At 35.2% G+C, this 72,089-nt stretch overlaps 1 protein-coding gene across 1 annotated transcript; it reads left to right on the forward strand.

Annotated features, from left to right (window-relative positions):
- The first annotated feature begins 9,645 nt into the window (after window positions 1–9,645).
- On the forward strand, window positions 9,646–52,192 carry SSPN (sarcospan). Its single transcript, XM_031938486.1, has 3 exons — window positions 9,646–10,142; window positions 43,505–43,591; window positions 51,355–52,192. The coding sequence occupies exons 1-3, from the start codon at window positions 9,873–9,875 to the stop codon at window positions 51,718–51,720; spliced, it is 723 nt and encodes a 240-aa protein (XP_031794346.1). The 5' UTR covers window positions 9,646–9,872; the 3' UTR covers window positions 51,721–52,192.
- The last annotated feature ends 19,897 nt before the right edge of the window (window positions 52,193–72,089 follow it).

Here is a 72,089-nt window from a genome sequence, read left to right on the forward strand (position 1 = left end):
ATGGTTTTCTTCATCACTGAACAAGTGAAACTAGTTTGAATCATCTCATTGTTGAGAAGAGCCATGTCCATCAGAATTGATCTTTGTATAATTTTCTTGTTGCCATGAATAATGATCTCCTGCTTCTGCTCATTTCACTCAGCATCAATTCATGTAAATCTCTTCAGGCCTTTCTGAAATCATCCTGTTGGTCATTTCTTACCAAACAAAAGTATTCCATAACATTCATATGCCATAATTTATTCAGCCATTCTCCAACTGATGGGCATCCAGCCAGTTTCCAGTTTCTTGTCACTACACAAAAGGCTACTACAAACATTTTTGCACATGTGGGTCCCTTTTCCTTCTTTTAATATCTCTTTGGGATATAAACCCAGTAGTAACACTGCTAGGTCAAAGGGTATGCACAGTTTGATAACTTTTTGAGCATAGTTCCAAATTGTTCTCCAGAATGGTTGGATCCATTCACAATTCCACCAACAATGTATCAGTGCAGGAAAAATATCTTAAGCAAAGTTTAAATATAGCTCATATCTAAGATGGCATTAACAGATAATTTCTAGAAAAGGATACTGATTATATAAATTATGTATTAGGCACAGGGTAACTATTTCTTCCTCCCTCCTTCCTTCCTTCTTTCCTTCCTTCCTTCCTTTCTTCCTTCCTTCCTTCCTTCCTTCCTTCCTTCCTTCCTTCCTTCCTTCCTTCTTTTTCTTGTGTCCTTTCCTTCTTACCTTCTTTCCTTTCTTTCTCCCTTCTTCCCTACTTTCTTTTTTTTCCTTCCTATGCTCTTTCCTCTCTTCCTCTTTCCTTACCTCCTCCCTTCACTCTCTTCCTTCCTTCTTTTTTTTTCCTTTCTTCTCTTCCTATTACTCATTTCCCTAGCAACAAGTATAGCAGCCACTCATAGGCCCAATCCTAATATTTATCTCCATGGAAACTTTGACCACCTTCAATTTTCCAACTAGGACTGGTTCCCTCAGCCTGTTAGCCTTCCATTCCCAGAGGCTCACCATGTTTGTGCTCAGAACTCTCAAACTTTAGTGATCCACTAGCACAAGATTCTCCCAATAGGAGATTTAAGCCTGTGTTCCCATGGCAGACTATTTATTTCTTCTATCACAAAAGAAAAGCCACAATGATTCAATCATAAATTAAAATATGTAAAACATGAAAAGTTTTGTGTGCCAGATGAACAAATATTACTTTCATCTCTGATCTGTACATCCTGTGCAAATCACACATCTAGACCTACTGGTATGCCAGGACAAGGGTTGGGCCTTAGTTTTTCCTTTGCAAAATCCTTGGACAGGTGGTGGGCTTCTCCCTTGAGGAAATACTGCATTTGATGGAATCACCTCTGGATGGCAATCCACACACTTGATTCTAGAATTCTTGAACTTCAAGTTCATCAAGATTAGAAATATCGTTTTCAGTATTAGTGTTTGGTCATTTGTACTCAGAGATATATAGATAGATGATAGAAAAAAATATGCATTTATTAAGCACTTACTATGTGCTAGTCACCTTGTTAAGCACTGGGGATACAAAAAAAAAAAAAAAAAAAGCAAGTAAGACAATCCCTATCTTCAAGGAGTTTACATTCTTATAGGGGAAGACAACACATAAAGAGGAATTGGAAGAAGCAGGGGTGTATACATGAGATGTCATGCCTTAGAAGAAAGCAAAACAAGGTGAAAGGTGCTGTCTAGAGTGATTCCAGAGAAAAACGCACACAAAAAACAAAAACAAACTATCCAGAGACCTGATTTATAGTTTTAGTTTGACTCACACAAGTAAAACTCTTCATTTCCTTTTGTGTTGCCATGTCTGCCCATAGGAAAGGAAGGAAAATCCTTCCCTCCCATACACCAGCAGTCCCAAGGAAAGTTATCAAAGATTACTCCCAGATAATTAAACCTGGTGATTGGCAAGGTGCTTGTGCCCTTACCAGAACTAGAGAAAATTTTAGTAAAGATGGGTTCACAAGTTGAGTTCTGTTGGAAAACTTTCTTTAAGGTGCTAGCGGAACATTTAGACAGAAATTTCTAGTAGATACTTGTTAATGTGGGGCTGGAATTCAGGAGAAAAATTAGTGAGTCCAAAATTAGAGTTCCAGAGCAAAAGTTCTTTAGCTCTCTGATCACAAGGATGAATGAGGAGTCTGGCATACTTAAGCAAAGGATAAGAGAATATGTCCTAAGAGGAGGAGCTAGAACAGAGATCCATCTCCATGTATATGGAGGATAGCTCATGCTACACAAACACTTGTGAAATGTCTTATGTAAGTTCATTTCCTTCTAGTCTTCTGGGAATTTGTCCAATTCAACCTTTTTTCTTCTCTTGTTCATTTTCTCTTTTAAAAAATAAACTTTTATTGCTATGTTTAACATTGTCAATATTTAACACTCATTTTCTATCAATTTTCTCTCCCCACAGCCTATAAACATGAAGTCATCCCCATCCCTTAAAAAAACCTCATGACAATCTACATCTCTTTCCCTTTTATTACCAAATGACTAATAAGCATTTCTATCCACTGCCTTTATTTACTCACCACTTACTTCTCAGACCTTTGAAACCTGAATTGTGTTCCTACCCCTCTGCTGAAATATTCTCTTGAAGATCACCAAAGATTCATTTCAATTTAGCAGTTATTTGTTAAGTACCTACTATGTGTGAGGCGCTGTTCCAGATAATGGTGCTATTTATTTAACTGTTATCAGAAAGGATTTTCTTCACCTGAATCTTCATTGACCTCCGTTTGACACCATCACTCTATCCTCCTTTGGCTTTCATGGCATTATTTTTTTTTTTTCCTGATCCTCATCCTATCCAGTTAATCACTCTTTTGTAATGTATGTTGTTAGATCATTATCTATCTCTTTTTCTCTAAACATGGGAATTACCCAAGACCTTAATCCCTTCTCTCTGTATATATGCTCTTTCCCCTGGTGATTTTATTTACTTCTGTGTTGAACACTGCCAATATTTTCTTGTTTTATATCTATTGGCTCAATTATCATCTCTACATAGATGACTCCAAAATCTATGTATCTATAATATATTTAGCCTTTATCTCATTAATTTTTCTCCTGAATGCATGCAGGTCCCACATCGCCAAGTACCTGCTAGACATTTCTATCTGAATTTTCTATTAACATCTTAAAGAAAGTTTTCCCACAGAACTCAGCTTGTGAACTCACCCTTCCTTAAAAGTTTCTCTACTTCTGGTGAGGGTACCATCACTTTCCCAATCATGAAAGTTAACTGGGAGTTATGTTTGATTTTTCTTTTTCTCTCACCCACTCCCCTTGCCTAATTAGTCCCTAAATTCTACAAATTCTTCCTCCATATTGTCCTCTCCATTCAAACTGTCACATTCTAGTTTAAACTTTCACAATCTCTTTCCTGGATTGCTGAATTTGCTTTCTTATTGGTTTTCCTTCTAGAAACTCTTTTCTCCTATCTACCTATTATATGGATGCCAAAACAACTTCACTAATTCATAGATTTGACCTGTTGCTTCCCTACAATTACCTTTAGGAAAAAATTAATTTTCTTTAGTTTCTCACAAAATCACAGGGGTTTAGAATTCTAAGAGACTTCAATGGTCACTTAGACCAATTTATGCATGAATAGGAAATACTAGTACCACATATCAAATAGTTATAAAGTCTCCCCTTCGAAGATCTGCAATGATGGGGAGACAACCTCCTCTCAAGACAGACTCTACTTTTGGATAACTCTTGTTTTTCTCAACATCAAGCCTAAACTGACCATTTTAAAACTTTCTTAGACTTCTTTCAAATAGTTTAACACAACTATGATGTGCTTTCCACCCTTAGTTTTATCCCTTCCTGCTTTAACATCCCAAATCCTTTTAGTTTATTCTCAAATGATATGGATTTTAATCTGATATCTTAGTTACCCACATCAAGATATTCCCTAGGTTATCTTTCTTATAATATGATTTATAGAACTGAACATAGTATTCCAGAATTGATCTGATGATGGCATGGTACCATGGGATCATGATGCCTTTATTCCTAGGAACTATGCATCCCAAGTTTATATCAATTTTTTGGACTCTCATTTCACTGTTTTCTCAGATTGAGTTTGCAGTTCATTAATCTGATTTTTTTTCAAATAAGTTGCTTTTTAACTATGTCTTTTCCATCTTCTATTTGTGTAGCTCATTTCTTAAATCCAAGTATAAGATTTTACATTTATCCTTATTAGAGTAGATCCTTATGAGACTCTTCGCTCTTTAGATTAAGATCTTTTAGAATCCTGATTCTGTCATTTAATGCCTTAATTAATTCCTCTCAACATTGTACCAACTACCATTTGATAAACATACCATCTATCTAATCTGTGAAATGTCTTTATCTTAAGTCATTGATAAAAATGTTAAATGGTATAGGACCAAACACACATTTTAGAGCACTTTTCTGGATGCCTGCCAAGTTGACATCAAAGCATTCATTCTGAATTTGGCCCATTCAATAAACTCTGAATCTGTCCAATTGTGTTATCATTTAGCCTATATATGTCTTTTCAATAAGAATAGCATCAGACCTTAGCAAATACTGCCAGATAAACTATGTCTAAAGCTTATATTCCCTTGACCTATTGGACTAGTAAGCCTGTCAAAAACAAAAAGGAAATAAGGTAAGTCTGACAAGACCTATTCTTTATCATTGCCTCTTTTCCTAGATGTTTACCACTAGATGTTTTCTAAATGTTATTTCTAGATAGTCATTTAATAATCCTTTCTAGAAATCTCATAAAATTCAAATAAAACTCACTTGCTTATGATTTTATTTTTCCATTTTTTGGATAACTTGGTTAACTCCATTCCTGTAGTATCTCTCCTGTCCTTCATGATCTTTTAAACTTCGCTGACAGACTTAGCAATTATATCATTTCATTTCTCCTGTTTAAGGCCTTCCACAATCTGTTTCCAATCTAAGCTTCCAGCCTTTGTCTATATTGCTCCCATTAATTCAAACTATATTCTAGCTAAACTGGGCCACCAGCTGTTTCCCAAAGTCAGCATTCAGTCTTCAGAATCTCTGTATTTATACAAGATGTGCCCCATACCTTTCTCCCCAGCAGCTCTTGAGAATCTTCTTTCAAAGCTCTCTGAGATGCTACGTCCTCTGTGGGAAAAGTCTTTCTAATCCTGCCCCTCCACTTCTGCCTACTCTTTAGAACTCTTTCCTAAGACTCAAATTTTCCTACAGCATTTTGTGTGAGCTTTCCTTTTTCCTTTTAATTCCCCATCTTGTATTTATTTGGTTTCATCTGACCACCACCTACAATACATGGTAAACTCCATACACAGACACTAATAACTAGTCTCAACCGAGATGAGGCAAATGGCCCGGTAGGCTGATTGTATCCAGAGGCTATATTTCCTTCTGGATAATGTTTTTGCATTTCTTCATTTCCTTAGAATTTAACACAAGGCCTAGAATATATTAAGTGCTTAATAACTGCTTGCTGACTATCTAAGTGTTCCAGGAGTAAAGAATAAATTATTATCTACAAAATATAAAATAAAAGAATTTTTTAGTCCTTTCATTTGTCACAAATGATGCCTTTAAAATTTTTATTTGATTTAATCAATTAAAACGGACCCATATTATACATATGAGAAACACATACAGAGAAAGAGACAGACACACACAGAGAGGGAGAGAGAGACACAGAAACAGAGAGAGACAGAAAGACACACATAGAGGAAACAGAGAGAGGAGAGAGGGAGGGAGAAAGAGATAAGAGACAGAGAGAGAAAGAGAGAGAGGAAATGAGGGAGGAAAAGAGAAAGATGATAAAAGAAGGTGATTCTTGGTAGAATATCTTCTATTGAGTGGATTCATATAGTTGTAACTAGAATTTCTTTCCTGTGAGACAAAAACAACAATGATACTATTATTGCACTTGAAAAGGAAAGAATTTAGCCTCATCACCCCACCCCACCCATTCCCTCTCACTCCCCATGGAAGTTGAAGGAAAAGAAGAGAACAGAAGAAGGGATCTTGGAAATAGCACTTTAGGGATAACAAATATACTATGTCACATCTCCAGAAATGGGAGCCTAGGGTACCAATTGCAGTAATATGGGTCTCAGGACCGTCAAGGATGCAGCAGTACAATGTAGGACAATGAAGTAAGGTATGGAGACAGGAGTGAACACAGAAAGGAAGCTTATCACCCTGTGAAAGAAGTGGAGGAAAAGCATGGAATGGAACGCACTACGCATTTAGAGTCACAAGAATTTTGTTTTCTCTTTTTATGATGGGGTTAGGGAGAAAAAGAAATGCTTAATTGGAAAATAAATAAATAAATAAAGCCACTGTAGTTCAGTTAATAGAAGTTCATCCAAATCTGGACATCTGGGAGTAGGGAAAGGGGGTCAAGCAGTTTTCAGGACTTTTTTTTTTTAATGGAATAACATCTGGTCCGTGGTATAGTGAATAGAGCCCATGCCCGAGAATCAACTTAAGTCTTGGTCCTCCAAATCCAGATACTCTGGATAAACTTCCATTCACTCTGTTCTGGTTAAAGACTTAGAAAAAGGTATACCAAGATCATAGAATTAAAGGACTTTTACATCAGACACCATCTAATTCAACCCTCTCATTTTATAAATGAGCAAACTGAAAGGTGTAAGGGTCACAAGCTGGGGCTGAATCCACTTCTTCTGACTTCAAATGCAGTCTGTAAGAAGGGTTTTTTTTCCCTCCATCGCTCAGCTATGTAGAAAATATCATAATGAAACTATTTCTTAATATTCTCATTAAAAACATACATTTTCAGTTCTGAAATTCCATGTGCCTCTGAGGTCTCTATTTTCTTTGGCACTAAATGTTTGACTAATGGTTTTATGACAAGAATAATGATTTAACATTTGGCATAGAATACAAATCTCAAATTCCATTCTCAGTTCTTTACTGATTTGCTGTGTAACCACTTTGTACCTGAGTTTCTTCATTTGTAGTTAAGATAATACTCCTCACAGAGATATTATGAAGAATGTTTAAATAATGATATATAGAAGATCAGTTCAAGACTAAGTATTATAATATTTTTCAAATTATTGTTCAGCCTCTAGGAATATGAAATAGTTTATGATTAGCATAGCAACTCTGCAGACATTTAAAATCTAATAATATATGCCAATCAACCTATCAGTATGAATTTATTAGGTACCTAATATGTATCTGTCACTACAATAAGCATTGATATTATATATATGTATATGTGTGTACATCCACACAAATACATATATTTAGATGGGACTTATAATTTCATAGGTATAGAGAATTCTCAATAAGGCAACCCACTGTACCAGAGGAAATAGCTATTTCTGCAATTTACAATCTTAGAGTAACCATTAAGAGGCCGTGTTTTGCTCAGTCACACAACCAGTATATGTTAGGGACAATACTTGACCTTCTTCCTGATTCCCAGGTCAGCTTTTTTATTTTTTATTTTTTTTGGTCCCTCTCAGGAGCTGAGAATTCAGAGACAAGGAATGAAACTGTCCTTACCCTGATAGAACTTATATTCCCAAGAGGGAATATATAGGGAATTCTTTCATGCAGTAGAAGAGGACTGAATCTAATAAATATTTCAATATATTCCAAAAGCACAGCAACAAGCCAGCTTTGTCTATCTTTAGAATTATTCTTACTCATTAAAAGTGATGGAAATGTATCAACATTCATCTTTAATTTTTCAGTTTTGGGGCTGAAAAGGAACTTAAAGGCCATCCAGTCTAAGTTCTCATTTTTACACATGAGAAAACTGAAGCCTAATGGAATGTATTGGTTTCCCAAAGTCACTCAGTAAGTGGTGACTAAGACAGGGACTTAAGTTGATTCTCAGGCATGGGCTCTATTCACTATACCACGGACCAGATGTTATTCCATTAAAAAAAAAAAAAAAGTCTTGAAAAACTGCTTGACCCCCTTTCCTTACTTCCAGATGTTCAGATTTGGATGAACTCCTATTAACTGAACTACAGTGGCTTTATTTATTTATTTATTTTCCAATTAAGCATTTCTTTTTTCTCCCTAACCCCATTATAAAAAGAGAAAACAAAATTCTTGCGACTCTAAATGCATAATAGTGCGTTCCATTCCATGAGCCCTTTGCAGGGAGGATCCGTGTCTGTATTGTGTGTGCATGCTTTAACTTGTGCCTTTCTTTGTATCACCGAACCCTTAACACTGAGTCTGGGACTTGGTGAGTATTTAACAAATGCATGTAGACTGGTATTGGGCTAACTGAGGCAAAATGAGTGAGCAGAAGCAGGATCCTTTAAACATAAGAGCAACATTGTAAAGGCAAACAAGTTTGAAAGCGTGGAGAACTACAGTGATTTTGACATTCTTCATTTTCTAGGTCTCTTTTCCCAAAATGCCTGGAATTTCTTCTTAAGGAAACCCCTCTTCTTGTCTCCAGCTGCAGCAGACTCTCTCTCTCTCTCTCTCTGTCTCTCTCTCTCTCCCCAAAATGCCTGGAATCTCTTCTCAAGGAAACCCCTCTTGTTGTCTCCAGCTGCAGCAGACTCTCTCTCTCTCTCTCTCTCTGTCTTCGTCTCTGTGTCTGTGTCTCTCTCTGTCTCTGTCTCTATCTCTCTCTCACTATGTCTCTTTCTCTGTCTCTGTCTTTGTCTCTCTCTATGTCTGTCTGTCTCTCTGTCTCTCTGTCTCTTACTCTCTGTCTCTGTCTCTCTCTGTGTCTCTGTGTCTCTCTTTGTCTCTCTCTCTCTTTCCGTCTCTCTCCGTCTCTTTCTCTGTCTCTCTCTGTCTCTTACTCTCTCTGTCTCTCTCTCTCTGTCTCTGTCTCTCTCTGTGTCTGTCTCTCTCCTCTCTCTTTGTCTCTGTGTCTGTGTCTCTCTCTGTCTCTGTCTATCTCTCTCTCTCTCTGTCTCTCTCTGTGTCTGTGTCTGTCTCTCTCCGTCTCTTTCTCTGTCTCTCTCTGTCTCTTACTCTCTCTGTCTCTCTCTCTCTGTCTCTCTCTGTGTCTCTCTCTCCGTCTCTCTTTGTCTCTGTGTCTGTGTCTCTCTCTGTCTCTGTCTATCTCTCTGTCTCTCTCTCTTACTCTCTATGTCTCTTACTCTCTCTGTCTCTCTCTTTGTCTCTGTGTCTCTCTCTGTCTCTCTCTGTGTCTGTGTCTGTCTGTCTCTCTCCGTCTCTTTCTCTGTCTTTCTCTGTCTCTGTCTATCTCTCTGTCTCTCTCTCTTACTCTCTCTGTCTCTCTCTCTCTCTGTCTCTGTCTCTCTCTCTTACTCTCTATGTCTCTTACTCTCTCTCTCTCTCTCTCTGTCTCTGTCTATCTCTCTCTCTCTGTCTCTGTCTCTGTCTCTCTCTGTGTCTGTGTCTGTGTCTGTCTCTCTCCGTCTCTTTCTCTGTCTCTGTCTATCTCTCTGTCTCTCTCTCTTACTCTCTCTGTCTCTCTCTCTCTCTGTCTCTGTCTCTGTCTCTCTCTGTGTCTGTGTCTGCCTCTCTCCGTCTCTCTCCCTCTCCCCCTCTCTCGCACACCCCTCCCACGCTCCGATTGCGTGTCAGAGGCAGCCCCCGCCGCTCCCGCCGGGCCCCGAGGACCCCCCCACTGGCTCCGGCGCGCGGTCTCCCCGCAGCCCCACACAGCGCTGCGTCCCCTCCGGTTGGCAGTGCGCTATCCCCCTCGATTCCCCTCTCCCCGGGCTCCCTGAGGCATTCGGAGGCTCCCACCGCCGGCCCCAAATGTTTTCCATATTTGTTCAGCCTCGGTGATTCACACAGCGGGAGCGGCTCAGCCCGCGCCCGGCCCAGCGAGTTCCCGGGGGCCCGCCGCCCGCCCAGCCGCCGGCCATGGGCCAGGAGGAGCCGCCGGCAGCCCGGCGCTGCCCAGGGCCGACCGAGGCAGGGGCCCGGGCCGAGCGCGGGCCGCAGAGAGGCAAAGGGGTCCCCGCGGCGCGCGGGGAGGAGGAAGCCCGGACTTGCTGCGGCTGCCGCTTCCCGCTGCTGCTGGCCCTGTTGCAGCTGGCCCTGGGCATCGCCGTGACGGCCGTGGGCTTCGTCATGGCGGGCGTCAGCTCTTCCTTGCTAGTCAGAGACACTCCGTTCTGGGCTGGGATCACTGTAAGCATAAAGCCTGTTTTCGCTGCGTGCGAATGCAAACCTGCACGGTGCGCCTGCCACTAACCCGCACTTGCATGCGCCGCGGCCCGGAGCTGCGCCCCGCTAACTCGCCGCTAGAGCCCCGCCGACTTCCCTGGGGAAGCTGCCGGGGAGCCTCTCTCGGGCCGGCTTCCCCGCGCGTCCGCAAGGTGCCTGAACAGTGCGTCGGGGACTGCGCGTGTAGTGTGGCTGGCACCCGGGGCTCATCGACTGGTCCCGCTGCATCTCCTCCGCAGCTACGGTAGCAAGTCGGTCTTCTGTTGTGGTGGTGGTTCTCTTCCCCCTCCCTCCTTCGAGGGAGACCACAGTGGCAAGAGCAGTCCTTCTAATAAGTACATTTAGTAAAGGCGGGGCCCGAGAAGGGCTGTTTCCGCAGCGGTAGCGCCTCAAGTTTTAAAAAGCTCCCCACTTGTGAGGGGACATCAGGTTAGCTTGTTAAAATGTTGTCAGCAAATAAAAATATAAATATTAATTAATATTAAATATCAATATTTAAATATTAAATTCAAATAGGGAATAGAGCCCCATTTCACCAAAACCTCTCGGATGAATCACGGGTGGAATCACCGACAGAAGTATATTTGGGACTTTGTATGTTCGCTATGCATGTGTATTGAGCTAAATACTACACACCGATTAATAGAGTACTATCTTGCTTAAATGCACATGCCTGGAATGACTAACTTGTGTCTTCATTTCTAATTTTGTATTCCTTTCTAATCACATTTTTCAATCTATTTTTAAAACCACTAGTTCGTATTAAATGAATACATTTATTCTTACATATAAATTTGAAAAGTTTTAATAAACCAAATTAGTTAAATATGACCCATTTAAAGTTCTAATAATGAAAGCTGAAAGGTGTAGATGATGCAGATCATTACTACTTTGAAGCTGATTTGAACTCATGAACTGTTAGTTTTCTTTATTAAATCATCTACCCCTGATAAGTATTTAACTTGTATGCTAATAGGTCCTAAAAGGAAGTTTTTTATAAACTTACAAAAATTAAACTCTGTACCAATTTGCCATGGTAGAGCCAATCACTTCATTACATATTCAAGAAAAAAGTCTTTGCTATAAGATTTCAGGAGCTTAAAAATAATACACAAGAGACTTCAAATAGAGGTACAAATTGTACTCTTGATTCTGTCACTAAATTTTTAATTTTTGGCAAGACGTCTTATACTCTGTGGGCCTCAGTTTCCTTATTTTACAAAGAGGAGATGGCATCAGATGATTTCTAAGGTTATTTTTAGATCTCAAGTCCTTTGATTCTATAGATGAATTTCTAAGAACATAATTTCCAGTCTTTTTTTTTTTTTTCTGAAACTAATATGTTTCAGAAACAGGATTTAAAGGCAGTCTTTTTTGACTCCAACACCAACCTTCCCTCAGATATACCATAGTGCCTTTCAAATACTTTGTATTATTCAAAAATTCCACCTTATCACGGGTCTTGTGGAAGTCAATAGACTTCATTCCAAATCACCTAAAAAAACTCAGTCTTCAAAAATTGAAAAAAAGAATTAGAAGGGATATCTAGCATCACATTCAAGTCACATTCTCTAAAATGTGTATTATAACATTCCAAGATTTAGGTAACTTTCTTAACCAACATTGTCATGATTTTTAAAAGCATGTATTTAACTATTAATTGCATGGAGTTATAATAGATGTGGTAAAATAACTTTGAAATTTGGGTTCTTTCAAAATGTGCATTTCTAGTGATATTCTCTTAGTTTAAAGTACCATACTCTCAAAAGAATTGTTTTGAGGAGAATATTATACTGGTAATACTCAAAAATTAGGGATGATTTCTTCGAAGGCATTTTAGCAACAAATATAGAATGACCCTGGGATGGATTGTAGTCCAAATATGCTTGTAACAGACCTTGCAGCATTGCCACTATGGGTTCACCTTTCCTTAACCTATACAGCCACTACTCCTGGCTTTCCAGGAAGGAAGGAGAATAGAAAATTAGTAGTATCCATTTCCTAAGAGTAGGCCTCTGAGCGTGAGTTATTACTAAATAGATTGTAAGCGGCTCCATCTTGTCACTGGTCTTGGAGAAGTCATTAGACTTGTTTGATTCCTAAGACTGGTCTGAAGCAGAGGAAAATATTTTAGTTTAGTCCTTTCTACTATTTCTACTTTATTTTTAGGATGGGTTTTATCCTAATATTAACTAAAATGTAAAGGGGAGTGTCAAACAGCATATGTATTATTGTTTTTCTTTAGTTGTTTAGTCATGTCTGACTCTTCATGACCCCATGTACCATAGCACACCATGTCCTTCATTGTCCATGGGATTTTCTTGGCAAAGATACTGGATTGATTTGCCATTTCTTTCTCCAGTGGATCACCTTTGTCAGAACTCTCCAAGATGAGCTATCTTGAGTAACCCTGCATGGTGTGGCTCATAATTTCATTGAGTTATGCAAGCCCCTCTACTACAACAAGGTAGAGAAGTTTATGTGTGATATACCCTAAAATATCCTGGGATGATACAACATTGAAGTTAGGAAAGAGACATCCAAATCATCTCTACCACCTTAGGAAATGAGCTGACCCAAATTTCTAGAGAATAGTGCTAGACAAACTCAAGGAATTATGACAGAACCAAATCATTTTAAAGAATTCAAATTTTTAACTTGTCAGCTTAATGGACCTCTAAGCCCCAATTTATAGTTTATTAAGCCTCACCTCCTGGTTTCAGTGTATTTGTTTCATTGCTTGCTGCAAATAGATTACCATAACTCTATTGACATCCTTAAATAATATTTCTACTATGTTCTATGTCTGTCCAGGAATATGATTGTAATAATGTGTGGGAAACTACCCCCAATGGTGCAAACCAGCAATTTGTCTATATCTTATAGTTTCAGTTAGTGTCTGAAGTTTGAAGTGACTCATTTGTGCTCACACAACTAATATGTTTCAGAAACAGGATTTAAAGGCAGTCTTTTTGACTCCAACACCAACCTTCCCTCAAAGATACCATGGTGCCTTTCAAATACTTTGTATTATTCAAAAATTCCACCTTATCACTGGTCTTGTAGAAGTCAGTAGACTTCATTCCTAAGACTGGTCTGAAGCAGAGGAAAATATTTTAGTTTAGTTCTTCCTGATATCTCTATTTATTGAAAATAAAGTAGAGATATCAGGAAGAACTAAACTAAAATATATTATTAGGAAGTGTTAAGCATAGAATGTAATATAAAGAAGTATCATGTGCAATTATTAGGCTCCCTTTACAGTTATGGTAAATGGTTATTTTTAGATTAAGCCATATACATAGAAATAGCAGAAACCATTTTAACTTCACAATTTCTAAAATATGCCTTTGAGAGCATAAGTTAGAAAAGAAAAGAAAGAATAGAAGCTATGCAAGAGATAGAATATATTTTTAAAAGCTTTTGTATGATCTTTATTCATTATCCATTTTATGGGTTATTACTTATTCACATGGATTATGATTCTGACCATGACATTGTAAAGAGGAGATAAGCCCTTTTGAAGATAAATCTGGTGCAATCAGAGAATCATAGAAAATCAAGGTTTTTCTCAGCATTTCATTCTATTAATAAATTAAGTGGTTGGGTCTAACAGAGTGTACATTAAAGTTCACTCACTATTTAGAAGTTTGTTGGATAAAATCATATCTGGAATGTGCTCTCTTTTATGTCAGTGTAACCCAAAATCAGAAGGATAGGAAATTCCAAATTTTTTTTTTAATTTCACTGTTTATTCTAATTGAGAGTTCAGTATTTTAGAATAGATTTCATGGGGCTATTATTGCTTCAGAAGGTTTCTAAAATAACCTATTAGTGTTTTAAAATAGAGTCACAGAACTGGAAAAACCCCCAGAAGAGATCACCAGTCTTCTTTAGTTATATATTCTTATCACATCTGACAGGAGCAAATACTTTTGATTAAAGAGTTTCATCCATACAAATATTTTTAAAGCCCATTTACCTTTCATAATCATTTTAAATGATGTATTTTCTTTGGTATCTTCACATTAAATCATTTTTCAGAGCGCACTTGTATTTCTTAGTCCTAGACTAAAAATTGGTAGTGGATTTTTAGTGCATGTCAGTCTTTTGCACTAAATGGTGAACTTCTGTGAGAAAAAAAGAAATTCCTTAAAGCTGCTAAGATGAAATGCCTTGTGTTTTTTCATCCTCACAAAACTTCACCATAAACTAACAACATTATTTGTTCCATCTGCCTTTTCTCAGCTTATTATCTTTTTTAAATTCAGGAATTCAGCTGAGTTTTGATTTTTTTTCATATATATAGCAACATATTACATTTCTAGAGACAGATATAGCCTCCTTAAAAAAAAGCAAATATATGAAATCTGAACCTAAGGAATCACTAGTCTCTTTATAAAAAGAATCTAACCATAGATAAGTTTAAGTAGAAACCTCTCATAGTTAATTTAAAATGATTTCAAAATTAAATATCTATATGACTTTTCAGGTATACTTTTTATTCATAAAACAAATATCTATACATTCCCATGATTTGGTTAAAGATGGGATCACATAAATTACCTACAATTTTGGAGAAATTAAGTGACATTTCTTAGTTAAGTGACTTGGTTACTGTCAACAACATGAGAGAAACAAAGAAGGATTGCATGGAAGTTTGGGTTGGTCCTTTGGCAAATCAGTAATCTATTCCAAAGAATCAGTGACAGTACCTAGGTTGTACATGGGCATGACTTCAAGAATTATGGTGCCCTAGTCAACAGTAAGGAAGTTTCAAGGAAAGACAGGTTTTGAGGGAAGAGAATGAATGCTGTTTTGGATATGCTAAATTTATTGGACATTTAGAAAGGAATATATAGCAAATAATTGATAGTGTGAGTCTGAAGTTCAGGACAGAGATGAAAGCTGGATATATAGATTTAAGAGTCATCCATATTAGGATATATTTGAATTCATGTAAATTGATTAAAGCTCCCAAAGAGCTTTGGTGTTTCCACAACAGAATGAATATAAAGAAACAAAAAGGGCCCAACACAAAGAATACACATAGGAAGTTGGAGATGAACAATGAACAAAGGATATTGAGGAATAGTTATAGAGTTAAGAATATTAGGAGAATGTACCACTATGTTCAGAAGGAAAGGGCACTCAATAATGCTAAACAAGATCATGGAGGCTAATGACTTTTTTAAAAGATCATCAGGTTGACCAGTTAAATTGTTGGTAATCTCTGAAAAAAGCTGTTTCATAGAGAGGCTGAAACACAAGCCAGATGGCAAGAGAATTGCAAGAGTGGGTGGTAAGGAAATTAAGGCAGCAAAGAAAAATGATTCTTTTTTTTTTTTAAGTTTGGCATTGATAGAGAGGAAAGCAATAGGGTGATAGCTTGGGAAAATAGCTGAATCAAGTAAGGTTGTTGCTGTTTTCAGAAAAAACAGAAAGGGAAGACCTAAACTTATGGGAAAATGTAAAGATGAGAGAAAAGAGAGATCTTGAAGGAAATGGGATGGGAGGGGATTGATGACATAGGAAAAGAGATTGATCTTGGTAAGAAAGGCTTCCTTTTCTCAGTGACAGGAGTAGTGGAATAATGGATAAGTGAAGATAGAATGGAAAGGATTTTGGGAGAGAGAGAGAGAGAAAATTTAAGGCAGAGAATCTCTATATTATTAACAAAGTAGGAAGTAAAGACTCCACTTGGAGAAATTGAGATGGAGGAGGTATCAAAGTCTTGAAAAGAGAAGAGAACCTTTAGAACAATTGTTTTGCAAAATGTGAGTCTAGGATGAGTATAATTTTTCTATATGTCTGTGTAGTCATAAAGGGCCAGTTGAAATTAGACAACATAAATTTTTTTGTGGATACAATTGATATGATGTAACTTCTTACATTAGTACTCAGAAGTATGTGAGGAGGAACAGAGAATCAACAAGTCATTCATTTAATTAATCAATAAAGATTTATTAAGTACCCACTAAGAGTTAAGCACTAGGGATACAAAGACAAAAATGAAATGTTCATGCTCCTGGGAAATATTCAGGATAGTGTAGGGGAGAGGTTGATGCAGAGTTCAGGAATGGACAAGCATGAATGGTGTTGGGAAATAAGTTATGGAGAAAAGTACATAGTTGAAATGGAGAACTCTAGGATCAAGATTAGGAAGAGAATAAGTGATACCAGAGCTATATTAGATTAATAAGAATAGAAAGGAATAGAGGGACTAAAAATTGTAGTTAGAGAAATGAAAAGGTTTTGAAGAGTGAGATAGAGAAATAGAAGGGCAAAGAGATTATCATGGTCAGAATAGAATTTCTGATTTCAAAATTATAGAGGTGAGATACTTATGAGTGATAGTGAGATATGTGTGCTGAAGATAACAGGAACTGAAGAAATTGCTAAATTAGGAAGCCAGCAAGTTGAACGGGACATTTATGTATATATTGAAAATACGTGCAAAAGATGTGGTAGTAGTCAACAGAACTTGGCAACTAATTGGAGATGGAGGGGGGGTAAAAGAGTGGGAAAATTAAAGATAACAACAGGATTTTGAGCTTGGATGATTGAGAGGATTGTAGTGACTAAAACCATCAGGAATGTTGGATGGAGCAGCAATTTGATGGGGAATATGATGAACTCAACTTTGAATGTATTATCTGAAGAAGTGCTGGCTGATGGTCTAGGTGGAGCTGTCCAACAAGCAAATGAAAATGGACAGGTATCCACACTTCATACTCAGAACTTCTTTTTTGCCTGATTTAACCCAGCATGTCCCTCCAGGTTGTAAAAAGAGATTAAGGCTGAATATATTTATTTTTATGCCATCTGTATAAAGGTGATAATTGAATTCACAGGAGTAATGAAAACGGAAAGAGGTATATGGCAGAGACCTTGGAGGACACCAATACAGAGGTGATTGGAAGTAAATATTGAATCAAATAAGGAGAATAAAAAGAAACAGCCATGCAGTTAGGAGGTCAACAAGGAAAAGGACAGTGTCAGAGAAGTCAGGGGAAATTGAAAGCATTCAGAAAGAGAGAGAGAGGTGCTGATTAAAATTTTTTTTAAACTTAAAAGCCTCTACTGATAGGGAATTTACTACATTTCAAAGCAATCCATTCCATATTGGAATAATATACATATGGCTGACACTTTAAAGAAAATTCTTATACTTGGGTGAGGTTATTTGGTTGATAATAAGATGTATTAGAAGATATTAAAAGTAGATGACCAATCCTTAATTATGTTTAATGAAAATTTATACTTAATTATATGGCATAGTAGATAGAGTATCAGTCCTGGAGTCCAGAAAACGAGTTCAAATCTGACCTCATACCTCTTTGCCTCAGTTGCCTCATCTGTTAAATGAACTGGAGAAGGAAATGGCAAAGTATTTCCACATCTTAGCCAAGAAAACTCCAAATGAGGTCATGAAGAATTGAACATGACTGAAACAACTATATAACAATACTGAGTTAGCTTCTAATTCTAAGATTTTGTGACGGTAAAATTTCATTTGACTAAAATAGTAATCTGAAATAGCTTATAAAAATATGCAGAACCAATTGAGAGTTGTGGGAGGGGTTATGGTATAGTGGCTGTCAAAAGAGGCTATTTGGAAATTATCTTTAAAATGAGAATGGCTTTTTGTTAGATTCTCCCCCCCCCCATTTTATGTCTAAAATATAACAAAAAACCATAAGAGCCTTATGTCTAGGCTCTAAAGTAGACAATGCAATACTTAATTAATGAGGAATTTGATTATGATCTTCTCCTTGGTTGTTTTACATGAGGTTGTCTTCAAGAGATTTCTCTACTATTTTTTTTTTTGCCCTACAGTGAAGCACTGTATCACAGAAAATAGAAATCTAGATGAGAAGCCAGAAAAATGTGGGTTCAAGTATCTACCTGACATATGCAGGTTGTGTGGTCCTGATCACATCATTAAGTTTCTTAGTGATTTGGACCACTCTATAGGACTGTTACTTGCATTAAAATATTAAAATTCATAAATGTAGAGAATTTCATTACCTGAAATTTTTTCCTACTAATTAAGCCACAGGTTTAGTCACTGGCTTTAGTGCAGATATCTGATATTTGAGCAAACTTGAGGACTTAATTTTTAAATTTTTCAAGAATTTTATTCTTTATTGAAAATTCTAATACAAAAATGTAGGGCTAAGCAGACTTTATACTTCCCATACATAATTGTGAACCTCTTTACACAAAACAGTGTTGCCTCATACCTCCCATCAAAGTAATTATGTCCTATATAATGGTTTTCAGAAAAATAAAGTTAAGTGTATTTTAAGTTGATTGAAAATGCTTTTAAATATCTTTTTTGGTATACCTCCATTATTTTTTTAACCAATTGGGAATTTGTTGTAATTGATTTCCCATAATGTTCAGAGACCATGAATATATTATACTGAAATTTTTGTTTTCTGATTATAAAGTGGGTACACCTCCACTAAAATTCTGCTCTGAGATGTTTCAGTGGGATGTAGGAAAGAATAAGGGTCCTCAAAGGCTGTACCAGTGGAGTCCAAACTCTGATAGGATCTAAACAAGCTACAAACAAATTCAAGTGCAGGACTTAGCATGAATTGACATCCGAAGACAAGCATAGCTGAGTGCTGGGATGTTCATCACCTAAAAGTAGACCAGCGGGTGGTGAATTTCTGAATTTCTTTTAAACAAATATTTGTAAAGCACTTAGCACAGTGCCTGGCACATAGCAGTCACTTGTCTCTATCTTCCCCTATCCCATTTTTAAAGTCACAGCAACATATAAACAGTTTTACTAAACTGTGGAGAATATGCTTTGAGAGTCAGTTGGTAGAAGAAATATCAGTAAGGGTAAACTTACAGGTATTTTGAAATATTGAAAATATAACATTGAGTATTCTCAGAAGGGAATTCTGGGAAAAAAGATACTTTGAGAGTATTTTGATTTCACCTAATTAAGATCTGAGGTTCTTGTGGATTAACAATTGGGATCAAATAGGTGCCAACTTTTTCTCTCTCTGGAGTGAAAACAAGAACCTGCATTTTCCTTAGTCCAAAAGTGCTTTGGACTGTCAAAACTACCCCTACTTTAAATTTGGTTTTAGGAAAATAATATATAGGCAGTGTAGTTGTACAGTGAATGGATAGCAGAATGGGAATCAAGATGACCTGAGTTCAAAACCTACTTCAGATGCTTTCTTAGCTATGTGGTTCAAGGTAAGTCACTGACCATTTCTAAGTTTCCTCATCTGTAAAGTGAGGAAGCAAGACTCAGTTGCATGATTCTAGACTTAGAATTGTCTTGTCTTTAGCTTTGATAAGATTCTTTCTGATAGTCATATTTGCTACCTGGCTACATTATATAATTCAAACCTAGCATGATCAATATGGAAGGGATCTATAAGAGAAATTAGATTCAAAATTCAGGAAAGAAATGAACATTAGCCATTAAACTCTAACTGGTGTCATTTTGTTCTGAAATGAAGTTCATTTTTAGGTGTGGTGCTTGGCAAACAGAAAGAATCCTGGCTATCAAAGTTCATTGTAAAATGATACTTCAAGATATCTCTTAACTGGTTAATTCTCACTGGAAGTAGTATCAGTTGTTAGAGTCAGGTTCCCTCAAAAATTAATCACCACAGAAAAGGTGATTTTCTCCAAACAAAATTTAGAAGTAAGATTTATACCGTAAAAATATCCAAATCTATTGCAGAGACACACCCTGTTTTAGTTGGTTGGAGGAAGGTTCTGTTCTCTGGGGACTGAGATTAAACTTGGCAACAGGAACTGGCAGATGCCTGAAAGAGAAGGCTCAGTGGCACACACTGGTTAATTTTAAAGTATGATACTTGGTTATAGGATATGTGAAAGAGTCCATCTACTTACATAGAAATAATTAATTCTTTTCTTTGGTATATAAAAACGACATTGTTTTTTCTAAACTTTTTTCTCCAGCATGTTTATATATATATATATATATATATATATATGTATATATGTAACTTTAGTATTAGAAACCTTGGTAAATGGCATAAGCAAGGTAAAAGTTCCCTGTTCTTTTAAAATTAAGAAACTGAGTTAGTAAGCTGATATATCAAGGTATATATATATATATATATATATATATATATATATAGGTTCAGTCTGTTTTTCTATCATGTCTTCATAACCCCATTTGGGGTTTTCTTGACAAAGAAACTGGAGTGGTTTGCCATTTTTTTCTCTAGCTCATTTTACATATGAGAAAACTGAGGCAAACAGGGTTAAATGACTTGCCCAGGACATGTAGTAAGTGTCTGAAGTCAGATTTGAATTCAGGAAGATGAGTCTCTCTGTCTCCAGTCAGACACTGTATCCAGTGTGCTACCTGGATTCCCCATATCAAGGTATAATGGAGTGATAGTCTTCAGAGTTTGTATCAGTAGTAGAATATTCTTTATTCCATTTACAATTGTAGTTTGGCCAAATTCATAGAATAATAACAAAGGCTGATAGTTGTAGCTTAAAATTTGGAAATTATCATCTCATTTGAACATCACGACTCTGTAGTATAAGTGCAATTACCATCTCCTGCTACAGATGAGGAAACTGAAGCTATAGGTAGTTAAGTGACTTGTTTAGACTGTCACAGCTCTTAAGTGTGAGCTCACACTTCTGACTCTAAGTCTAGTTCTGTGCATTGAATTTTTAAGTTAATAGATATTAGCTTAAGCATCCTAACAGGTACATAAAACTCTTTTTTCTATGGTGTCATTAAATATTTATCTAGTATGTTAGCCCATTAATAATATCCAATTAAAAATTAGAATTATACAAAAGTGGAGTAGATAGCTGGTATACCCTTTTGCTTTTAGGTCTTTACACAGAAGTTAGATGATCATAGCTCAGGTATCACAGAGGCTTAGAGATTGTTTTTCAAGTATAGATTATACTGAAGTTCTTTGTAGTTTGGTTTTGGTTTCGCCTGAAATCCTCAGATGTTTTCAGACAAACTGCTTTTTATCTACGCCTCCCCTGATTCTGTAGTTCCTTCCAGATTTAGACTTAAAATTTTATGATTTCATAATTGTGGAATTGCTTTTTTTGGACTTTATAATCTTTATTTGTATTCTATCATTCACTATGTTAACTTTCTTTCCCAGATTTATGTCATTTCAAAATTTGATAAATGAGATATTTATAGTGTTATCTAAGTCACTAATAAAAATGTTAAACCTCCCATGGTCAAAGAGATCTCTAGGGCATTCCTCTAGGGCATTAGACCTCCTGCTATGTTGAATCTGATCATTAATGACCAACCATTGTTTTGAATGAACTTATTGCAGAATCTTCATTAAGCAGTTGGACAATAAATCTTTTCTTCTCCAGTTGAAGACAATGCATTGAAGAGCAGTGATCTCTTCACCCAAAATATTTTGGAAATTCAGGGGAATCCACTTCTCATGATTTTTTTTATGATCTAGTAAAATCGAGTAAAATACTAGTTGTGATATTTTCATTTTTTGGGTAATGATTCTTTAAGTATAAGATTGCTAGTAGTTATTCTAAACAGTGGATTTGGGTAAAAACCTAAAGAATTTCATTGACTGTGTTTCATTGTGGCAACTGTTTCATGCATATTACATTTTTCCTATTAAAATATAATTATATATAACATAATTATATATAATAGATAAACATATAAAATATAATTATATATGTTATATATAATTATATAAAATATAATTTTCCTCACAGTCACTTATCCACTACTAGTACCAAGCAATTATCTTCATCTATAGAATGAATCATTTAAATAGTGAGCTTTTCTTTTCATCAATTTCTGAACAAATCTGAAATACTGGAGAGTGAGGGCGCAGAAAAGAATTGAATAAAAATTGTCTGATTTCCTACCTCTCTGTGCTATTTAATCTCAGTTCCTCATGAATATTATGGAGAAAACATTCTGCTCTTAAAAATAAATTGGAATACATATATCAGGTCTACTATAATGTTTCCATGTCAACTTTAGGACATATTTTTTTTGGTTAGAGCTAAACATTGCTAGAAACACAGGAATTGGACATCTATCCTCCTCCTAGTATAATTAGGCTAAAAAAGGATAATGTATTTTAGGGCCCAGTTTCAAGTGGGCTGGCAAAAAGCCACCAAGATTTCTAGACTCTAGGCCAATGAAATAGAAATGATGGATTCTTGTTCACAAATAAATGTACCCACTTTCTTTTGTGGACGATCAGTGGGGACTGTATCAACCTAGAAATAAGCATTTCCCTACTTGGTTGACAATGCAGGAGTTTTGTAAAAGATAGAACACAAGACCACCAGGATTCTTGTTTCAGTCACATCCCACTCAAGTGCTGTTTTTAAAGACTTTGATTCAGTATTTGTAATGAATAGTTTAAAGAACTTTAAGATACTTTATTATTTTAAAAAAAACCTTTCTATTATTTAAAAAAAAACCCTGGCAAGTGACAGGGAAAGAAGGAAAATGACTAATGTGCTAACTAGATCCTGATGGTGAAATAATTTTAGTTGTATTACTAGAAAAACCACTCCACCCATCATTTTGTGATTGTCAGGTGTATCACATTAGATTCAGCAGAGAAGTCTTATCTCACAGCAAATTCTGCCAGTAAAGCTGTATCAGGCTCTCTTCCAAGGCAGAATAGTATTTCCTTCATTCTCATTTCAGTTAGGTAGATACCTTCTTTTGGGGAAAGAAAACATCACATAGAACTATAGATCACTAGAGAAGAAAAGCATCTCCCCAGTGACATGTACTCAATAGGGTATCCATAAATACTTTGATGATGACAAGCTGATTTAAATAAGCTAAAAACAACTTTCTTCCCTCCCCAATCCAAAACCTTGAATCAGAACATTATATTTTGCAGATTAGGCATTCAGATATATTTTTACACATTTCTCTCATGTTCCTACACAGCAAGCTCTGAGATAAAAACAGTCGATGAGCTGACATATACCAAACCTTCCCAAGTTGGCTTGTTTTTTTCATTAACAAAATTTGGGGCTGATTTTCAGGGTTTGTGTGGCTTATATATTCAAATGTTATTTTGAAAAATGAAGCTATGATTATAGTAATTTTGTTGTTTTATATAATCCTACACAAATTGCTCTCATGCTGGAACATTGTAAATGGCTTGACTCTCATCGTTTAATTAAATTTAACAACCATTTATTAAATACAAAGAAGACAATTCTATCTTCTGCGTGTGATATAAGATAAAGATTTGGATCTAGACACCAAGTTTAAGGAAAAGGTGATACTGGCCTTGTGGAGCTCATAGCTAGTACCCAGCTTCTTAAACTGTGGGTTGGGACTCCATATAGGATGGTTGTGAAATTATAATTTATTATGAGGAAATGTTTGATTTGTATACCTGTTTTATATGTCTTTATATTCAAGGTGATGTAAACATTTTTTAGTCAAGAAGGGGTCATGAGTGGAAAAAGTTTAAGAAGTCCTAGTCCAGTGGGAAGATAGCAGTGGGCAGAGGGATGATTACTATTATTTTATTGGCAGTATAGCCAATATTGCCTAAGAGGTAAGGAAATTCCTTCCACCAGTGAAGATTGGTATCTTCTCTACAACATATAGAGACCTGCCTGTATAGGTCAGAGACTGGACTTAAACTCAGTTCTGCAGGGTTCCAAGGCCCACTCTCTAAGCACTATATCTTATTGCTAAAACAACTTAGGAACGACTAAGTGCACAGGAAAGGTGCAAATATAGTGTCAAATAAAGTCTGAGTGGAGATGGAAGGGATCATGGAATGTTTTCTTAAAGAGATGGCATTTGAGTTAAACTTTAAAGTATGGATAGAAATTCAGCAAAAGGAAGGGGAAAAGAGAATATGATGAGCAAAACTCAGGAGTTCTGTGTACATTAGAGAGACATGATACAGCCTTTGTGAACCATTGATCCAGATGAGGAAACTATGACACAGAGAAGTAAAATGATTTGCCCAAAATTACAAAACTAGTAATTTAAGACCCAAGATTCAGTCAGGCCTTCCAACTACAAGTTAGGGACTCTCTCTCTCTCTTGAAAAACATTTTCTTATATGTTCAGTGAAAACTAATCTAGTTTTCACACTTACTTCTTGGGTTGCCTTACTTCTTGGGTTGACTCACCCAATCTTGAAGACTTTGAGGGTGAGTGTATCCATGAATACAAGACACTATGCAGAGAAGGATTTTAGTAGAAATGGGCTTTCTTTTTGAATAGGATCAAGATAGTGACTAATGTCACCTGATGATTAAATACATATATAATACTAGTCTTATACAATTGTGTTCTTTAAAAGATTTCTATGGATTGTATTGCAGAATTTACAGTAATTTCTCAAAAATAGTAAAACAGTATTACTCATAACAGATATATAAAATTAGATCATGCCAAAGTCCCAATTAATTAATTCTTTAATCAAACAGACTGTATCTGAATAACCACAATGAGAACACAGAGGATAACAGCAGGACTTTGTATGTTAAAGAGTTTTATAAATAAATTAATGAAACACTCAGCTATGGGATGTCAGTTTACAATGATCTTTTAGTTCTCTAAATAATTTTCAGTGTGTTTCTTCATATTAGTGCAACTCCTTATTGTCATAATATTTATGGATATTTCTTCATTTCCTAGTGCTTTTTCTATTAAACTCTGAAAGGAAAATCATGGAAAGCAATAGCAAGATATCAGGTTTCATAGTATTCAAATGTCTCTCATTTTGTTATCAGTCTGTCTCCTAAATTTCAATTTCTATTCCTGTCATAAGAATAGTTTTTCTAAATATCTTTAAAAAGTAACTTGTAAAAATGCAAGTGGATATCTCCAAAACACAATGTGTTCTGAGAATCTAGACCAATCACTTAACTGGCACTTTTTAATTACCATTTATATCAGTGCTTTTGCAACAGGTTTGGCTAAGCTATATAGCAATGCAAATTATAAAGCTACATTGAAAGTATCTTTTCAAATAGTTAATTATTTCCACCCATGATAAAAATCTAACAATTTGAGAAACAAAAAAGTGAGATTTAACTATAACAAATACCTCAGACCAGAATAGAAAGATGGTAGGAGAAATTTGTAAGAAAAGTGTTTAGTAAATATTAAAGTGCTATAAATGTGTTATTTATTATTATATGATATGTAATATAATAATATAATATAAACATAAATAATAACAAATATAACATGAATTGTGTAGGAGGACATATAATTAAAATTAGAAGTAACTATAAGTGCTATCTAAAACAACCTACATTTGAATAATGATAGTCACCTCTGAGGCATCCAGCCTGTGTTTAAAGATCAGTAGTGAATGGAAGTTTACCCGTAATTGTTAGGAAGTTTTTCCTTGTACTAAACCTAAATCTATCTCTGCAACTTTCCTTTCTTTGTGACCTCTGGAGTTCAGCAAAATGATGATGATGATGATGATGGTGGTGGTGGTGGTGATAAATTTTACATTCATGTTCTAGCTTAAGAAATTTTGTTAAAATTAAAATAAATTATTTTTAGTGCACTCACCTATATATTAGCACTGTTTTATAGTTAAAGAAATGGAACACAGTTAATAAGACTAATAATACAAGCTTAAGCCTTCTTGACTCCAACTTAAGTACTTTTTCTATTCTACCAAACTCCCGTTGCTTCTGGATATTGCTTAGTTTATTAATCTGATAAACTTTTGTTTTGTTTTTTTGGTAAGAGTAACAAAAAGTTTTGGTTTTTTACTCTTTCGTTACATCTATTGAAATCTATTAAGCTTCATTACTACTCTTATTATTTTCCTTGAGATACCTGACATGTTCTTCCAAATACATTTTATAGTTATTGTGTCTAACTCTATAAACACACTTCTTGGTAATTAGATAAATTAAATATAATATATATAGGTATATAGATACACACATCCCTTATGATTCTGATTAAGAAATTTTCAAAGGTCCATCATATTAAATTTTCCTAAAATTCTATTTAGGTTGTTAATTTCTTCCTCATTTATATTTTGATTAAATTTGCCCAATTCTGAAAGGGGAATGGTGGAGTACTCAACAACAACTGTTTTGTTTTACTATCTAGGTTTTTCTGTGGTTCAATCAACTTTAAGTATTTAGATACTATGGCATTTAGCATGAATATATAGAATATATATGTGTGTGTATATACATGTACATATGTATAACTTTAGTATTGAATATTACATTATATACAATCTATTCATAATGCATTTTTCTTATTTCATCATGCTTATTGCTTTTGGCTTAAATGACTTCCATGATCACCATCTCTGATTTAGAGATACAGTTGAGTCATAATAGAGTTATTCCAATCTTTCATTTCAGCTGAGTGGATCTATATGCTTTAAGTGTATTTTTGATAAACAATATATTTATTTCTAGGTTTCATCTTGTCAAAATTCAAACTTTTATCTCATTTAACCTATTAGGAGACAACTGCAATAGGACAGATGAGGTGAGATAAAAATCTGAACTAGGATAGTGTACATGTAAGTAGAGGGAGAAGAGAGATGTGAGAAATGTTATAGAAGTGGAATTGACAAGCTATGACAACTAACTGAATGTGGAAGTAAGGGAGAAGATGGAATATATGTTTGTCTATGAAATATTTCAATAATCTAATCAGAGGAAACACATACTCAATATGGCTACTACAATTTACATTTTTATGTAGCAAAAACAATTTTAGAATTATTTTTGTTAAAGAAAAAGATTGATTCTATAATTCTTAGATTGTTTAAAAACTCTTATCTGGATAGCATAATCACATAGACTTTGATGATCCTTGTTAGAACTATCCCTACTTACAGAGAAGTCAGGTCCCTGAATGAGATTGCATCTCTTCCTTATGGTTCTAAGGGTTTCTGAGCAGAGTTGGAAATACCTTTTTCAAATGCCATCAGCTTGGGTTCCCACTGGTGTGCTCTCTCAGATTATCAATTGAGAATCATTAGTCAGCTAATCGTAAGTAGGTTTTATAAAGTGATATTTATTAAGGTACTAAAATAAGAATATTTGGTCTGAAGTGTATCGTCAAGTTTATAACATACTTTCTCATAAACACATCAAGAGTCTCAGGAAAATTAAGCTCAAGCATAGAGAGCACATGGGACAAAGAGACACAGATTCTGGTTGCTGGAAATCCTTTTGTCCTAACCACAGAGTTCCCCTTAAGCCTGGTGAAACTATGTGGTAACCTTGGCTTCCAATGAAGACATGGCCATTACATAATCTGGGGATATTGCTCGAATACCAGTGGGAGGGTGGAAAACCCAACATTCTCTGGATCCGACCTACTAATTTGAAAAGAAGAGCTCTTTCTCCTCCTTCTCTTCTCTTTCTTTTCTTCTCTTTTTTCTTTCCTTCTTTTTTCTTCTTGCCTTTCTACTTCTATTTCTTCTTCTTCTTCCTTTTCTTCTTACTATTTTCCTTTCTTTTCCTTCTTTCTTCTTTTCAAATAATAAATAGAATATTATAAAATTTCTGATCTTTCAGTCAGGTCTGTAATTGCAAATATGTATTTTACCATAGCATACCGTTCCTATATTCATCAAAGATATTCTTGATTATAAGTATAGTTAAATCTTACAAAAATTTTGTAAATATTAGAAACTGATGTTCTCTTAATCACCTTTTTTTAGTAGTTATATTATCTACAAGGTCTCCTCTCATTTTTTTTATTATCTTCCCTTCCCCCTCCATATGTTTTATAAAATTATTACTTAGTGCTTTGAAGATTGTGTTAACTTCTACACAAATTTACCTTGTTTTAATCTGGTCCAGTCTTTCTACTTTTCTCTATCTTTTGATTTCAATATCCTATTAGTGATCACAATGTTATATTCCAAATGTGGTAGTTCCACTGTCATTGGTTAAGAAAATTAATTTGTTATGCAAATACTGATATCTATGTACCATTTTCCTTTTATTTGTGACCTCAGCATTTAAAAAATATTGTTATTTAAAGATGAACTATATTTTGCCTTTCTTCATTTAAAGATAAAATTTAATAAGACTAATTGAATAATTATACACTTGGGTTTTTTAAATTGACCAAATATAGGATGAAAAAGATATAGCCATACAAGATTGTATGTAAAAAAGGCTTGTTGGTTAATAGTGTGTCATGACAGAAAAAAAAATTATGTGACCTTAAATGACATTAATAGAAATTTGGAGTCTAGAAAAATGGAGGTGATAGTTCCATTTTATTTCAGCCTCTATTTCAGGGGATGTTGAGGGGACTCAAAACTGTGTCTTATCAGAATCATTTAAAGAAACTCATGATATTTAATTAGGGATGGATGATGAGATCTCTGACTGTGTGGAAATTTTTTTATGTCCAGACTTATGATACTTAGTCCCAGAGAGGGGAACCAATAGGCAAAAGCCACAGGAAGCCAGAAAACAATGGTAGAAATGATGATGACATCAACTTATACAGTGACAAAATGCCACATTAGATCACCTAAGAAATTACAGATTGCTCCCAAACTATCAGTCAACTGTGGTAGCCTATTTGTTTTGGTATTGGGTCCATCACCAATAGCAATAAAGAGAAGGGGTTCTTTTTTTCTGTTTTAAATGGGTAGAATTTAAACCCACAAAACAAAAGAATAAATTTATATTTAGTGGGGTCTGGGGAGCTAAGAACACTAATACAAGCTGTTATCCAACTGGCAACTTTGGGTAACAAGTTAAATGCATATATATATATCATGTATTTTATACCTACAATAATTTCATTGCCCAGGCAATTCCTCTGTAGGAAATTTTTCTGAGTAGGACTTAACTGGCTGATTGCAATCTTTGGGCTAAACTACATGAGGGAATATAATAGCTCTGGTCACAGGCTGGACTGTGGTTTAATACCGCATCAAAACTGTAAGACTCTTTGGAGAGAGCAATAAGAAGCCAAGAAAATTTCTTAAATCACATTCAGTTATCCTCCTTGAATCCTGCAGGAATCTTGAAGACCTGATACATGTGGTTTGTTTTGATTTGGTTTTGAAGTGCCAATGAAATATATTACAGCATGTTATCTAAACCCAAAATAAATATTATATGTAAAATGCCTTTCTTAGTGACTGCATTGCATTAAAAAAGTTCAGAATATTTAATTTGTCATTTGTTAGTAAAGGATACCAAATTTGTCATGGAAATCCAGTTAAGTGGATGAGACTTCAGGGAAATTTTAAAAAAATTTTCATCCAATAAAACAGACATAGATCTGTTGCTACTCTTATTGGTCAGTTGGTTTTAAAGATGTAATGTGATAGTCCCAAAATGAGACTACATTTATTGAATTAAAGAATTTAAAACCTAGAACATGGGAGCAGTATCAGAGGTGATAAAACTTCCTGGAGAAAATGCACATTAGGGACATATGAATGCAAACAGTGGGGAAATAAAGGGAATGGCAGGAATAGGGGAAAGGCACATTAAAAGATATTGGACAAGAGAAAGTGTTTTCCCCAGGGAGTCCTGTCAAACACTTCTGTCAATCATTTGCCCCCTGAAAAAAGGAGGAAGGAAATAAATTTGAGGCTGTATCTATGTAACAAGACCATAATATAAATGCTCATTGCATGTAAAGAAATAAATACTAATAAAAAGCACTTTTTCATAATCTTTGAGAGTAAGAATATCTTTAGGCATTAAAAATAATGAAAAGGGTACAAAGTATTGATGAAGTCTATTTGTTCTGAATATTCCTAACTCAGTGTTTAGGTATCCACATTGTTTTTTGGGATGATGATATATACTCAATACACAGAAAGAGTAAGCTGGATAGGCCAAGAAATAGAAATAAATATTAACCCACTATAGAGTGTGAGAATGACAGTATAATCAGAACCAGATATAATATCTGGAGAGGAATGGAGCAGGAATTTCTAATTAACTCTGTATTTCTCACTTGGGGAGAGACAAACAGAGCACAAAAGGGAGTAATCATGTTATACAAATGAAATGGAGAGAAAGAATAGACAGAGTAGAAGTATTAGTAGAAGAAATTTTATTCATGAATGTCAATTTTTTCTTCCTTATAAATTGTTCTTTGGTTTTTTGCTGTGTACCTTATTTACTTTATTTTTTTCCCTCTTTTCATCCCCCCATACTCCCAAGCAAGCTGCAGATATATTTATGTGTACATATGTAGATATATACATACATACCCAAACTCATGCGCATACTCCACATATATATATATCTATCCTATCCTTGCTGACCTTTTAATTAAATTCTACTCCATAACTTGCTCTGCTATTACTCAACCTCCCCCACACCCAAGGATCCTTCCCTTGTCTTCTTCTCTCACTCTTTCCTACCCCATCCACCTAGTTTGCCCCGATTTTTCTTTACCCTTAATATATATATATATATATAGTGTTGCCTATTGAACCCATTCCTGATGTGAGTAGGTTTTCAGAATTACCAACCCTCCTCCCCCCTCTATGGCCTCTGTGTCTATTCTTCCTCTGCACTTCATTTGTATAACATGATTACTATTTTTATCTTAACTCTTCCGATCTTTCTTTTGAGCTGCCTTATTGTTGATGTGAATTTTAAACATATAATATACATTTCTCATGTAAAAAAGGAAATAATTTATCCATATTTAAACAGCTTGTCCATGTTGAGTTACTAAAATTGATCTTTGATATTGGCTTTAGATATTAAATTTTCTGTTAATTTAGGTTTTGGTTGATAGAAAGTGCTGAAAACCTACAAGTTCATTGAAGGTCCTTTTTTTCTCATTCAAAATAATAGATAATATTTCTGGATATGATGTTTTTGGCTGCAGGCCTAGTTCTTTTGAATTTTGGTAGATATGATTCCAGGACATTGGTCTTTTATTGTAGTTGTTGCTAAGTCTTGTACAATTCTAATTGTAGTTCCAGCATATTTGGATTGTTTTTCTTGTTTCTTGCAAATTTTTCTCTTTGATCTGGGTGTTTTGAAATTTGGCAAAAATATTCCTGTATGTTTTTCACAAAGGATCTCCTATGTGGTGATTGATAGATTTTTTTCTATTTCTCCTTTCCCTGCATGTTCTATCACTCCAGGACAATTTCCTTGGATTACTTCCTGCATTCTTGTGTCAAGATTTTCTTTTTGGTCACAACTTTCTGACAGTCCAATTATTCTTATATTTTCTCTTGATCTGTTTTTCAGATCTGTCATTTTTCTTATGTTTCACATTCTGTTCTGTTTTCTCATTCTTTATAATCTGTATTGTTATTTCTTTCTCTCTTATAGCTTCACTGGCTTCCCCTTGCCCGATTCTAATTTTCAAAGAATTATTATCATCTTTGAGACTCTTGTATCTCCCTTTCTAATTGGTTAACTTTTTTCACAATCTTGCTTTTCTTGTTTTTACTTTTTCCTCAGTGTCTCTCATTTGATTTTTAAATTATTTTTTGAGTTCTATAAATTGTCTCTAAGTGGGAAGCCATTTCATCTTACTCTTTGGAGTAGAAGCTTTTTTTTTTTTTAAACTAAAGTATCCTCCTCTGAGGATGAATCCCAGTCTTCCCTGTTCCCATAAGATGTTTCAATGGTAGGATTCATTTTTTTAATGAGAGCTATTAGTGTAAGCACCTTGAATTGTAGGGTGGGGGATGGTGCCTCAAGCTTCCCTTCAGCTCTTGCCTCTGACCAGGAACCCCAAATAAAGAGCTCCCCCTGTGCAAGTGCCCACAATCCAGCTGAGGCTCCAGTCTCACTTAGCTGGCTCCAGGGGCCCCCTGGATGTTTCTGTGGAGCTAGCCTGGAGGTGTTTGAACTTCAGAAAGGTTAATCCCCAGCCCAGGGTCTTTCTTCAGATCTTCTTGGTTGTGTCAGGAGGACCCTGTTCTGCCCCAAGTCTTCTTGATTTTTCACCAGTCTGTGTTTGCCCTGAGGCACAAATCTGCTCAATTTGTGGGGGAAATAGGGAGAGCTTGAATTTACCAACCTACTCCATCACTTTCCCCAAAACCTTCCTGGCCCTTGTGGACATTTTAAACTTAGGTTCTTTACATTTCTTATTCGCATCACCAATCTCCACCTCTCCGGTACTCTGTGTATGATGTTCATTATCAGTTCTTTGGCGATTTTTATGCTAGATGGCTTGTAGCCATGTGACAATATTAGAAGAATAGAATTGTTCACAAGTTGGGGTTTTGTTTCTAGGAGGAGTTTGATGTTGTTATAGTAATTTACAATTTCCATGAAGAAATCCAGCAAGCCTTTCTCGAGTTTAATTTAAGTGCTAACATACTGTCTATTTGTACTGTATATCACACACACACACACATACACACACACACACATATACATATATATATATATATATTGGTACTGTATGTCACATATATATACACAGATACAGATAGGTAGATAGGTAGATAAATATAGGTAGATAGAGCGATAGAGAGGTAGGTAGATAGATAGATAAATGATAGATAGATAGAGTGATAGAGAGGTAGGTAGGTAGATAGATAGATGATAGAAAGAGATAGGTAGGTAGATAGATAAATAGACAGAGGTAGATAAATAGAGATTGGTAGATAGATAGATAGAGATGAGTAGATAGATAGGTAGGTAGGTAAGTAGATAAAGATAAGTAGATAAATAGAGAGAGATAGAGATAGAAAGATAGAGAGAGGTAGATAGAAAGAGGTAGAGAGAGAGAGAGAGGTAGATAGATAAAGATAGGTTGATAGAGAGAGATAGGAAGAGAGAAAGGTAAATAGATAGATGATAGATAGATAGATAGGTAGATAGATAGAGGGAAAAGACCTTTTACTTTTTTGCTTTTACAGATACACAGAAACTACCACATGAGAAAATTCCCCTGCTAATGAATGTTGACATTCCCTTTCTCTGTAAATTATTCTCTTAGAAAGATGAAAAGAACACTGATGTGTGTATGCATGCACATAGTATGACTTCTTTTCTATTGCATGGGACTTTCATTACCCATTTTTATTCTAAGTGAGCTTGAATAGTTCCTGAAAAAATAAAACAAAAAGCAATTTGACCTAAAATTTATATATTATCTAAATTTACATTATATATATGCACACATAGTTATAGATATAAAAATGATTGATGAATTTTCATAAGTATTTCCTCAAACTATACATTATAATTTGGACCAAAAGAAATTTTTTATCCATTTGGTTTTTACAGGCTAGGTTTTTTGAACAAAAGTCTTTTGAATTCTTATGAACCTCTTCCAGAAAGTTTTTCAATGTTTATGGTCTTGATGCAATCAACACTTTGTCATTTGCAGATAGGTACATCTGTAGGATCTCATCATTCATAGAAAATTCTCCTTTGACTTGAATTTTGTATGGGATCTATTCCATCATGATACCGAATATCTTTAGGAATTGTACTTCTCCCTGTTTTATATCTTACCTGATATCTCTAATGAGAACATCAGTAAATAAGTTTATTTTTATTAAATCTTTCCAGGAATTTTGAATGATTTTGATTTATTGGTGGGAAATACCTAGTTTATTTTTTTTAATTTTATTTTTTTTATTATAATAACTTTTTATTGACAGAACCCATGCCAGGGTAATATACATACATAATATGTACAATACAATAATAATTTACAACATTATCCCTTGCACTCACTTCTGTTCCAATTTTTCCCCTCTCTCCCTCCACTCCCTCCCCTAGATGGCAAGCAATCCTATACATGTTGAATATGTCACAGTATATCCTAGATACAATATATGTGTGCAGAAACGAACAGTTCTCTTGTTGCACAGGAAGAATTGGATTCAGAAGGTAAAAATAACCCAGGAAGAAAAACAAAAATGCAAACAGTTTACATTCATTTCCCAGTGTTCTTTCTTTGGGTGTAGCTGCTTCTGTCCATCATTGATCATTTGAAACTGAATTAGGTCTCTTTGCCAAAGAAATCCACTTCCATCAGAATACATCCTCATACAGTATCGTTGTTGAAGTATATAATGATCTCCTGGTTCTGCTCATTTTACTTAGCATCAGTTCATGCAAGTGTCTCAAGCCTCTCTGTATTCATCCTGCTGGTCAGAAAATACCTAGTTTAAAGACAGAACATTCAAGACAGCAAATTGTTCTACTGACTCAAGAGGTTTCTAAAAATAATCAATAGACAATAAACACAGTAACATTTTGCATTTTATCTTTTAGTCAATTTTCTATAAAGATATGATCTGCTATGAAATATTGTGAAAGTTTGCATGTTCCCTACAAATATCCTCATCCCTGAATGTGAGTTTAGATGATTCTCATTTTTAAAATGCATAGTAAAGTAGGTTTATAAGTCTATAGGAGTTTCCTTTGGGCTATAAATATATTTTGAAATTTTTTTCCACATATATTTTTCTTGGCATTTTCTTCATACGATATGATGGGAATTGATCCCTCAGTGTTCTATTACTAATGTCACCCTTGGTATATATCTTCTCTATATACACTTAACTTAATCCAGTTGCTTTCTCCATCTTTGTTTAACTAATTTGGAACTGTTGTGTTTGATTCTATGTGTGGCTCTATTTTTCTTGATGATGAAAAAAATAATTTAAAATATTTGCATATCTTTTCCATTTTTCTTTTATTTATAGTATCATTTTCTTTTTTAATTGCCTTCAGAATGATTTTACTTAGTTGGGCCTCTTTCTTAAAATAAGTTTTGTTTAGCACTGCTTCTTTTTTTATGTAGTAACATTGCTTATAATCTTCCATCATTTTTCTCTGTAGGATTTTTACAATGTATACTCTAAACAAATATTTGACTTTAATCTCTCTAATCAAGGCAAGTAAATGAGATCTTTTCTAACTAAGGTGCTTTTGGGTATCTTTTTATGCCTTTTTTTTTTAATAGCAATTGATTGAAATCACCTAAAATTCTTTATATTATTATTGTAATTGACAACAATTTTTTTCTTCCTTTTGTTACCTTGCTTGGATAGGTTAGGATTGAACTATTTAAGTTTTGTGTCCTTGTTTAAAATTTTCATTCTTTCTACTAATATTCTAATTTTCATCTTTGCTCTAACAAGTTGGGGGTGCACAGCTGATTCAAGAATAATTCCTAAATTAGTAATGGGTTATTTCATTTGTGGGAAAATATAATACATTTCATTTTTGTGATGTTATTCAGTGTTTTTCAGGTCCAGCACCTACTGATTCTTTTCTTTAAAAATGTTCATTATGTAGAAATTGGACGTTTCTGTGTAGTCTTCAAGTCATTAGTCAATGTCTTTTCTAATTTTTGACCCATATTCTCCTCTATCATTTCTTGTCATCCTTGTCTATTCCTCATTGAATTGAAATCATCAAATATCAAAATATATATCGATTTAATTTGGAGGGTCTTATTATACTCTTCATAGGTTTTTCTCTACCTCTTCATAATTTAAAACAGATTTTGATATATAAATATCAATCATTTTAATGGTGGTCTTTTCCCAATTCTTTTCATGAGCACTGTAACACAAGATAAATAAATATGTCATGGAATGACATTTCTTTTGTACTTTGGATATAAAATAAAGCCAACCACACCAATTCCTGTATTTAACTCTCCAAATAGTATAAATGAATTATCTTTCCATTTAGTGACAATTTCCTCCTTGGAGTTTAATTTATAGCAAACATGTTAAGATTGACATGATGCTGTTCCTTTATGGGTAATTGGATAAGGACCTCTTTTTTTAGTATACCAGTATGTGTTAAAATTGATCATCCGTTTTTAGAAATAGCATATAATTCTTTGCATACTCTATTCCCTTCTGAAGCTTGGGTAATCATATACTTCTACATTAATAATAACAAATTAATAATAACAAAGTAACTATGGATATGTTCTTTCTCTTTTTAATTAGCTATTTTTCATGATCAATATCTTTAAATAGACCAGGAATGAATTGTTTAAATTGTATACCTATCTTTTTCTTATTTTCATTCTTTTTTCCATCTTTGCTTGAAGAAATCATTGGGGAAAATTTTTTAAATAAAAAATTTAATTACCAAAAGGGAAAAAATAATTTTTAAAAAATAAAAAATAAGATTTAAATTTTTTTTAAAGAAGCAAGTGGTCTCTGGTCATACATGGACATGCATTTTAGATATGATCTCCACATCAGTAACATTTAATATAGCATTAATTAAGTTTATCAGCTAGAATGGGGTTTAAATGATATATAACCTCTTTTATTAAAAAATATAAAAGTACCAGACATCATTTGTAAACTGAATTTCTAGCCAGTGCATGAATTCAATCGTGTGTATGTGGGTATGTTTTTAGTTTTATGCTTCTTGATGCAACATATTTCTTATTTAATTTCATGCTTTGTGACACCAACTGTTTGCCCTCGGGTCCTGCTTTTGGTCAAACAAATGACTCCTTGAAAGCACCACATAACTACTTTATTCTGGTTCCAGAGGCCTCACCTCACCATATCTAATAGGAGCACTGACCCAAACTCTGGGAATGCCGATGGAGATAGGCTTGGCGGGTCTCATTGCTGATTAGAATGAGTTCTTTCCTTTCCCTCCTGGGAAGTCAGAAGACCATGTCTCTCTGGCGCTCTTATGTCTTGCCAGCTTGGGAAATGAGACACTTAGTCTGGCATCTGAAATCTGGTTTCCTCCCTGTGGTCAGAAAGTCATTCCCATTTCCAAATTGGTGATAATATAAATACTATTCAAAAATTGCTTACACTTAGGAGCAATAAAAAGTTCAATAATAAAGTAGTGCTATATAGTATGACATACTAATTTTACAAAATCTCCAGATTTCAGCATAATGTCCAGGAATAATACTTTGAGTTATTATAAAAATATAAAAAGTAGCTCAATTATTATATATAAATTCTGTTATCTATAATCACTACCTACGATAATAGATACATTAGTATCTTCACTAATGTTTCTATAGTTTGTTGTTATTCAATTGTTTCAGTCATGTCCCTATATAGCTTAGCTTTAAACCTTTTCTGGTTAGTTCTATTTGTCTTCCCTCCTTACCAGTGGCTTCCAAAGGCCCTGAGGAATATCCATCCTATTGTAAGAAAACTTGTCTATATCCTTGACCTTTTCCACAAATGCTTCTTCTACCTCCTGGCTTTAAATCAAATCAAACCTGGCTTTCCCCTGTTGGTGCTATCATTAATGGTTCTGAACTCTCCCGTGAAGAAGGCTGCTCTTTTCCCTAGTTCACTCACTCAACTCACAGGGAGAGGAGGAGGCCTTGATGGGAGCCTGGCTCCCCACTGACTCTTCCAAATCATGACTTCACCTTTATCATTTGACAACTTCTGTATGTGTGTGTGTGTCTGTCTCTCTGTCTGTCTCTGTCCCTTTCTGTCTCTGTCTCTGTCTCTGTCTCTTTCTCAAAATCCCTCATTATCTGCCTAAACCCCTCTCCTTTCCATTGTTCTTCCTTCAGATCTCCATGCCAGTCCTTCAGTTCCTTAATAACCAAAGTACAGGGCTATTAATTCTTTCCACTTAATTTTAATCTTCTGATATAATTCTTGGTAATTTCAACATCTGTCTCAATGACCCATCTAGCATCTTGTTAACCGCTATGCTCTCAAGTCCAATACCATTCAGTTGTATTCTTTTAGCCAGCTAGTCAATAAGCAAGGATTTATTAAGCACTTAACTATTTGCTAGAACTCTTTGACTATCTCCATCTTCAAAATATCAGTCCCTAAAATTCTCTCCTTTAGCCACAAAGTATATGCTCTTCTACCCACTTCATGCCTTCATTCCAATTCCATTTGCTCTTTGTCTTCATTGAAAGAGTCACAACTTCTAAATACTCTCCATTTCAGCTGGAACCAAAGAAGTGAGAGCTCATTTCAATACAGTTCCATAGTGAGGCTTCATTTGCCTTCTTACTCTCAGCATAGACCCCATACTTAGTTATTTCATAATTGGTTGCCATTTTAGACTTTCTCCTCTCTTCACTCAGAACCTTCTGTTGGATTTACTTTGTCAGCCCCCATTATCTACTCTTTTTGCTTTCACTTCTAACCTGACAGAGGTTGCCAGAGAGAGCCATAAAGCAAGGCTGAAGATGGCTTCCCTACATATGGTTGCAATTTAATTTATCTGAGCCCTAACTGCTGTCTAACAAAGTCTTTCTTCATCTTTTATTGATTCTCAACTGGGCTCTTCACAGTGAAAGTTCCTAGCCCTTCCTGGTCTCCCCAGCTCTACTCCAAACCCTCTTCTCTCAATATTTGACCTAACTGTCTACTTTACTACAAGGATTAAGGATATCTGAGGTAAGCTTTCTAATGTATCCTCAACTCACCCACCAAAGAACCTAGTTTCGTTTTAGTCTTTTGTCTTGGAAGGAAAATTGATCTTCTTTATTGCTATTGCTTATCCCTCCACGTAGCCTAATTCCACCCTTTCCCGATTTTTCCATTAATTTGTTCATTAACCCCTATGTCTATGTATATTGCTGTTGTTATTTGGTCATTTTCAGGCATATCTGGTTCATTGTTACCCCCATTTGGGGGGGAAAATCCCATTTGGGATTTTCTTGGCAAATATACCAGTTTTCCATTTCCTTCTCCAACTTATTTTACAGATAAGTAAACTGAGGCAAACATCATTAGATGACTTCTAATATTTATCCTTAATGAAAAAATATTTTCTTTCATATATTAATATTGTTATAGCATAATATAAATTATTATCATGCATTAATATTTATATCAAACAATTATATAATTGCTATTTTAATTTGTTGATTAATTGAAATTATTACATTTTATATTATATTATGCTATGTATTAAGTTTTTATATATTAACTTATATACAGTATATTGATTTAATGTTAATCTTAATTTAATTTTATATATTAATTTAATATGCGTTATATTATATAATTTAATATGCAAAGCATAATTTTATATAATAAATAATGAAGTATAATGAATAGTTAAGAATTAATTAAAATAATAGAATACATGGTTATATTAATATAAAACCAATTAATAATTAATGAATTAGAGCTAAGGTGTTTTTTTTTCCTTTTCTACTTCCTCAATTAGTGTGGGAAATCTTGGGCAAACACTTATCCAGGTTAAGATCTAATCAAAGAAACTAAAAAATATTCTAAGTATAGGTAAATGGCTGGATTCTTATTCATTGTGTTTGCTTAGAGAGATCTGGAAAAATATGGATTTTGCCTTTTACCATGGAAATTCATAAATCAGCCAAGTTTTGGACGGTTGATGCTATATACCCCAAGGCCGTCATTGAAATAAACCCTCTTCTCATTATATTTGTTTTCTATTATTACTTGTTAACCAATCAGAGTTGATTTCCACCCTTAGGAACATCCACCATTCTAAAGGCATATAAACATTGAATGGGTCCTGTGTCATTGGCATTTGAGTGTCACTCATCCTTTTATTAATAAAATGATTAATTATCCAGACACTCTTTCAAACTTTTTAAATATAACACTAATCTACACCTCTTACCTGAATTTCAGACCAGCACTTTCTTCTGCCTCCTGAACAGTTTCACCTAAATGTTCTTTTATGAGAGAGAGTTCAAAATAGACCGATCTGAATTCATCATCTTCTCTTCAAAATCTTCTACTGTTGCTGACTTCCCTATTTTTTAATTATTGGTACCACCTCATACTAGACATCTCATAGTCATCTTTTTTTTCTCATTGCTCTGGGCTATCTGTCTCCTCATAGTCTTTGGAACTATTTCCCTAATTTCCATTACCTCCACAAACATCTTATTTTACTTCCTAATTATCTCTCACCAGTGCTGTTGTAGTCTCCCATTCTCTACTTTCCCTCCAATCTATCATCATAATCTTTATTCGTAGCATCAATTACTCCTTTGCTCAAAAACCTTGAATAGCTTTCAATGGCAAACCAAAACAAGGCAAAACTCTTTATATTATACTTTTAACCTTCTTTAATTTGATTCCAATCTATTTTTGTAGACCTTTCTTATATCACACCATTTCACCTGAGATTCTGTCAAATTCACCACTCCACAAGATTGTCCTGTTCTCTCCTACCTCCAAACATTTGCTTATGATATCCTGTCTACTCACCCTGCCTGACTTACCTGTTTCCTTAAAATCTTAGTCAGATGAAATGTTTCCTCCATATCACTTTTTCTGAACTCCCCAACTACTTCTGTTATTTACTTATCAAACTCCACACCACTTTATATATTTGTGTGCATTTCTAGTACAGTGTGAGCTCCAAGAAGGCAGAATTAAGTTTTAAATATCATTTGATCTCACTGAGTTCTGAATACAGTGCTTCATAGAAGCACAGTAGAAACATAATAAATGTTGAATGAATGAATGAATGATAGCATACAATAAAGATTTATTAAGTCCCTATTATGTATCAGGCACTGTATTAAATGCTGAGTGTACAAATAAGAAAAAAGAAAGACAGTTCCTTTCCTCAAGAAGCTTACAATTTAATGGAAAACACAGAAAGAAATTCAAAAGATATATAGGAAGTGTCAGAGCATACCTAGTATAGGAGCAAAATGAAGATAAGATGAAATTGAGCCCTCTTTAAAAGGAAATTTTCTGGGCTACCCTCCAATCTTCGAGTTAGAGGAAACAAACAACTGAGGGTATTGATGAAACAAATCTTAAGCAGACTCCATGATGATGAGTTTCCTAGTGATAAACTCATTCTTCCTCTATATATAGTGTGATTCCAGAATCTCTTCTTCATTACCTCTACAATCTATTCACTCTCTTCAGAATTACTGGTTGACCTTAATCTTTGATCGACTCCAATCTACTTTTTTTTTTTTTTTTTTTATCATTGAGTGGTGTAACTTGGCCTTCCCAGCATTAATTAGCTATTTGTCCTCTCTTTGACTTCCTTATGTCTTCTCTTGACTCTTGGTGATGCAGGAAAACAGATGAAACATGGGTTAGGAGGAGTGTGATCACTCTCTAATATCATCACACTTAGGTGTGAAGTCCTTTCATCACCAGTGTTCCTGCCAAGTAGATCTTTAACTAATTTTGCTTTCTTCTTTTTTTTAAGAAGTTCTAGTTTCATTTTTGTTTACATGAAAATAAAATTTACATTCAATTATTTTCAAATCTGTCTGCTCTCTGATATAGAATTATTTCTTTTAAGGAGTCCCTGGTCTCTACAAACAAGATTTCTCAAGGGGTAATTTTTATTCTATGTGATTTCTGAATTAAACACTGACTTTAAAAGATAATCTTCTAGAGTGGGTAAAATTTTATCAAATGATGTTGCATTTTAAATAAGAAAATATTAAGATAAGAAAATCAATTATAATAAAGCTACAGAGGATTATGTAATAGAAACATTTGTTCAAGTAGAGGTACAAAATCAGATTTATAAGGTGCTGCCAATTATATTGATTATTAAAATATGGACTGGCAAAGGCAAAATAAAGTTTCTAATTTTTTTGGCAATGTCAGCATGAAAATTCCGGGCTGCAAAAAGTTATTTTATGGGAGAGAATGATACTTCAAGGCCAAATTTTCATTAGGAACATAGCCACTTCTAATAAGTACCTTAAAAATGCCGCAGACTGATAGAATATTACATTTGGATGGCACCTTAGAAGGCATTGAGTTTTATTCATTTCTGAAATCTACTTTCAACATAACTGAAGGTTAAAAATGGCCAACAACTTTGCTTGAAGACTTTTAGTAAAGGGGTTCCAACTATTTCCCAAAATAGCAGTTTGTATAGCTCTAACAATTCATATGCTTTTTTCTCTTCTACCAGGTCAAAATCTTCCTCTTTCCAATGTCCTGCACTCTTCCTAGTTATGTCCTTCAGAGTCAAAGAGAACAAGCCAAATTGTTATCATATATATAAAACAACCTTTCAATTATTTGAAGATGGCTAGTTAGCTTGTCCCTTCCAACTGTCTCTCATCCAATATAAGGATCTCTCATTCTTTCAACCAGCCTTTATGTGACGTGATTGAGGGCCTTTCTTTCATCATACTTAGAAGCTCTCTTAAGTAGTAGTGAAACAAAGAAATAGGTAATTATCTTCCAATGTTATCTTACCTAGAAATCATTAGAATTCATCAGATTTAGCCCTAAAATATTCACTACAAATCTATGAAAGACTTATAAATGTCAGTCATATCTTGGTTCATTATTAACATAATTAACTTGGGTATCATCACCTTGTATATTTTTCAGTCAGGTAGAGCTTTCTGATCAATTCCATTGCTACATGTTTTAATGTAGACAGATCTCTCCACAGGAAATTTTATGTCTTGCTAGTAAGACACGCAGCCCAGACTAATGATGCAAAATCCTGGAAAGATCTTGAGATATAGAGAACATTTGGCATTTGGATTCATGAACTAGTATAAAGCTCAAGGCACACTTTTTTGGAGCTGATAATGTGAAAGATTAGAGCACTCTACAAATAATGTAATAAATGGAAAGAAAAGGAAATTTTCATTCCCTTAAAAATATCACATTTGTTTGTACTTTAGGAAGCTTTTTAACAGAACTGTTGAATACCTCCAGGGATAAGGAATTCTGGGTATCATTAATTGAAATGCAGAATGACTTGCTAGATAAATGTAGATAAACCATTCAGAATCTTTAATAGTAGTACATTTGTTAGAGAAGTCAGTTCTGCTGTTTATGTTTTTCTATTATGAAATGAGTTTTCATAAGTGTTATTTTTAATGGGGTAGAAGACAGAAAAGTATGGTGTAGAAAAAAAAAAGTTGGCCTTAGAGCCAGGAATTTCTGGGTTCAAGTCCTGCATTCAGTCATTAAAATAGATATGATTCTTAAGATTTCCAAAACCTCACATCTGTACTTTCTTTGTAAATTCAAAGGTCTACAAAATGCAATAGAAAGAATTGATAAATATTTACATATCATAGGATTGTGTATTTAGAGATGAAAGGGACCTCAAATTGTATCCCCTCATTTATAAATAAGGAAACTGAGGAATAGAAGGGTTAAGGAATTTTCCCAGGATCATACAGCTAATTAATGATTTGCTTCATAACCCAGAAGTTGCTAACTCCAAGCCCAGTACAATTTCTTTCCCCTAAAAGTGATTTTACTTTGTTTCTAAACTAGTTTTTCCCAAGTCAAGCTCAAGAAAAAGCAGAGGTTATAGACCACTAAATGGGGTAAAAAGTTCAATTATAAAGATGTTGCTAGTGAAATCAAAGCACATGTTGCTGGGATACATGACTTATCTTGACAGTGCTCTTTACTCCTTTACAGGTTTGTGTGGTGTCCTATCTTGGGTTGTTTATGCTCTGTGTCTCATATCAAGTTGACGAACGAACATGCATCCAGTTTGCTATGAAGGTAAGTTACAGTTATTTTTTCCTTTTATGGCATTGCTCAGAAGGAAGCACATGACTGGCTTCCTATGCACAAAAGATCTGCCACAAAATGCATTTTCCAGTAGTCAGTCAGCTAAAGAAAAGCTTTGGGAGAGCACAGTTACATTTAGATCCGGATTAAGTCAGGCTATCCAATCAATTAATCAATATGTATACACAAAGCAAAAACTGCTAACAAACAAACAAAAAAACAGCTAAGTCTCAGACTTGATGAAAAATTATTAATAGTTTCCAGCAATTAGGTGGATATGAAATAATTGGTCTCACTAAAAAAGTTGCTGATGTGTCTTCCTTTTTCTTCCCAGAAGTGAACTATGGGTGTGGGATATTGTTCACATCGTCAGATACGGTTAATGTGTTGTCTAGCTTTGTGGAAGTGCTTTTCTTAAGTTCTCTGTGACAAAGGAGAGCTTACTGGATATGAGGAAAGATATATTTGGAAATGATGCATGGTAAAACAAAAGATACCAATAAGAAAAGAGAAGACCTTGGGAAATTCAGTTTTATAATATTGTTCCAACAATACTGGGTTGAGCAAACACATATACATATATGTATGTATGCACACATACATTATATATTATATATTGCATATGTAATATATAGCATAGTATACATTACATATTTCCATATATATATATATATATATATATATATATATATATACCTTTCCATACAATTATTAAATGGAAGAATTATATAAATCTTCTATTATATATATTATATAATTCCATATTATATATTATATTTACATATACAAAATATACTTTTCCATATAATTATTAACTGGAAAAATTATATAAATCTTATATATTATATAATTCCATATTATATATTATATTTCTTTATATTACACATATACCTTTCGATAGAATTATTAAATGGAAAAATTATATAAATCTTTTCTTTTGAGAGGGCTCAGAGATAAAAAAAAGGTATATTGGATACTTCTATTGTAGCTTATTCCAAAAGAGGATGAGGGGAGGAATAGGCAGTATTTGGCAGCCAGATGTGTTTTCATCAGCTGAGTATATTTTTCCTCTGCTATGGACAGTGTATTTGATTGGAACAGAATCAAGTCCATGGCATTTCCATTGCATAGTAGAATCTGTTCCAAGGGGTGATGTAGACACACCCTTTTAAAGGGCTCAAGGGGACAGATACACAGCATTCAAAGTAAGAAAAAACCAAATCCCTACATTTCCTGCACTACATTTCCTAGCAGCAGAGAACAAAAAGGTTTTTTGTACTATTGATTTTTTCTTCTCTCATATTGTTCCTTCTTCTGCTTTAAGAAAAACAGATATAAAATATACAGTGTATTTTTTAAATCAAGAAAATATAATAAATGCTTAACTTAAAAATGTCAGGATTTGGTAAAACAAAATGTACTAATATATATTTAAACAGATTACAGTTGATCAAGTAAGATGAAAGACAATGTATTGTCATCCCTAGATTTTTAAAATTTTGCTTCCCCTCTACAGGTCTAAAGTTCTCTAAAGGGTCTTTAATTTAGAGTGTTGATAAATTTGCAAGTAATCTCTAAATTTAGATGAGGCAAAAATCTCATCTTTATTTTCACTACCCTTTATTAGCTTAAATTTAGCATTTCCTCAATCATTTAAAAATTCTGTATTAAGAAGGAGTCCACAGACTTTACCAGATAGCCAGAGAGGTCTAAGATGCTAAAAATATCATGATTCTATGGTTTTTGCCATGATCCACCTCTTGAAGAAATTTAATTTAATTTAACCCAGCAGAGATTTAATAGTAGTCTATCCTTTAAATATCATCTAGATCAACTCCTTCATTGTCCAGATGAGGAAATGGAAGCCTATCAAGGTTAAATAATTTACCCAAAATCACAGGCAGGTTTCAAACCCATTCTTTTGACTCATTCTGGTAATCTTTTCATTACAGACCGTGATGAAGCAGAGGACTTTGGTCTTTATTTTCAGTTTTTGTTTTTGTGTTTTGCTTACTTGTTTTTCAATCCTGCCCAGCTATGACCCCATTTGGGGTTTAGTTGGCAGACATAATGAAGTGGTTTGTAATTTCCTTCTCTAGTTCATTTTACAGATGAGGAAACTGAGGTAAACATAGTTAAGTGACATAGTTAGTAAGTGTCTGAGGCTGGATTTGAACTCAGGAAAGGGAGTCTTCCTGAATCCTAGCCTGGCACTCTGTGTCACCTAGCTGCCCCTGGTCCCTGATGGCTTCACCATAAAAGTTGACACGGATGCTTAGATGAGATGTACCAGAGCAGTGTTTCTCAAAATGTTCTCCAAGGAACCAGTTGCTATCGTTGTTTTAAATGATCCTTATGTTATTTTTATAATATAATAATTTTAATGCTATAATTTATAATATAATAAAATTTTATAATTTAATAATAATATAACTATAATATTTTTATAATAATAAAATAATCATCTCAGAGGATTTGGCTTACAAAGTTTATGCCCGAGTTTTGTTTAAAATGAAGGGTTCTATTACTATGGAAAAGTTTGAGAACTACCACATCAAAGTAGCTTATTGAAATGGACTGAATTCAGTTTTACAAAAAGCCTTGTGCAGGAGACCAGGGGTCAACTCAGTAGGTGAGCTCGTCAAGTTACAGGTGCCCACTTCACTAAGGTGTACATGATAGGCTAGTTCCACCATGGCCTTTAGATGTTCTCATCCGGCCTCTAGGAAAGACTAGAAACACTAGCGAGAGCCTTGAAAAACCGCTCTTAGATTTGTGTAGTATTTGAAGTAAGAAGTGAGGGGGAGCAGGGCAGGGAATGTTCTCCAGTGTCAGCCAGGTGGAGAATTCCACACTAGAAAGAATTCATTAGCCAACATTCTTCACTTGTGACAGGCGTTGACTAATACTGAGATTGCATTTCTCCACTCCTCAATGTGACTTTTAGGGACACTCCTTGCCAGTTGACTAAAGTGCACACTGCATTAGCTTTAGGCTTAAAATAAAATAGAGGAAACTCCTGAATTTGAAGAAGTCCAGCAAATCCCTGATGATTTCTTTTTTGCCTGCACTCCTCTAGTATAGAAGCTGTAGGTAACAGAGAGCATATTCTTCTTCCTCTCCCCCACCCCCACGATATCTGACATTTGTAATGTCACAAGCAGAGCAGAATGGTCTTGAATAGTTCCGATATTTTTCTTCCCTTCCATTCCAAATAGCTCTTCTTTGGGGTTGGGGACTGCTTATGGAATTGGAACATAGCACTTATCTCTCCTCATTCCACTCTCCTTCATTTGTTTTTGTGATTGTTCTTGGGCCTCCCTCTTTCTCTCAGATTTTGAGGGGAAAAGCCTTTGCAGGAGGCAGATTTTGACTCCTTGGCAGCTTTTTCATGCGGCTGCCAGGTTTGCCCTTTGCCAAGCTATCTCTGGGGCTGTCACGGGATTTGTTGCCTGATGTCAGACCCGCCTTGGGCTTCCAGACCTTATTCTCTCTGGGCTCTCGCCTTGGTTTTAAGAAACGCATCCATTTTCATGTGGCTTGCAGACACATTCCCGGCAAATTCCTTGGGAGGGTATTTATGAGCAAATTACCTTGTGCCCACTTGGGGAGATATTTTGGTAGCTCTGTCCTGTCTGAGCCTAAATCCTTAGTTATGCTTTAAAGGAAGTCCCTTTACTCTCCCAGTCAGAGGGGAAGGTAATTAAATTTAAATAGGACCACCCTTATACTGAAGTCACCCTCATTGTAAAACTGCAGTCAGGATCTAATTAAAATCAGGGGGAGCTGAGACTTCTAAACAGAGATGTACATTCTACTATTCCTTTATGGCCACAGGAGGGGGGGGGCACTATTCTCCATTTCTCCAATAGGCTTGTTCTTCTTCCCTCTCCATCCCTGCTACCCTCACCCAGATGACATGTGAATTGAAAGATTGATGTTTCCTAACAGATGCAAGACAAATATGTCCTAAGTTTAGATTTTATCAAGATATATTTTCCTGGCTTGCCAAGGTCATTGCAAACATTTTTATTGATAGTTTACTTTGTGTTGTGTAGGTAAAAATAAGTGGTTTGGTTTAAAATCGCAGATTCTAACCCAAAAGCTTGTTGCTGTCAGAGAAGTTAAGAAGCTGAAAGAGAAATGTTGTAACACTAAGGCATGCAGGCCACAAGCTTCTTTTGGTCGACTAAATAATTTTATTTTAAAAACTTGATTTTGTGGTTCCTACATGCATGCAAATTGTTATGTATAAGAATCAGATTCGATATATGTGACATGCATGGACATAAATAAATTAGTTTTGAAGGATTTTATAGCACATTGCACATTGAGGAAATTTACTACAAATTAAGCAATCAGTGGTTTTATGTAACCACTTTATTTCACATCGCTTCTCCAAATGAAATATCACGTATCATAAACACTTGAACAAAACAAAGACAATGTGGGTCGGAGGATAGAGTAATGATGTTGAGAACCAGATGCTATTTCTACACACTGTGTGATCTTAATCTTAACCTCTCTGAGTTAAAATGTCTTATTAAAAAAGGACACCATGCTTGTTTCCTTCCTACCACAGATGTATATTGGGATGATTGTAAGAAAATAGTGTGTAAAAACTCTGAATTATTTGCAGATTGGGCACCAGGGTTATATAATTATGATTATAAATTGCTGCAGGATATGGTCCAGATGTATGTTTTAAGAGATCTCATACCTAAGACAAGGGAGTGGGGGAAGGCATAATTCTTGTTTTTTAAGCTGCAACCAAATGTTGAAAATGAAAATGGTTAGGGAGAGAGAATTATGGCCAGACATACCTAGGAATTCTGGCACCTGGGTAAATTCAAGCAAATTCAACAGTCTTAAAATCTCACTCTTGTGCATGTGATTGAGATAGATTGTAAATAGAGGGGTTGAGAAAGCTGAGGAACCCAAAGTCCAGGAGTTTTGAAAGGAATGGTCGTTGAAGTCAGAAGAAAAACATGAGCCAGTTACAGAACTAATTGGGAATTAGAAGGGTGATCCAGACAGCAAGGATATATTGGATTATGCAATGACCTTTAAAGGAAGAGAAGCAGTTCCTGAATGCTAATGGATGAAGGAAGGTCTGAAAGTGAAATGGGGATCAAGGAGGATATGAGCTACTTTTCCCAATCTTTCATGTTAATCAATGTGAAAGAAGGAACAGCTAGACTTGGAACAGGTTCCAAGAGACATGATCCTGAGGAGAAAGGTAGGCTTTGGTGAGAATAAGAAGATGGAAATAATCTAGAAGGACCATATGGATCATGGATTTAGACTGGATTGTCTTTTCCAATCCTTTCATTTTATAGATGAGAAAACTGAGGGCTTGAAAAATACAATAACTGGACCAACATCACAGGCACAGTGACAGTGACTTTTGAAGCCAGAGCCTCTGAATCTAAATTTAATGATATATTTCCACCATATTATGATAGTGTAAACTTCTGATAGGGTGAAGTGGAAGGTAGGGCTGAGGGACATGGTGACTGGGAAAAAGCTAAAGCTGAATTTACTGTTGTAGAGTCATCATTTAATCATTGGAATATAGCTCTCACATCTCTGATGCCAGGAATCATGAATAGTAAAGGGTCCCCAGGCCAGATAAGAGATACCTTATCTCTAAATCCATTGGGCAGTGGCTGTAGGCTACTGAGGGGATGGTGGTCATTCTCCCCATCTTACCAGTTCTATCTATGATTCCTTTACCCCACCAAGAAGCCTATAAGGACAAGATGAGAAGTTGATTATCTAATCTTAATTTTAATTGCTACTACTTCTATCAACACTCATGGCTTTACAGAGAAGCAAATGGGCAATATTCCTACCCATATGTAGAAAATATAATTATTTGTATTTTTGGTGTCAATAATTCATGGGGTTGGAGCAACCTGATGTTTTCAACTTGATATCATAAAAGTTTTAGTTTGCCTTTATCACCTTTTGTTAGCTTCAACCACTTTGTATTTCTCTAGTATTTCTCTCTAAGAACTCCATTGCATAAATAATCTTTGTTACATCTTGAAGAAATAAAAGAATATTTAGCAGTCTGTTTTATGGGCTGTGAGTAGACTACACCCTCAAAATGTTTTGAAAATTAATTGATAGAGATGGTGATTCTGTGTTCATTAAGATGCTTTGAAATATTTTGGGCCTCAGATGAATACAGTGACTCCTTTGTTTTTCATCTCCACCAAGACCACCAAACTAAAATCTGAAAATATCAGTCCCTCCCTTCTCTCCACCATAAAATCCCCCAAAACTACATATTTCTGTCTGCAACCTGATTAGTTGATGGGATAGTATTAATTAGTACAGAAGATAATACAAATCTATCAGGGCCAACTAAAAAGAAACTGGAAATTATGCTCTATCTCCACTGCACTTGTACTTCAGTTTGTTTCCTGCTCTAAGATGCATCACTTATTTAGATATTATGGAGGTGGGAGAAGTAAATGAGTCTAGCTCACAAAAAGAATTTTAAAATGTTGTTTACTGTTGTGGACACCTAGTTGGTCGAGGTTTTGGTCAAAATTTTTGATATGATATACAGGCTAGGCCCAGGCTAAGTGAAGGAATGGTTCAGATGATAGGGTCTTGAAGTGAACTAGACACTGGAAGTCAGATAGCTCAAACCTCACTCCATTCTTTTTTGCAGAAGAGAAAAATAAAGCTTCAAAGGTGTCCATGATTTGTCCAAGATCACAGTTCATTTAATTAGCAGGAATGAGATTTCCTTACGCCTCAGCATTGCTGCTGCTTCCCCTTAAAGTTTCATAATTCTCCAGTGCCAAAACTAAGGTCGGAGTCAAATTGTTTTGTTTTTTTCCTAATTCCAAGGCAATGTTCCTCTCTCCAGGCTCATGGTTTTCAAAATTTTAGTGGTTTCAGAACACCCGCTCATTTATCTTTTATACTTCTAGAATTGGGAACTTTATTGAGATGAAGTCCACTAGGTGCTGGGGGAGACATAAATTAAACCTGTCTGATAGAACCATGTACTAAACCAAGCCTAGTTTCACTGACAAGGAGCTAGTGGCCTAATTACTATGACTTTTGGCTGAGGTTCTGTTAGACTTGCAGAAACCATTTGTTTCAGCCTTAATATCTGGGGTTCTTAAGGGTGAAAGGATGCTTTTAGCCCCAAAAGAGACAATATCTGCCATTCAGGGTGGCCAGCTTGTATGATGTTTGCCCATCACAGAACCTGCAGCATTCACAGGTGAACAGTCCTGTCATAAATTAACATTATTCATGAAACACACCAGTCTCTGTTGAGCAAATATAGATGTTCTCCAGGTCACAGATGATACTAATTAGCATTTATATGGCACTTTAAGAACTGCAAAGGACTTTACCAATGTTATTTTATTAGATCTATACTTAGCTTTTTTTTTTTTTAATTCACACTGAATATCATGACTTCAGAGATTTTAGAGGTAGAATAGGACTTTAGAATAGCCAGCCAGTTAATGACAGCTAGTGAGTTCAGATCTGATCTCAGACACTTACTAGTTGTGTGATTCTGGACAAGTCACTTACCTCTGTCTGCCTCAGGATGAACAACAAACAGGATAGTCAATAAATCCAACTCCTTCATTTTTATAGATGAGGAAATTTAATTTCTACCCTCAAAACTTCTGAGAGGAGAGAATAGGGGTTATGCTTTGTCTATAGGATGAATTATTCTTCATAGCTGACAGTCTTTCCCTCTTTCTTCCTTGCAGCTGTTCTACTTTCTGCTGAGTGCCCTGAGCCTGATTGTCTGCGTCTTGGCAGTGGCTTTTGCCGCACATCACTACTCCCAGCTCACACAGCTGATCTGCAAAAACACCCTCGATTCCTGCCAGTGCAAAATGCCCACATCGGATCCGCTCAGCAGGGCCTTTGTTTACCAGGATGTCAGTGACTGCACCAGCATCACCAGCACTTTCAAACTCTTCCTCATCATCCAGATGGTTCTCAACTTGCTCTGTGCCTTGGTGTGCTTGCTGGCGTGTTTCATGATGTGGAAACACAGATACCAAGTCTTTTACGTGGGCGTCCGCTTGTGCTCCCTGACTACTTCTGAAGGCCCCCAGCAGAAAGTCTAATTTTTTCATTAAGGTTGGGGAGGGGGAAAGAATAGCCTACGAATATTCTGGGCAAACTCGAAGACCTAAGAATTAAAAACAGCAACAGCAACATTTTTTTTTAGCACTTACTAATGTGCATAGGTTCTCAATGAATATATTTTTATATATCTCAGCAATACTATTTCTATTGCAGGAAATTTTGGTAGGAAAAAAAATCTAGAAAATTATAGGACTATAAACGGATAGTTCAACAGATATTCCAATAAAACCAATTTATGATTATCTACAATGGGAAAGGATAATAGCATAACTGAAATCTGAATATAGTCCCTAATTGTCATTTTACCCATTAGCTTTGGGCTTCTTGGGCAGCTAGATGGCATAGTGGATAGTGTCGGGCATGAAATCAGGGAAATTCATCTTGCTGAGTTCAAATCTGACTTCAGACATGTCCTAGCTGTGTGGCTCTGGACAAGTCACTTAATCCTGTTTGTCTCAGTTTCTCATCTGTAAAATGAGCTGGAGAAAGAAATGGCAAACAAGTCCAGTGTCTTTGCCAGGAAAATACCAAATGGGGTCACAAGGAATCAGATACAGCTGAAAAGACTGAACAACAATAAAAATTGATCTTCTAAAGCTCAAAATTAAAGCAATTCAAAGAGACCCATTCTCCGAATCCCAGAAACACCCTCAACATGCACCCTTAGAAGTGCTTTCTTTCATGGCTTCCCAAAGAGCCAAGAGCTGCTTGAGCAAGAGTTATACTGTTCCCTACAGATAAATTAATTTGATTTTTATCTCCTGTAGTCCAGCAGTAATACAGATTCAAAGCTGGGCCTCAGAAGGGAGGCCAGAAATAGGAGACCTGGATAAACCACTGAAGTAATCCTAAGAAACTGGAGGACAAAAGCCTTACCAGTATAAATATTTGCTACACAAATGTTTGGTAAATTGAATTACCATGACTTGAATCTGAAGGAGGTGTGTGTTTATTCAAAGGTGCTACTGATGACTAGCTCCTGAGAAACTGAAAGGGGACAAATAGGACTATTTTTTTTTAACAAACTAGAAGTTATTTTTAATAATTACATTTGCCATCCATTGCATCAATCAAATAGTTACAGCTATTTTTCTTTTTTGGAAATTGCCACTTGTAATTATGTTTAGAAGTCTACTTAATTAACCCTGGGTTCAATTATCATGACATTATTAGTGTTCCTGTGAATTGTATTCATAAACAAAAGCTAAAAAAAGCTATTTTTCCTGAGAGCTAAGCTTTACAAGGGAAGGAGATTTATAAATAACTTGGATTTTATATATATATATATATATACACACATATATATATGTATACACACACATATATATTATATATATATATATATATATATATATATAAACACAAATAGAAAGGAATTGCAATGAAAAACATTAGTATTACCACTACATTTGAAAACTATCTTTATTATTATTTTCTGGAAGAATCAGAAAGCCAATATGTTTATAAACTATGTAATTCTATTATCCATGCACTGGGTATCCCCAAAGTCTTTTAAGCTTGACTTTAGCAGGCTTAGTGTACTTAAAACTACACTAAAAATTTTCTGGGAGATCCTATATATTCAGTCACTTTTAAGAATTGGGCATTATTTTAAAGTCCTTACTAAAGCCCACTAATATTAATGATAGTTTCTTTTAAGTTTCTATAACCTTCTACACTATCAGTACAGCATAATGGCATTCATTTAATGAGCATCTACTGAGCACCTACTATGTGCAAAGTAATATTAACATTCTGTAAGTTCCATAAACAAAAACGTCTTTTTTAAAATTGAATTCCATTCACTACTATAGTGTCATCATTTTCAGGAAGGCAATAAAGATGGGGAGTTTGAAGGTATAAATATACAAGAACATTCCTCATATATACTCACGTTTGTCAGCATGAAAGCACATATACAAGTTTTCCCTTTAGTAATCTTCACATACTTTTTCTGTTAATATTCTTAGCTAGCTACAAAACGGCAAAACTCCCACAAGATCTTTTGTGACTTGGAAGACCAATAAATAATTTCAATATGATTGTGAAAATGAAGTGTCTTTCTATGTAATGCCAAATGTCTGGATGAAATAAGACTTTCTTCAATCTTCCAGATGTGTGCAAATATTTAGATTATTGTAGCTGATAACACAATACTTTTTTTAAACTTTTCATCCAGATATTTTGACATTGTATAGATAGAGCTGAGATACAAAAGTAATAGGGAAGGGTTGGAGTAGAAGAAGAAGAAGGAGAGAGAGAGAAAGAGAGAGAGAGAACAGAAACACGGGGAAAAGTCCTCAAAAGATGGAAATTTGGTAATTAAAATTATCTACACTATACCAAGAATCCTCACAATTAGTTGAAAAAATGACTCACATTTCATGCTTTGGAAAACATTTTATGCTTTGGAAAATGTTCCCTTCACAACAACCTTGAGAGGAAAGGGGAAATTATTATTGCCTATTTTTTGCAAAAGAGAAAACTGAAGCATAAGAATAGTATTATTTGATTGTCACACCTTCAAGGTCTGCAGAAACGCCAAAGACCAAATATTTCAATCTCAATTTTGAAAAAAGGAATGCCTTTTATAACATATCAAATCCAACAGTGCTATGTTTGAAAATTTTGAATAGGACAGAGTCAGGAACCAAGACTCCCCAAGATAATCCCTTCCTAACTGGAATATATAAATGGCTTCCTTCCAACTGTTATCAAATAACTGAGGAAACAATGCAAGCGAAACAATTTATTGGTACAGGCATAATAAATGGGTCAATGGATTTCTCAGTCAATCCAAAGACCCTGAATACAGAGTAAGACACATTTTTATGTATTAAAAACAATTAATCAAATAAGACCAATTATTTAAAACAACTAATCAGGATACAAAATTAGATTATTTGATTTCTAATTGTGGGAAAGACTAGGGACTTTCCTCATTGGGAAGGGGAGAGCAAAGAGGTACAATTCCCTGAAATCAGAAAATGAGGTATCCTATTCTCCCCAAGAGTCTGTATTCAATCAAAGGAACATGGAAACAATAATTGATTGACCAGTAAGGAGACAATTTTGAGACATTTGCCTAATGTTTGAGATGTATAACTGTGAGAAACGTCCTTGAATCAATCTCTGGATCTGACTGGGTTTTTTGGTCAGCATAACTTAAGTCTTAGTTAGGGCCTAGCTTCCCAGTTATGTAAGGTTAGATTCAAGCAATGAATAAGGTTTTCTCCCAATTCTCATAATTGAATAAAGTTTTCTCACAAAACAGAAATTGGAATAGACCTATAATTGAATAGAAAGGGAATTGAAGACAATCCCAAAGGACTAATGATGAAGCATACTATCCATCTCCAGAGAAAGAACTGATAGTGTTTGAATAGAGACTGAAGAATGCTATTTTTCACTTTATTTGTTTTATTTTTTCTTTTATTCAAGTCTTCTTGTATAAAATGACTAATATGGAAATTCTTTGCATTAAAAAAGAGAACTGAGTTACTTCCAGAATTGAGTCACAACATGGAGTTAGAATTCATTCAATTCTCACATATCTTCCATCCATTGCTCCAGTTCTGTCCTCTGAGGTCAAGCTGAAAAAATATGATCAATTTTTGAAAGGAGAGCCCTTCAAATTCTAAAGACAGCTATCATGTTCTTCCTTCTCCCACTCTATCCGGGCCTTCATCCTTTCCTTCTTCAGGCTAATTTTCCCCTACTTCTTTCAGGTGAGTCTCATAGGCATAAACACGAATCCCTTCACTATACTTTTTGTCACCCATTGAACATTTTCTAGCTTACTAAAGGTTTTCCTAAAATGGAAAAACCTGTACCGGAAACAATAATACAGATGTGTTGACCAGGGGTGGATCCTGAACATTATATCTCTCTTCATGAAAACTAATATTGGAAGCTGGATCAAAATATGGGCTAATATTGAGGTTGTATTCTATCAAATCCTCCCACTTCTTTTCAGATGAACTGCTATCTAGCCATACTTCCTTTCTTCTCCCTCCTTTTTATACTTGTGAAGTTGTTTTTTGAACACAAGTCCATGAAACCTTACATTTATCACTATTCAGTTATCTTATTATATCCTGCCTAATGTTCTAAGCCTGCAACATCTTTCTAAATCCTTATTTTATAATCCATTGTGTGAGCTCTCCTCTCAGCTTTGGGTCATTGGCAGATTAGATAAGGATGCCATTTTTGTTATTATCCAGTGTCATTAATACAGTGTTAAATAGCTCCAAGCCAAATCCAACTCAGCTCCTCTTCTCAAGTTGACAGGAAATCATAAATAACTACTTTTTGTGTCTGGCCCATTTGGTTAGTGCCAAATCCACTTGTATTATTTTCTAGCCCATATTTCCATCTTTTTTACAGGAATAATTCTTTGCTACAATATAAAGAAATATATATATATATATATATATATATATATATGTGTGTGTGTGTGTGTATGTATGTACATACATATATCTACATATACTTGGATATTTTTTGCTGATGACACAGAGCCTATGGCCAAATACTTAATCCAAATTTTACAATAAGATACTGTAAACACCTCATTAAAAAAAAAGAGAAAAAAATCAAACTTCTCTGGTGCAGAGGAAGAGTCAAAATTGATGTAGATTTTCCAGATTGTGAGGGCAGTGCCCCCCAATCCTTGTAATATGGAAGGGATAATTGTACTTAAACCCAGACTCTAAGCCTGTTCTCGTGAATTTCCTGATGCCTCTTTTTATTGATAACTTTCAGAATCCCTTTTTTATATTGCTATCCCCTTAACACCCCCTCAAGTTTCGGAGTTTGTTTCTAGAGAATCAAATCAATTTGAAAACTCCAAGGGAGTAAGAAAAAAAAAAATCTTATGTGAAAGAAGAGAAAGATTTCTGTTCTTAAAATCCTTTGTATATTGATAAATTTAAAAATCATGTTGTATGAGAAACAAACTGCTTTGGTCTGTCTTTGAGGTATTTTGATGTTGTGTTTTGAAAATATTGAAGTTATAATAATGGCAACAGAAAAGGAACAGATACACAGCTTACACTCAGCAAAATGTCACATTTTTTAAATCTGGCAACAGGCCGAGATGGTGACTGTCTTTTCAAAGTCCTGTGATGTTAAGATTTGCACAGTCCTCCTCCTCCTCCTCCTCCTCCTTTTTCTCCACCTCCTTCAAGAGCACTAAATGAAACAAGACTCTGGAAAAAGGGGACCGGGATTTGGCACTGGCTGAGATAAGAAGAATACAGCATCCGAGATCTCCAGACTTTGTGAGGGAGCCCACTCGCTCAGACCGTGCCTTTTCACATGATTACCATCTGTGCCTCCTCAGCTCCTTCCAGCTCTGTGTAGGCAGCTCCTTGGATTCACGCCTGAAAGCATCGCTCTACCAGGGCCCTGGAAACTGTAGTCAAGTAACAGGCCCGGCTTGGATTCCCTCCACTGGATTAAAAAAAAAAAAATGGAGACCATCTATTCTGAGGGAAGATTCCCGCCGGAGAAATCAGCATGCTGCTCAGACTGAGAGACACCTTCTCTATTCCTGTACATGTTAACATTTTCGTATTTCTCCCCACAGAGCAGAAATTTGGAGATTTTAGGGATTTTAAAAGTAATTTAGTATAATCCCACTAGACAGATAGGGGAACTGAGGCTGCAGAGAGGCTAAATGATTAATCTGTGGGAGCAAATGGCCAGAACCGGGATTTGAAACCAGGTGAATCTCACACAATACCTCTTTTTGGGAGGCCTTTTGTGGATATTCAAAAAAGGACTTAAAGGACACCTTAAGAAGTAATTATTTTTATGGCAAAAATACTATGGCTCTTCTCTAGTTTCTTTGAGATCTTACTCCATAGACACAAGGGACTGGAGATTGTGGCCACCCAAATGCACACAAGGAGATACACTTGGATTCAGGTGTACGTGGATTATTTGCGCAGGAAGCCTTTGGAAGAAAAGGGGAAGGGGGAGGGAAGAAATAATGCTACTCCCTAACTGTATCAGCTCCCATGAGAAAGGCTCCTTTGGAAAGTCTCCTTGTAGCCTACCCATGCAATGAATGCCTTAACCATTTTCTTTTACTTTTCCAGTACCTTATTATCTCAATTCCTTAGCTCCACTATAATCTGTTAATTAAATATTGCAGAGCCACTTTCATGCTCTAAGTTTGTACTTCTGGCATAAATGAAATGGTTAATAGAAATTCAAGCTTTTGCTACTTGTTTAAGGGGGTTGTTTATAAAGGGGGCATATGTAATAATGCATATTTTCTTTATAAATAAAATACTTTCATATTCTCTGAAGACATCCATGTCTGAGCAAAGCTATTAAAAAATTATGCTTTAAAGTGACGATGCACAGGACATGAATTGATATACATAAAACTCTCAAATTAATTTCTTCTTCAAAATCTGAATCCTGAGCATACAAGAGCTAATGCTTTATTCCAACTGCTATCTCTCTTTTGGCACATGTTCCCAAGGTAAATAAGGAAGAGTCTGCCAAAGGCACCTTGAACACCAGCTTTTTATTTAAACATCGCTAGGTGAGTTAGAAATCCAGATAGGTAGCAAGTGGGAAAAAATGAGAGTACATAGTTTCTGAGGTGCTTCAGAGTGGAAATAGTCTGAGATTATGTTGGTCGACCTGGCTTCTAGCTATATGGTTTTTGTGAAAATATTTAAGCTCTGTGGGACTCAGTTTTGTCAACTGTAGAAGAAAAAAGGAAGGAAGAAGGGAGGGAGGAAAGGAAGGAAGGAAAGAAGGAAGGAAGGAGAGAAAAGGGAGGGGGAAAGAAGGAAATATTTATTTATTCAATATTCAATTTAAATTCAATTTATTGAACTACTATGTATTAGGCATTGTGCTAAATACTTTAAAGATACTATTCTTTTGGTTGATCCTCACAACAACCCTAAAATGGAGATACTATTATTGTCCCCATTTTACAAATCCTGACACAGATTAAGTGAGTTGCCTAAAATCACCCAGCTAGTCACCTGAACTGATCTCTTCCTGATTCCAGGCCCTATGCTTTATCCACTGGGCCATTTAGCTGGTAATTGAAATAGAGCATATTTATAAGTTCCTGCACGATCTAGAATTCTCTGCTTCTCTACCAAGGAGAAAAGATGCCTAAAGCTGTGTCTGAGATGAATGCCACAATATAGAACCATATTAAAAAATAAAATAAACACCTTATATATTTATAGTACCTGGCAGCTTATACAACTCAACTTTCACATACAATAGCTCATTTGATCATCACACCAATTTTGCAATGAGAATAAAGCAAGGATGACAAACAGATTAGAAAAACAGGCTGAAAGAAGTTGGATGAGTTGGTGCCCAAGGTCATCCAACTAGGAAAGAGTAGACAGTCTTCTGATGTCCTTACTACCATGCCAAATTCTTAATTACACAGAAGAAACCATAAAACTTGGTTTTAGCTCATTTCCATTTCACGTTCTGTGTTGAGATGCAACTATAAACATTCTCTGAAATGAATAAAATAGTTACATAGGAATTTTTTTTTCTTTTTTAATTTAGCTAGAGGCAACATGAGGAAAAGTGAAGTTTTGCATGATTGGGAAGAAGGGACAAATTAAAAGGGGAAAAGAATTTCTGATATGGGTCAGATCACTTACATTAGCAAATCAATGGGGTTCCTGCCTTGGTTTGGCCAACAGGAGCCATAGTCAATTAAACTTGCTCCTTAGAATTTTCTTCCCTTCTGAATATTATAACTTATATATAGAAAAATGGTCAGATTTTTATCGCTATTTTCTGCAATTTTTCATCATGACAACCTTAACAAAAGTTATATTTGAAAAATTATACTATATAATCCTCATATTAGAAATATTCCTCATAAAATGGGAAAAGGAAAGCAGAAGAGTGTGTGCAAGTTTCACCCTTTCTATGAATGGAAAACTAGACTAGAACAACTGGAAGAAACTTTAGACATCATCTGAACTATGGATCCTTAACCTTTTGCAGTTATGGAGCAATTTGACTATTTGGGAAAACCTAAGGATCCCTTTCCAGTTTAATGTTTTTAAATGCATAAAAATTCACAGAATTACCAAAAAAGTCAATTATGTTTAAATATAATTATCAAAATATTTTTAAAATCAAGCTCACAAACCACAAATTAGGAACCTCTATCAAAACCATTGCCTTAATTTTTCAGAGAATGTAAACAGACACAGAGAGGTGATGTTCCCAAACTTGCACAGCTAGTCAGTAGCCTGACTAAGACTAGACCTAAGATCTGTTGTGCTCCTTCTTCTCCCTCACCACATCTTCCAGATGTCATCTTCAGATACAGGATCACTTTCTTAATTCAGCTACTATTACAATTCTCTTTATTCAAATTATTTTGTGGAAGAACTCCTTACCTCCTTGATCAGACAACAAGTCTATCATGTTGGAACTGCATGTTGAAAACATTTCAGTGAACTAATTAACACCATGGGATACCCCTGTCATATCAGTCACCATACAGATTTACATACATCAGAATATATCTGGTCCAAACCAATTCATGTGTTGAGTGTGTATGTTGGGCTGTAACATACCATAACTCATCTTTATTCATGAATTCAAAATGAATTTTTCTTAAATACTAAATTGAATGTTTCAGTCTCTAAGCTGAAGATGAAAAGAAAATAAATCTTTAATATTATGCTAATTTTAAGTATAAAAAAGTATTAGTAAAGAATTTAACATTCTTTTTATGTTAATTAAGTTTTGCCACCCATATACCTTGGTAAAGTTTTTATTCCATCTTCAGTAATACAAAATGAAAAAAGTCATTAATTTTGGTATTTTGGTCAGGAATTGCTTATAGCTTTCCAAAACCCATTTGAGACTATAGGACCAGAGCTTCTTTTTTACCCCAATTCCATACTTCAAATAGTTCTCTATAATCTCTTCCTTTCTTCCACTCTTGGAAGATGAAGTCATTCTCTTCTTTATCAACATCATTTTCCCTATAAGCATCTTGGATACCACCCCCTCCAATATCCCCTGAGATACCCCCTTTTCTTCCTCATGTTCAAGCCTTCTTTATGCAGACTCCTTTCCTCTTACCTACAAATATGCCAAAATATTTCCTAAAACAATGATATGATGAAATGGGGTTTGGAAAGACATAAGTAATCATCCTTCATCATTATCCATATATCCAAACAATAATGGCTCTCATATGTCCTCCTTCCCTCTACTTACATCATAAGCATCCTAGGCTAGGTCTTCATCATCTCCATCATCTCTTACCTGGACTATTAAAATCATCTCCTAGATGATTTCCTTGCATCAAACCTCTGCCTTCTCCAATTTATCCTCCACATAGTTCACCAATGGTATTCCTCCCTGCTCAGTGGCTACCTCTGCTTAGCATTCAGAACCTTCCATAACTGGCTCCCTCACTTTCCCGACTTACTGTGCATTATTCTTCTTAGATTCTACATTCAGTCAAATTTGTCCCCTTACTGTACTTCATACATGAAATTTCCTACCTTTTTACCTCCATGCACTGACTGTCCTAGTCTTGTGACATTTGCTTTTTTCACATTTATCTCTTGGGACCTTTAGCTCCCTTTAAGGCTTACTCAAGAGTCCCCTCCTTCAAGAAACCTTTTTGATTATTTTAGATGTGAGTGTATCCCCAAATTACTTTTTATTTATTTTGCACATATTTTTTATTTCTTTGTCTGCAATAACATCCTATGTCCTGACAGGACACTATAAACTCTTGAAGTCAAGCACAGTCTTTGTTTCAGATTATTATCTCTGGTGCCTTGTATAGTGCTTGATTAATGGATTGATTTAATATATTCCTACAAACTAGGAGAAAAATTATTCTTAAAGTATTTTAATCATATGAGAGGCTTATTTTAAGATATATTTTTGTTATTGTTTGGCTTCCTTTTTTGTTTTTTTATTTTTTGGTAAGTGCCGATAAGAGAACTCAGAAAACTCATAATGTCAGAGTTAGGCTCTTAGAATGATCTTCATTTTCTTACTGTCTGATTGGAAAGCATATTTTCAGAAAGGAGAAAAGAAGGGAACAAATATTCATTAAGCTCCCACTATGTATCAGGCACTGTGCTAAATGCTTAACAAATTTTATCTTATTAATTCCTTTACAACTCTGTGAGTTAGGTGCTATTATTATTATTATTCCCATTTTACAGTTGAAGAAACTGAAGCTGAGAGAAACTAAAAAACTTGCCCAGGGTTATACAGTTAGTAAGTGCCTTAGGTAGAATTTAATCTCAGGTCTTCTTGACTCCACATCACTTAGTTTCCAGAAACTTAAAGAGAATACAGATATTTGTGAAAGGTTGTGAAAGAGTAAGGTAATCTTTATATTCATAAACTAGACAGTGACTTTTCTTTTTTTCTCTTTATATATAGTATTTTATTTTTCCAAATGCATGCAAAGATAGTTTTCAGTGTTCACCTTTATAAAACTTTGTGTTCCAAATTTTCTCCCTTCTTCTCTGCCTCCCCTCCCACAAGACAGCATGTAATATGATATAGGTAACACTTATGCAATTCTTCTAAACATGTTATGCTGCATGAGAAAAATCAGAACAAAAGGGAAAAAACAAGAGAAAAACAAAGGAGTAAACAAACAACAACAAAAAAGGGGGGAAATACTATACTTGGATCCACAACCGGTCTCCATAGTTCTCTCTCTGGATGTGGATGGCACTTTCCGTCACAAAAGTGATATTTTCTTGAGTGAAAAGTGGTTTCCTATTTGTCTTATGCAAGGACAGGACAGCTGTACACATTCTTAAGTCCAAGCTCTTAGCTGAGTTGTTATCTAATGATGAAAGTTCAGAATCTAATCCTAAAAAAGGGCCAAAATGAGGTGTTAAATTAACTGCAAAAAAAATCAGCCATCCAGTTGATTTCTTTATGAAGTGCTAACAAGTCCTTTGAGTGAAGTAGATGAGAATATGATGAACAATGATTGGTCATATCCCCTAGTGACCTTTAAAAGCCAATTCAGTCAGATTGAAAAAAGAAGCAGTCTTGAAGAAGAAGCCTGTATGGAGTTGGAGAGCCTAAACAGAGTTATATAAAACAGAGAATGGGGTCTCCAACAGAAGCTCCAGACGCCAAGAAAAGGAAGAGCCTTCAGCAAGTGGTACAAGGGAGGTCAAAAAAGATGCACAGTAGTTCACCTCCCCAGAGTACAGACTCCAAAGTAGACTCCTTTCTCCCTTTAGATCATCCCAGAGAAGCGGCAATCTCTCAGATTTGGGCAAAAGCATTTACTTCTCTATTTTAAATGTGTCCTTGTCTTTATAAACAGTGTTTACCACAGACATTTTAAATTCAGGATTACTTATTAGAAATAAAGTTGATTATATACATTTGTAAGGGGAGGCTCTCCAGAGAAGAAACAGAAAAAGATTTATCAGGGAGGAGTTTTGACAAGGTGATTTTGATAGCTGCGGGCTCAGAGTTTTAAAAAAAAATGAGTCAGAAAAGTCAAACTTTTTGCATACCTTCCTATCTAGACAGTAAATTGTAGGATAAGGGAGAAAGGTGGGAACAGCTGAACAACTCTGCTCATTACATTGTACCACTCCTTCTACATTATCATAAATTATTTTGCCTTCCTACCCCCAAATCTGCTCAAGTGGACATACCACCCACCACCAGAATATATTGTGAAATGGCTCAGGCTAAGGACAGATCTAAATTGTATGATATTTGCTTTTGGTGAAAAGACATTTGGTGTAACAGAAGAAATATGAGCTTGAATCAAAAGAGCTGGGTTAAAATTCAGGCTCTAACATTTACTAGCAGTGTGATCATGGACTAGACACTCATTTTTACTCATTTTCCTGAGAGAGAAAAATACTTGTACTTCACAGGTTTAGAGGAATAAACTGTTAATTGAGGTTGTGAGATTGTTGATATTTGATTCTTTCCCTTCTCCCTTTTTAGTCATTTTCTTGCTTCTTAAACTTTAATCACCCTCTAAAGGAGAACCTTACTCCTCACCCTCAATCCCATTTATTCTTGTTAAGCCATAAAAAGAAACTAATCCCCACTAAGGACCCTTGGAACATTTATATTTTTGATTCTAGGCAACTAAATTTAATTCAGCTATATAAATATTTATTTTTGTATGTCTGCTAAGTACAGAACATTGTGCTAATTCAGAGAAAAATATGAAGTTTAGATAAAGCTTAATTCCTGTCCTCATGGAGTTTACAGTGCAGTAATTTAGGAGACAGCAAGGAATAGCAGGTAGTGCTTAAGATATGTTAAGAGTACCCAGGTACAAATCCTCCCTTGGATATCTACCAGCTATGTGTCTGTGGATAGGTGACTTAGTCTCTCTGAACCTCAATTTCCTCATCTTTGTAAATAGTGAAAATAATGGTGTTTATCTCAGAAGAATATTGTGAGGATCAAATGAGATAATATATGTACAGTTCTTTGTAAACCTTTAAGTACTATGTAAATATAAGTTATTCTTAGCAGGATCTGACCCACATAAAAATAACTCTAATAAAATATAATATACAATTTGTGTTAGTCCACTTCTTCATCTCAAGGAACAGAAATATACTCACACTGTCCTTTAAGTTGACTGTGGGGTTTATGAATAATAAACAAATCACTGGAGGAACATCTCTTCATTACAAAAGGATACATGGAGACATGTGCTTCTGCTTCATCACTACCCTTAGGCCCCTTCATCAGTTAATTGCAACTACAGATATCCTGATTGTAGATTGATTCAAAGAAGCCCAGGGGAGGATGCAAAGGTTCATGATCCACATAGTAGATAAGAGTCTTAAATCCTTTAAAAATTCAAAGACCAACAGTATATCAATGAAGAGTAGTTCAAACAAGAATAATGCTATGTATAATTTCAGTCAGTGGAGTTCCATTGATGGTTCTTCCATCAAGTTTCACATAATATTCCTGCAAACCAGCCTAAAACAATATTACTGTAGACTGACCATTCTCATGAAATCCAAAACAGAAAATATGCTGGAGGTAACACAGTACATGTCTTTAGTGTACATAAGAAATGTTTCCTACCAGGAGCAAGAGTTCAAAGTCATTGTCTTATCCAGGCATTGATGCTTGGATTATGCTTCTCAATGTCTACAATGGTGAAGAAATTGCCTCATTGTTTATAGGGTTCCATTGGGGATACTGAAGGTGAAAGGTTGCCCAATAGACTAGTTCATCAGGGAAGTGTCAATGGATATATATATATATATATATATATATATATATATATATATATATCACTCAGTCTTTGGTTGATTATTGTTGTTATTGTTTTCATACTCTGGAATAATCATGCTTCTTAGAATGTCTAAAGGGGTTATCTGGGAAATATCTGCTCTCTCATATTCCTCTAGTGAGAGGACTACATATGGCCAAATCTTGCCTCACAGCAACAGTTCCTGGAGATATAGACATATATACATCATGCATATATGTATATAGATATGTATAATTCCTCTGCATACACACATATAAAAATACATGTACACACGTATATACAGAGAGAGTTAATTATATGAATGGAAATCTGGGATTAGAGGTTGTTTTAATTTTTTTCTTTGTATTCCCCTTGGCACATAGTGAATGGTTAATAAATGACTGTTGCTTGATGAATTTGGAAAGGAAAACCTTGATCAAAGGCAATCAACTGTGGCATCTCACTGGGAAAATTCATTTCTGCTTATTTTGTGTGGGCTTTATTCAGGCCATTTCTCTGGTAGTTTAGGACTAATATCAGAACAAAATGAAACATTTGGAAATAATTCAATCATTAACAAAAAGAAATTTACTTAGCCATAGTAGGATAAGGATATTCAACAAGGTTGAACATTGAAGACACCTGGAGTTAATTCAGTTGAGTTAATCTCCCTGGCCTGAGTGGCTCATCATTTTCCACCATCATTTCCAAGCATCATCTCTGATGAGATGCCTGGAGCTTTTTGTGGCTGTTTCATATTTAAGGAGCTAAGAAATCATGTCAGAAGCTTGAGTCTTTTGTCTTCTGAACCAAGCAAGTCTCAAAGATCGTTTCAATACCTTTTAAGAAATTTTTGCTTAATTTTCACAGGGGTGAGGGCCAGGATATTGCTCCTGTCATATTGTTCAAGGTTTTTAATGATGGAGTTTAGGTCAGATGGGCAAAGTCAAAATTAGTTTAAATCTCAGTTAATGTGAGAACTTCCTTTAAACCTGACAGAAGGGTCTGCTAAAGTCATCCCTCCATGAGGTGGCAGGGATACTTTCTTCCATAAACCTTGTTCTTCACCATTATATGGTTGAATGATCAGTGTGTGCTTTTATACTTGATACACTTTGACCTCAGTCTTACTGGCAGCATCTGATAGGTTCCTAACCTCAGAGCTGCTTAATATATTTGTCAGTTTAATGGAAATTTTTCTCAACTTGAAAAACATAATATTTCAAACAGTTAAGATTTCTAGAAATGACCCTTTAATTAAGGGTAAGAAAAATATAAACAAATGAATAACATAGTTTATAGTAATATAACACTGAAAGGTATAAAATACATCAGAGTATTCAGTCTTCAAAACAAATCTATGATGTAGGGATTACAGGTAAAATTATCTCAATTTTGTAGAGTAAGAAACTGAGGGACAGAGATGTGAAGTAGTTTGCTCATCTTTATGCTGATAATAAATGGTAAAGTCAGGATTCAAGGCCGGGTCTTCTGGTTCAAAATCAAGAATCTTTGTTCATCCTTTAGATTCTCAGGGTCCAGAACATCTGTAATATTGTAGATATTCAGTAAATATTTGTTGAGTTAGATTACAAATATTATTTAATGTAAATTCTTTATTTCGTGTAAATTCAGCTGAGCCTTTATCACTGCATGAGTTCATTCATTTCTGATGGACTCCTATTCCTAAGCTAGAATCTGGATTCTACATCTTTGCTTCTGTCTCTCTTCTCTTTGCACAGGCCGATCTTTCCCTTAATGCTGTTGCTCTCTTTCTTTCTCTCCTTATTACCTCTTTCCCTTTCTATATCCTACTCCCTCCCTCCTCCTTGCTATGTCTCTACCTTTGTCCTTCTTGTTCTCTTCCTCTCTTTCTCTGCTTCCTTTCTCTATCTACGGCTGTGTATCTATGTCTTCCTATTTTTCTCTGTGTATGTCTGCCTCTATCTCTGTATCTCTATGTCTTATCCATCCGCCTGCCTGTCTGTCTCTCTGGGCTGTCTCTTTTCCCTTTCTTCCTCTCTCTCATTTTCTTTCCTTGTGAGGTAGGAGCTAGATTGTGACTCCTGGCCCTTATGCAAATTAGATTTGTTTTTTCTTTAAAATCCTGTAGTCCCAACATATGGGGAATGATGCCCCAAGTCTCTGGTCCTTCTTACAGCTGAAGTCTGTCTCCAGGCCCATCACTGGGTTCTCTTTTCTACTCCTAAGGCACATTTATACTGACCAGCAAATGATCTTGCTCCCTGAGGTCCTCCCATAGCTGCAAATTATAGAACTGATACTAGGGACTCTGCTCTCCTGCAAGTGCCCACAGCCAAGTCCCCTCACTACCAGAAATGCGTTTCCTCCTTCTCCCACAGCCCTGAGTGTTCTGATCTGCACAACTGTGCTTAGCATCCGTCATCAGTGGGAGGGTCTTCCATCTCCTACTCAGCCATCGGACCCCCCTCCCCAACTGCCTGCAAGATGAAGGCTTCTAACTCAGGCTCCTGAAGGTCTTCAAATTGTCTTAGGAGACCAATGGCTTTACTCTGTGTTTCTTTCTGCTGCTCTGAGGAGATATTCTGTCTTTTCTTGTGGAGGAAATCTGGAAAGTCAAATTCTTTCCAGAATCCTCTCCAAACTGACCATATTTTGTAATTAATCTTATGTTGATATTCTCTACCCACAGGGGCCCAATGTCAAGAGACAACTTTATAAAATGCAGTTTCATCAATATTTAATACTAAGTTGGATGGTTCCATTGCTAATCAAATTAATCTAAAAAATCTCTCTCAATGAAATCCTTCCTTTTTCCTTTTACCTCCACATATAAACAGAATTTAAATCGTAAGAACAACTTCTACTACATTCAAGGTTGCTTGTTTGCCTTTACAATGATGAAACTGTCCTCAAACTGTCCTTAATTGGTTTCATCACTTAAGTACAAAAGAGCAGTACAGGAGGAGTTAATTCAGTCTTGTCTTTACACATGTTCTGGTCAGTGAGCCACCATAGCAAAAATGAGAGCAGGGAAGCCACACTCCTATGAATCAATGCTGTCTTCTTGCTGAATATCCTTTTTATGCTGTTTTTAAGAAAATGTTTTTGTTTGAATATTGCATGATCTACGAGTATCTCAATTTATTTGAATTCTGAAGCTGAACCACTAAGCTAGCCTTAGTCAGAGTTGCCTAAAAATGAGAGGAAACTAAAAAAAAAATAACCTTTTCCTCCAATATTTCTTTTCTCTTACTCCTTCTTGGAGAAAGAGACAATCTTTTCAGGATAAATTTGCAGGACTGAACATACTTTGAGAGGGACAAAAATAATTCAGCCTACAGATACAGAGGAATGATTAAGAATTGATTTTACACTGAAACAAATTTTTAAAAAACTCATTTGCTAACTTTCTTGGCATTTATCTCTACCCTATGGTCTCCTCCTTGTGAGGGAAGATTCATTATCTTTGTGCTCTTTTCTCTCTTGGTAAGTAGCAAAGGCTGCTTTCACCCTTGCCTGTTAAGGTGCTTTCTCTATTTTAGTTCAGTGAGTTTATTTTTTAGGCCTTATACTTTTAGTTCAGTCTTCAGAGCTTTAGATTAGGCCATTTTATTATTCAGTCATTTCAATCATGTTTGACTCTTTGTGAACCCATTTGGGATTTTCTTGGCAAAAATACTGAAGTGGCTTGCCATTTTCTTCTCCAGCTCATTTTTCAGGTGAGGAAACTGAGACAAATAGAGGGTTAAGTGATTTGCCCAAGAGTCACACAATAAATGTCTTAATCTGAATTTAAAGCTGGGTCTTCTTGACTCTGGTGCAGTGCGCTATTCACTGCTTCACTTAGATATCCAGATTAAGCCATTAATGCTTCATAAATGATGGTGTTATTCATTACTTGGGCCTCTCTATAAAGTTTTTGAGCCTTGGGCAAACAAGTTGATATGAGCATATGCACCGTTAAAATATATATAAACCCATCTGTAAGTTTTATGTTTCCTTTTTGCTCATCTTACACCATCTCTGTCAGTTCCCTTCCTCTTATGGATTACTTCTTATCCCATTCAGTTATAAAGGGAAGTTATAGAAGTTATTTGACCATGAGAAAAGAGGTATTTGAGTTTCTACCAAAGATCCCATTCTCATCACTAAATGTATCAGCCTGATTCTGGATCACAAGAAACAGAAACACAATCATATTTACTTCTAACCTAAGTGTAGGGCATATAACATCTAACAGCATATAAATCACTGACAAAAAGTTTAAAGAGTTATGAAGAAACATGCATGCTTCCAATTTATCATGACTACTAAGTCCCATTCTCGCTCAGGTTCTAGGAAATTAAGCTAAATATATAATCAAAAACCAGGAAATCAATTGTATCCCCACAATTGCCTGATTTAAACTAAAGAGTAGAATCTTTGGACCCTTACTCTAAGATGAATTTTAAGATGCATAAATTTAGGGTAAGCACTATTGAATATACAAACTATAAATGTAAAACAAGAATAAATAGTATTGTTGGTGATAATTCTTTGATACCAAGGGTTGTTTTCATGGATTTATCAGTTATTAGATTTGTTCTACCTACATGTTTTTGTTCCTTCATCTGAGGAAAGGAACCCAAACTAATAAGCTTATATCAAGATGAAAACAAAATTGTGTGTGTGTGTGTGTGTGTGTGTGTGTGTGTGTCTAAGAGGGAAAATGTCATAACTGATCTTAGGGATGAAGGAATACTTTGTGGATGAAATGGTATTTGCATTGGACTTAAAAATTATATAGAATTTTATTATGAAAATAGAGTCAAGATGTCAGCATGAGAGTCAACATATTTGCTCAGCTCACCCAACTTATCTATTTTACAACTTACAAAATGCACCAGACCAAACTCTGATCAGAAAAGCCAAGAAAAAGTCCCACTGTGCCATTTTTTTCCTAGCTCAGTAAGCTGGAATGGTTTGAAGGCTGGGGATGGCCAATAGTCTAGCTCAGTGGCAGGAGAGGCAGTGGGTAACAGTGGTGGGAAGCATTCTAGTGCCAGAAATGAAGGAAGCTGAGAATGAACACCAGAGCTGGAAGCAGCAAGGCAGAAGAGATCCTAAAGTTCCAATGAACCAGCACTGGGAGCAAGAATAGGTGCCAGATGGCAGCTCCGTTGCCCATAATCCAGTTCTATATCACGGTATGAGGGCAAAGAGGAACAATTGAGAGGATCTAGATATGTGTGGAGCAAGAAACAACTTCCAAATACTTAGTTGTGTGGTTCTGAGCCAAAGAGTAGAGAGAGTGCTCAGTTTTAATTTTTAGGCTTCAGTGGAAACCAGGGTAGGAAACCAAAACCAAAGGAAAGATAAAGGCTCAGTTGTTCTGAACTTCCCCAAAGGATAACTATTCAGTAGTAGTCTACTGAAACTCCAAAAAACACATCCAAAAGACCCCAACCTGAGTCAATACCTTGCAGAGCTCACACTAAAAAGGTAATGATAAACTTCTCCCCACATCCCCTTGCTTTGGAAGTATTGAAAAACTTGCAGGCTGCTGGAATGAACTGTGAAAACAGCAGACAAATATGAAAAGACAAAAGCCTTTTCATAACAGAAATTCCAAAGTCAAGAAATAGGCTGCAAAAATGAGGAGACAAATAAACAAAATAACAACTTGAACACAAAGAGCTAACATGGTAGCAGAGAATCTCAAAATGCTAATGCAGAAAAAAACCAAAAACTTGAAAACATCTACAAGAAATTCTTAAAGAAAGATGCAGATTAGACACAAGCCCAAAAAGAATTCTTTGGAAGAGTTAAAGAAAGAAATTTAAAAAGTGAAAAAGTGGTTAAAAAAGCAAATAATAATGGTATAATAAAATAGGAAAAGAAATGAGAGCTATGCAAGAAAGATATAAAAGCAAAAAATTCCTTAAAAAATCATTACTTTAAAATTACAATTGGTCAATCAGTAAAAGAAGGACAAAACATCATTAAATAAAGCAACTCCATAAAAATTAGAAATGACCAACTCAGACTAATGAATTCATTCCATGAGATTATATGAGAAATAATAGAATAAAGTTAAAAGTAGAAGAAAATGTGAAATATCTCATAGGAAAAACAACTGGCCTGGAAAGAAAGAAATTAATGAAAAATAATTTGAGAATATTTGTACTATATAAAAACCACAAACAAAAGGGAACCTAATCAGCATATTTCAAGAAATATGATGAAAAACTACCTCAATATCCTAGAATCAGAGGGCAAAGTATAAATCAAAAGATCCACTTATCATCTCCTAAAAGAGACTCTGAAATGAAAACTCTCAGGAATACTATCACCAAAAATTAGAACACCCAGATCAAAGAGAAAATACTTCAAGAAGCAAGAAAGAAAGAATTCAAGTAGTATAGAACCACAGTCAGTATGACACAAAGTTTAGCAGCTACCACAATAAAAAGAATACAAGGCTTGGAATAATATTGTCTAAAAGGCAAAAGATCTAAGATTATAGCTAAGAATAACCCATCCAGCAAAACAAAACATAATCCTATGGGAGAAAACATGGATTTTAATGAAATAGAAGGCTTTGAAGCATTCCTGATGAAAAGACCAGAGCTGAATAGAAAATTTAACATTTAAACACAAGACTCAAGGGAAGGAAGCATAAGAAGATAAACATAAGAGAGAAATCATAAGGGATTAAATAAGGGTAAATTGTTTATATTCTTATATGAGGAGAAAATATGTTTAACTCCTCAGACTATTATTGTCACTAGACCTTTTAGAGTAAGTCTAATTACATAGAGGGTTTGGGTGTAATTTTACCATGATAAGATGATTTCAAAATAAGAATGAAAGTGTGAGGAAGATGAATATGCTGAGATAATGAGAATGAGAAAGGAAGAATGGGAGAAATTATTTCATATAAATGGAGCATGCAAGAAACAGTTTATACAATGGATATAGCAGTGGGGGTGAGGGAGGGAGCAACCCTTGAACCTCATTTTTACCTCATCTGATTCAAAGAAAGAACAAAAACACATGGTTGGCTATAGAAACTTATGTTATCCAAAGGGAAAATAAAAGGGAAAGTGATTA

Source organism: Sarcophilus harrisii, chromosome 5, assembly GCF_902635505.1.
Source record: "Sarcophilus harrisii chromosome 5, mSarHar1.11, whole genome shotgun sequence".
Taxonomy (NCBI): Eukaryota; Metazoa; Chordata; class Mammalia; order Dasyuromorphia; family Dasyuridae; genus Sarcophilus; species Sarcophilus harrisii.

Coding starts and splice junctions, on each gene's coding strand:
- SSPN (XM_031938486.1), top strand. CDS start 9,873: ATGGGCCAGGAGGAGCCGCCGGCAGCCCGGCGCTGCCCAGGGCCGACC. Junction 10,143..43,504: donor CGTTCTGGGCTGGGATCACT/GTAAGCATAAAG, acceptor ACTCCTTTACAG/GTTTGTGTGGTGTCCTATCT. Junction 43,592..51,354: donor GCATCCAGTTTGCTATGAAG/GTAAGTTACAGT, acceptor TCTTCCTTGCAG/CTGTTCTACTTTCTGCTGAG.